This window comes from Spea bombifrons, chromosome 4 (genome assembly GCF_027358695.1).
Source record: "Spea bombifrons isolate aSpeBom1 chromosome 4, aSpeBom1.2.pri, whole genome shotgun sequence".
In the NCBI taxonomy this organism is placed as follows: domain Eukaryota; kingdom Metazoa; phylum Chordata; class Amphibia; order Anura; family Pelobatidae; genus Spea; species Spea bombifrons.
The window spans coordinates 42543578-42615666 of record NC_071090.1 but is presented as its reverse complement, the minus strand read 5'-3'; positions in this window follow the sequence as shown (position 1 = coordinate 42615666).

Here is a 72089-nt window from a genome sequence, read left to right as displayed (position 1 = left end):
TCTCTCTATTCTGCAAGGAAATGCTAACATAATTTTCAAATGTCAACATGCACCCCCACTTCTCTTTAAGCCTCGAATCCTTAATGTTTTGGAGAGGATCTGCAAAGAAGAGTGGGACAAAATCCCTCTTGAGATGTGTGCAAACCTGGTGGCCAACTACAAGAAATGTCTGACCTGATCAATGTCTGTGATTGCCAACAAAGTTTTGCCGCCAAGTACTAAGTCATGTTATTCAAAGGAGTCAATCACCTGATCTCAACCCATTCAAACATGCATTTCACTTGCTGAAGACAAAATTTAAGGCAGAAAGTACAAACAGCAATTGAAGACAGATGCAGTAAAGGCCTGGCAAAGCATCACATTTTGTGATGCCCAGGCGTTTCAGACTTCAAGCAATCATTGTCTGCAAGGGATTCTCGACAAAGTATTAAGAATAAACATTTTACAACGTGTTGATTTGTCCAATTACATTTAAGCCCCTGAAATAAGGGGACCATGTATGAAAATGGTTGCAGTTCATAAACGTTTTATACAATATTTTTGTTCAACCCATTGAATTAAAGCTAAAAATCTGCACTTCAATTGCATCTTGGTTGTTTCATTTCAAATCCATTGTGGTGGCATACAGAACCAAAATGATGAAAATTGCGTCAGTACACCGATCAGCTATAACATTATGACCACTGATAGATGAAGTAAATAACACTTATAATCTTGTTATCATGACACCTATCAGTGGGTGGGATATATTAGGCACAAAGTAAACATTTCATCCTCAAAGTTGATGGCCTGTGTGGTCAAATCCAGTGGGTATGTGAGCATTACAAATGGACCATGGATCAATGGAAGAAGATGGCCTGGTCTGATGAATCATGTTTTCTTTTACATCATGTGGATGGTTGAGTGCGTGTGCATAGCTTACCTGGAGAACACATGGCATCAGGATGCATCCATTGAGGTCCCACCTTGCAACTGACATGACATAAAGGATCTGCTGCTAACGTCTTGGGGCCAGATACCACAGCACACCTTCAGAAGTCTGGTGGAGTCCAGGCCTGTTTTGGCGGGAAAAGGGGGACCTACTCAATATTAGGCAGGTGGTCATAATGTTATGGTTGATCGGTGTGTGTATATATATAAGTGCATTCAATTTTTTTCAATATTTTGTGAAGATGAGGCTCTGGGCACAACCTGTTTGTGAATAAAACATACCAGTTAAACAAGCAAAGAGAGGTTTTTCTTCTCAGTACAGATCTAAAAATAGCTGCAGAAAATGCTTAGTCCTCCAAGCTATTTCAACTTTTTCACTGGGAATGGACTGTACCTATGTAACAATACACACTGGCACCGCTATCAGAAAGGAAAACAAATAACATTAAAATTAACTTTGAAGTTTTAAAAGATGGCTGCTCTGTAAAATTCATCTTTCCAACATTACCATTTATAATGAATGCAGCAGCATTGTGAAAAAAAGCAACAATAAACTGAATGAAAAATGAAATATGTTGTTTTCCGCCCAATGAAGCTCTCAGTGGAAATCAATAGGCAAAATGCTTTATGAAATATAAATTAGGTATTTTTTCAGATCTCAATCATATGTATGATAATTTAACATGATAAAGGGCCAGCTGCCAGACATTTATTTGTTTTATGCAAAATACTTAAAAGGTATGTAGTGAAAACATTTTTATTAGATTAAAACTCATTTTAAAATAAGAATATTTGCAAGTAGCTTATTTTCCATGGACACTTAAAAAAACACTAAAAAAATGATTCTCTTGATTTTTTCTTACACAGAAAACTCTTACTGGCTAGGAAGGTTGCTAAACTGGATTGCTAAGTGAAAAAAAAAATCGAGGTTATGTACATGCACCAATCAGTCATGCTTTTCTTTCCCAAACGCTCCTCTAGTATGTTTTTCCTTAATCACGTCATTGGTGTTTAAAAAATGTTGTTACATGCTGAATCTCACTGGATGTACATATAACTGAAATATAAATGTAAATAATAATGTTAACTTAAAATACAAATTCTTGGGTCTATACAAAGTCAAGCGGTCAGTCAGGTTAAGGATTACCTCAACTGGCCAAACTGAACTCCAGTTACATTAATATGTGAGTTGTTTGCAAGGGTATGTAAGGGCACATTTTTTATTTTTGTAGTGAGCAGCTTGGCAGTTAAAATACTGTTTTTCAATAGACTTCAATGATAGTAATTGCAATTTTTTTGTGTTTTGGTCCCTTAACTCTAGTTTACATATTATTTAACATTACCCACTGTCTGCTAGTATAGTATTTCTCACAAATGATTGTATGTATTTGGGTTATCACCAAGACAAAATTCTACTGTCTGTCGATGTTTATATATCTACATATTTACCTTCATTTCTGGATTATCTTGTGTTAGGCTCTGTGGTGGACATTTTATTAAATGCCCTGTGTGTACCAACTACTTACCAACTACTTACACATGCCTTGTCAGGGACAGTGATGGTTTTTACACAGATATTTTGCCCCTTACCTATTATTTATAGAAATCATATTATCTTCTTTTGCCTGTTTGATATAACAGACATTTCTGTCAACTATTGATTCTATGATCTAGTTACAACCATCCCTCCCTTTAATTTCTAGGAATATACTCTTAGTAGTTAATAACGAGTGAAAACCTCTGCCCATTTTATTATCCTCTACTAATAGGTCTGGTCACAAAATCTCTCAACTGAATCGTGAGTTTGTCTTAAACAGTTTAGAACTTCATTTGGGGCAAATTATTACATTTGTTGCAATCAACAGAAGCTACTGATAGAAGCTAAATGTTTAAGTCAAGGATTAGATAAAGTATGTTAAATATGTTAAAATCGAGTGTTACCAAAGCAAAACCATATATTAATTATATATACATGTTATACATAGTTTAGTCAATGGTAGATTTTTGTATGTTTTTTCAACAACAATATTTGCTGCCGATCTTCATGAAACATTGTTGTGAACAGATGCTAAGAGTACATTTTGAAAACCCGGTAGAATTGTACTTTTGAATAAATCATGCCATTGGTTGCTATCGATATAAGACCACTTTTCAAAGACACCCAAAATGTAATTGTTAATTAATATGGATAGAAAATAAATATACATTGAATGTTTCTCTGTCATAGAGGTCAAGGACGTCTTCATATGTAAATATGTGCATTTCAGAAAATTAGTAGCAAACCAGCTTTTCTGTCTCTGGTATGGTATTTATTCAGAGGAGGGCTGGCACCTTCTGGCCTGAGGGCATGTAATGAAATGTGCCCCACCATAACACACACAAACAATAACAAACACTCTTACACAAAGACTTACACAGTTAACAGACACATTCACTCTAACACAAAGTTATCTTGCATGGAACCTGGTCTGAAGTTTGAAGGGGCAGGGGGGTAGTTTGAAGGGGCAGAGGGGGTAGTTTGATGGGGCAGAGGGGGGTAGTTTGAAGGGGCAGAGGGGAGGGATAGTTTGAGGGGGGTAGTTTGAAGGGATAGAGAAGGCGGGTAGTTTGAAGGGGCAAAAAGGGGGGGTAGTGAGGGGGGCCGCCAGAGGAGTAGTCCGCACAGGGCGCCACAACGCCTAAGGCCGGCTCTAGATCTGCCACACCACTGCTACTGGGTCACGTAACATTGCTTTACGTGATTACCCTGAGACCCACCTCCATGAGCACGCCAGTCCCAATTTGGCTCTGTTTGTTGAACTAGTACTGGCCCAGGTGCACTTGTCCCCCCTTGGGCTAGCCTGCGTCTGCATTTCTGTGACATTTTATCTTAGTTATGGCAGGCTTAGCCAGTATCTGTGCTAGTAGTATAACTACAGATGAATTCACGCTTGACTAACACAGTGATGTTTTATTACATTTTCTCTTCCTTGTCACTCGATGACACTAACATAACATAATCTATTGTTATCATAAAAATACCCAATAGTATGAAATTTATATAAAGAGAAACAGTTCACTGCTTACTCAATGGGAAATGATTATGATTACAAGTGAATATATTCAAGGCCTTAAGCAACAAGCTGAAATGTTACAGAAAAGGTCAGTAAATATTTTGCCAACAATGGTCATGGTAGATTGAAAAGACCCTCAGGGCTGGAAGTATTTTTTGTGCTTCAATGAGACCAGACATTATGTACAAGTAATTGTCACGAGTTTTTCAGAAATGTTTTTATAAACTGTAAAAACTCTAGAGTTGACATATTCTCAGATTATATAAACACTGCTAATGAAGTGGGTATTGCAACTGGGAGTGCTTTTGTGATTCTATGTATAAAATGCATTAAAAAAATAACTTTTTAACCTCAGCACATATCTTCTACTCTCCCCCACTAGACACCAAGGCAGGGGCTGTAGGAAGTACATACTGCAAAATCTGTATGGTTGCTTCTGTGGCATTGGAGGAATTTGTTTCAATTGTCACAATAGCTAAATATTGGAGTCATTTGAGTTCACATGTATTCTTAATTTATCTATTAACCCCTTAAGGACCAGGCTGTGTTTTACCTTTTGTACCATTGGGACCGAAGCTGTTTTAACACTTTTGCGGTGTTCATGTTTAGATGTAATTTTCTCCTCACTCATTTAGTGAACCCACACAAATTATATGTTGTTTTTTTCAGGACAAGAAGGGCTTTCTTCAGATACCATTGTTTTGATCATATTATCTAATTTCCCATAAAAAAAATAATAAAATATGATGAAAAATGTTAACCCCCCCACATTTTCTGACTTTTACCCAAAAAATCTTTTACTCATCCAAAAAAGCTAATGAAAAAACCTACTAAATATATTCTACTATTTGTCCTGAGTTTAGAAATACCCAATGTTTTTATGTTTTTTTGCTTTTTTCTGCACGTTATTGAGCATTAAGTACAAGAAGTGTTTTGATATTTCAGTGATCTTCCCCTAACCTGCCCTGCTCCTGCAGACCTCAACCTGACCCTTGCAGTGCCCCCAAACTGTGCCCGAGTGCCCGATGGGTCAGTCCTCCCCTGAACGAATCTTAATACACAAGCCTAGTAAACATTACTTTATACACTATGGAAGTAATTGCCACTACTGAAATGTAAACAGGTACATTTTCCTCTTATTTCTAGATAAGTTACTCTCCCTTTAATAACCTCTTTAAAATAATGTTTGCAGTGAAGCTGTCAGGAGACAAGGAAATCCTTGTAACAGTACAATATTTTTCCAGGCATCTATAATGGCACTTTTCTATAGTAAGATAGATGTCTATCCAAGGATTCAATAGATTGGGTTAAATGTGGCTACAAATGTCAGATGGTACTCTACTTGTAGTATCCCTACATTTTCATAGGTTTTCTATTAATTAGACACTTGATTAACTAGTCTTGGTGATATGTTCACTAAAGTTTGAGTTAACAGGTCTACTCAAGTTGCAGAGACTTTTTTTAGTTTTCATATGCCACTGTCACTGACATAACACCAAATCTTGACACCCCTGAAGGCTGTGTTGATGGGTCCTGATCCCTGACTCTGCATATTTAACTTCATCCTAGATTTTGGGTTCCTGAATGGAGACTGCTGAAACAGCTTCCTAAATCACCATACAATTTTGTAACATAATCAGTCAATGCACACTGTTCTCAGTTGTCTTGGGTAATCTAACATTCTTTGGTGTCTCTTGATGTAAAATATTATTTTGAGATTTGACTCTAGCTTTGGGCTTGATGTTGACGTGTCCGATATTTTATTATTATATTATTATGACGTTCCTTATAAGAAGTTTCTGTAACCTGGGGTTGCAGTGTCTGTTGTTTGTTGTGTAGGACAAATACATTTCACATGTTTCTGATCAACACATGTAAAGAGCTCCTCTGAAGGGTATCTACAGTGAGTGTTCTGCCCAGGTTCAGTTACATTATTTATTTTAGTGTTCAAGATCACGCCTGTAAAAAACAGGAGTTTGTGAACACATACACATACATACATGTTTAAATATAGTGTGACATAATACTTATATATTACACCAATAAGCATACATGCATAAACCTGGTACATCTAATAGTGTTTATATTGACATTTTTGCATTAAGCAGTTCTCCAGTAACCTATTTAGTCTATTTCTGTCAATGTCATTTGGTTATCCTTTGAGAGTGTTTGAAATACGCATAGCATAGTTTAGCAGAAATAAAAAGGGTAAAAAAACATTTTGAGCAAAACTCAAACACATTTGTCACAATGCATTTCACAGTACCAAGTCTGTCCTTCAAAGATGAAATAGTATCCCAGAATTGGATCTAACCTTAATTTTCAACCTTTGGCACTAAGTAATGAGAAGGACAGGCCAAAAAAAATAGATTATCTCAAAGCCTCTAACTATTTTTACTACAACCTCTTGTCCTAGCATTTCTCTTAGTTCTAAATTCATTTCCCGCAGAAACATAGAACATGACTGCAGATAGAAGCCATTGGGTCAATTTAATTTTTCTGACCTGATGTGAGACCTTAAACCTTTCATAGTCGTTTTGTCTTTGTGTGTTTTGCCTTATCCACTACCCTTTCGATGAAAAAATATACTACTAAATTACATGTAAGCATCTGCACCTATAATTGTAGACAACGGCCCCTTCCCATTTCTCTTTTTTTTTTAAAATATGCTTCCTTATTGTTGCATAGTAGAAGGAAACACCTTATAAAATTGTTTTAAAAACAATACAAATTATTCTAAACATACAAGAAAACATAATGTATAATAATATTTTACCATAATGTACAATAATATTTTATAATAATACCACTGTATTTATGAGATTAAAGGGTTGCCCTGATACTGAGGGTAAAATAGCGATTTTAGAAATATAATTAGCTGATGTTAAACTTTAGTATCTTGTTTATTTGTAAAGAGGTTCTTACTTTTAATATTATATGTGTTTGGAACAGTGATATATTGTTCAATAAAGATTTATTTAACTGTAATCCATGACATGGGTTAAAGCGACCTTATTGTTGTGCATCTGCTTTTACTTTTAACGTTTATAGTTGGCAGGAAATGTTCAAAGCAATAATAATCAAAGATGTTTCAATGATCTAAATCTTGTTATAATTCTTTTTATGCAGCTATGCGTCAGATCACATCGTTTTGTCTCACTAGCAAGATCCCACAAATAGCAAATGCCCCCCAAATTTCATTTAGTGAAATTACATGACATTTAGTAATGATCTTCAAAGATCTAGAATACTATATGAGCTTTGCTGAACTGCTCATTATGACTAGTTTTAAAAAAGTATTTTAATCACATTAAACAACCCTATTTTAAAGGCATGTTTTCATCAATAAACGTTAAAATTTATAAGAAAACCTTTAGAAACCTTATTCTCCTCTCAAACAGGTTGTTGCTTTTCTGTTTAAGCTATTGCATGTGACATATGCTTTATTATACAGCTGCTAATCAGGGCTATCTTTAACTTGAGTAAACCTGTAAATGTGGGTTCCACATGTTATACAGTTCCTATCTGTAGGTTACCTCTTGTCCCCTACATTACAAATGTAGTAACCACCATTTACAAAACTTAATCTGCCCTCCTTTTCAACCCTCTTGGCTATCATTCCATCAATCCTATAGTTGGTATCAAGTTCTGTTAAAAAACCATGAGCAAAAGGAGCACAATTGTGATTTGCAGGGCTGAGTGGAGGAGGCGAAGCAGGTATTTACAGATCTACCACTAGTGTTATAGTGTTTTTTCACTTGTCGAAAAATAAAAAATAATAAAAACAAAATTCAGGTTTTATGTGTTCCAATTGGTACAAAAGAATAACGAATCAGCAATCAGGCTAGAAAAGTATAAAATATTTTTATTCAAAAATATAATAGTGTGTTTCAAAAGAAAAGCCATGGAGCAATTTTGGATATTGTAGATAACCTTCTAGATAACCTTGTAGATTGGCCATGGATCTGTAGAAAAATCTTTTAAACAACTTGAATATGTTTATTGTTTTCTTTCATCATAACCAATAAACATTCAATAAAACAATGACAACATCTCAAGATGTATTGTGGTTACGTTAAGCTAAAAAGCCATGTTGAAATCTCAAACGAGTTGCTCCAAATACAGGAACCTCAGTTTATCTTGTTTGCTAATTGCTACCTATGCCAAGCTCTACATATATTTTTTCTCTAGAAATGTAAATGTAAAAAAGCACTGTATTTTCCTGCACCGCCTTAACCCTCTTGGGCATGGAGTTCACCAGAGCTTCAGAGGTTTCCACTGGAGTCTTCTTCCACTCCTCGAGTGGACGACACCATGGAGCTGGTGGATGTTAGAGACCTTGCGCTCCCCCACCTTCCATTTGAGGATGCCCCACAGCTCAATAGGGCTTAGGTCTGAAGAGATCCTTGGCCAGTCCATCATATTTATCCTCAGCTTCTTTAACAAGACAGTGGTCACCTTGGAGGTGTGTTTGGGGTCGTTATCCTGTTGGAATACTGCCCTGCGGCCCAGTCTCCGAAGGGGATCATGCTCTGCTTCAGTATGTCACAGTACATGTTGGCATTCATGGTTCCATCAATGAACTATAGCTCCCCAGTGCTGGCAGCACTCATGTAGGCCCAGACCCTGATACTCCCACCACCATGCTTGACTGTAGGCAAGACACACTTGGCACCATCTGAACCAAATAAGTTTATCTCGGTCTCATCGGACCACAAGACATGGTTCCAGTAATCCATGTCCTTAGTCTGCTTGTCTTCAGCAAACTGTCTGTAGGCTTTCTTGTGCATCATCTTTAGAAGAGGCTTCCTTCTGGGACAACAGCCATGCAGACCAATTTGATGCAGTGTGCGGCGTATGGTTTGTCCCCTTCTCTCTACCTTCCCCCCCTCTCCCCCTTCTCACTACCCCCCTCTGCCCCTTCTCTCTACCTTCCCCCCCTCTCCCCCTTCTCACTACCCCCCTCTGCCCCTTCTCACTACCCCACCTTTCTCACTACCCCCCCGCCCCTTCTAACTATCTACTCCTTACTTCTCATTATCCTCATATATGAGGGGTGTACTCACTTTTGTGAGATAATATATATATATATATATATATATATATATATATATACCGTGTTTCCCCGATAGTAAGACACCCCCGATAGTAAGACGTATCGGGGGTTTCAGAGGGGTCGGCTAATATAAGCCGTACCCCGAAAGTAAGACATATGTCTTACTTTCGGGGAAACACGGGGGATTTGCTGGAGCAGCAGTAATGTTTTCCGTGGTCCATCAGGACCAGGGCCGGCCTTTGGGGTGTGCGACCTGTGCGACCGCACAGGGCGCCACACTCCAGGGGGCGCCGCCGCGGGGTCCGCCGCAGCGCGGTCCGACGCCACTGCCGTCGCGGGGTCCGCCGCAGCGCGGTCCGACGCCCCTGCCGCCCCTCCAGAGACGGACAGTAATGTCCGCCGCTGGAGGAGCAGGCTCGCAAGGGAGCAGTATCGGAGGTCTTTAACAGACCTCCGATACCGCTCCCTTGTGATCCCCAAGGCAACAGCTGCTGTGCGCCGGGGTTTGCTGCCAGATCCCGGCGCACAGCACTGAAGCCGCGCCCACCGGTCTCCGTGCCCTCTGACCCGGAAGAAGAGAAGACAGAAGAACTAAGAAGAAGAGCGAAGAGGCGGCAAAGAAACTGAAAGAGGAAAGGTAGGAAAGCATAGAGTGACAGTGAGAGTGGATTGGTGTATATGTGTGGATTAGTATATATGTGTGGTTTGGTATATATGTGTGGTTTGGTATATATGTGTGGTTTGGTATATGTGTGGATTAGTATATATGTGTGGATTGGTATATGTGTGTGGTTTGGTGTATATGTGTGGTTTGGTGTATATGTGTGTGGTTTGGTGTATATGTGTGGTTTGGTATATGTGTGGATTGGTATATGTGTGTGGTTTGGTGTATATGTGTGGTTTGGTGTATATGTGTGTGGTTTGGTGTATATGTGTGGATTGGTATGCGTGTGGATTGGTATATATGGACAATTTTTTCCCAATATAAGACATACCCCGAAAGTAAGACATAGTGGGGCTTTTAGGGATAAAAAGAAAGTAAGACACTGTCTTACTTTCGGGGAAACACGGTATATATGTAAATATATAAATATTTATGAATAACAGTGTAAACGTAATAATCATAATAATCATATCAATAAAAATGTAGCATATTATATAAAATTGTGATATAGTTTTTTTTACCATTAATGAAAACAATACTTCTCAGTATTTCCGGTCCACATGCTTTTCTCTTTTTTCTGGCATTTACATGAATGATTTACATTTATAATACATGTCAGCTTGCAGGCGCGTTTGTTTTTAATTATTCACTTCAATTGATCACTACCTGTGTGTCCAATAGAAATCGATTACTTTTGTATGTACATGTAATCATGTGCATTGCCTATGATTAAGTACCATGTGGTAGGAAATGTTTAAAAAGAATGCCTTGGTTTACGCCTTGAACTTTTACCCCAGCTCTTGCATTATTAATAGATTTAAGGAACAAAAAAATGTATTTTTAATAAATCATTGAATTACTTTATAACTGACTCAGCATACTGGTACGAAAAGACTTCTTTTTTACAAGGAAAAACCATTGTAATGATTGGGTGGCTTCAAGTCTTAAAGCAGTACAATTGCTGTCAAAATATGTAATGGACAGTCAGGTTAAAAGGTGAGTTTTGTTATGACTCTTGAATTACTACTAAATTTATTTTAATTGTCTTATTTGTTATTTTTTCAAGATTGTTAAATCAACTTAAAAAATGATCTGATGAATTACATATAACTAACATTAGCAATTTTAAATTAAATATTTCAATTTGTAAAGCAAGTTTTTTTTGTAAATGCAGTAGTTAATGCTGCTGTCAATGTATCACTTTATTTAGTTATCACATTTGACTTTGGCATCACTAAGTAATTCAGTAAACTTGGTTTTTAAATTATTTTCTATGTGGCAGAGTTGCTAATGAGGGTATTTGAAAATGTAATGAATGGCTGACTTCTTCAACTGCTTGTTAAAGGGTATCTGTTATGTTCACACCTATCAACAACCTATTAATCATGTTTCCTCTTTTCTTAGGTTACGTAATAATATAAAAAAAAAACAATATTTTTGTTGTCCTCTATATAGGAGTAGTAGTGGATACAGAGACTGATCTCGGGAGGGGTACTCACATTAACATACCCAGACAGGCTATCTAAGGCACACACTGAAACACTCATGCTAAAACTCACACTAACACAATAACACAACCAGACACAACAGAATACCTAAACAGACATACCACCACACCTAGATACTCACACTAACATACCTAGACACGCACATGCTCATGCAACTCACTTACCTCAAACGGTCTCCAATGCCGATTGCTCACAGCACACTACTACAGTGGTATCACACAATATTACATGACCTCACTGATCCTCCTGGAAATTGGGGGCATGGAAGGGTAAATCCGGTACTTGATACTTACCTCTTTATTCCTATCCTTGGAATATGCTGGTGTCTTTCTCCAGAGGGGCCTTCTTGCTGTCTCCTCATGAGCTTTACAAGTGCTAACAGGTAAAATAAAGGTTGTAAGATATCTCTAGTGCTAAAACAATCCAGATGGTAGCATTCAATGCAATCTTCATTGAAGGATTAAGGAAAATAAAGGACAACTTGCATGAAATATATTTGCTATGTATTTGATGGATATCAGAGCTGAGAAATTGAAACATGAATAATTTATAAATGGAATATTAAAAAATAGTTTGCCATTCATTTTTAAGTCTAGAAGACCAATTTGTGCTAATGAATGAACCATCTGTGTTTGTATGAAGACATCCTAAAAACATCCATGTTTAGATGGAGCTGTAGGAGAGGCTACACATAACTTATTGATCATGAGTTCCAGATGAATATTTTAGTGTATGGCTAATTAATAATCCAATTATTTTAAGATCCCACACAGTTACTGAATCAAAACATTTATATAAAAAAACTTTAAAATGCTACAAAAAACGTAAATAGGTCTGCAAACTGTATAAATTGGCAAAAGTACCAGTTTCATTTAAATGTTTTGCAAATCCCCAACGTAAAATGCATTTGCTACAACCTTGGTTATTTAATATTTTAGATGTGATTTTAGCTATATCTTTTCTTTAGGGGATGTGATTTATAATCATGTTATGTTTAATGCCAACCCTAATGTCTACTGCAAACTATTGCACAATGCAGCTAAGCCAACCCTAGATATTTTTGGCAAAAAAAAAAAATATTGTAAATGATATGTTAGCTTATAATATAATTCTTTCTAGTTGCACTATATCAAATGTATGTTTATTTAGGATTTAATATAGTGAATGAAGTGCAGTAGATTTAATTCATGGCAGTTTTGTGTCTAATTACAAAATTATATTTATGATTGGGGAATTGATTAGTTTTACATGGCAGGGCGTCATTTAATTCATATCCATTTTATACATTTTATGATGGAAAATGGACAGTCAGCAAAACTTATGCAATGCATCCAGTTTAACAGTACACTTAAATTTCATGCCAGTAATAAACATAGCTTATCCTTGAATAACCAAGGTGTACATCTACTCGCTGTAATTAAAGGAAAGCTGTTAATATAATTAAACTTTGCCTCATGGAAGCTGAGATCAGCAGCCTAAGGCAAGATCAGCATTATCTAATGGATTTCCTATTGGATTTCCTATTGTGAAGTTCTCATCTTCTCCATTGTAAAGGCTGTCCAAACCAATCAAGAACAACCAGCAACCTAGCTCTAGGATAGATATAACAATGGGAAGCAATACTCATGTAGATGTCCTTAAATGTCCTTACGAGCAACAATTAGTCGCTAGTACGGACCTTTAACTCTTGGAGCGCGGAGACTCAAGTCTCCCCAGGCCAAGTTCCGCCGTCAGATGTTAAAGGTCCGTGCAAGCAACTCTATTGGCCGCCTTCAGGGGCCTCTTCTGGCATCAACCATCTGGCATTAACTCCTGACGGCGAACCTACGTATTTCCGCTCCTGTTATCTACGCAGCATCGCAGGGTTAACAGGAGCAGAAATACGTAGGTTCGCCGTCAGGAGTTAAATGTCCATAGGAGCGACTCTATTGATTGATGGCAGATGAGCCCCCTGCTGGTGACCAATAGAGTCGCTTGAACAGACTTTTAAAATCCTGGTGCCGAAAAAAAAGTAGTAGTCTGGTGACCCTGTCATTTTTCCATCAGGAGCATTAGCAAGAACATTAGATTGAAAAAATAATCTGGATATAGAGTGTTAAAAAACAAAGATGCGTAATAAAAACAAACATACACAGGACCTTCAGAGGAAAATATAACTCAATTATTAGATCCTTGGACAAATCGTCCCTAAAGGTAGACTAGAAGCTTTGAAAATATGCCTTACTGAGCCTTAATGAGTATTTTTACAACTATAATGATATTTTTTGCAACTTATGTTCTCAGGTGAAGAAGTTACATTTTTACTTGCATTTTATTTAGTTAAATACTGAGTTAAATTATGGTTGGAAGATTTATATTCTGTTTGCGTACATTACTGCTTGGTCAACACTGAATCTGACAAATTATGTAATTGTTAATTTAGTATTCCTATTTGTATTTTATGTTTATTGGCACTCTTGGTTATATTTACTGTATATTTGTAATTGCTATATACTAAAACTACAAAGAACAGTCCAAGGTTGGGAAAGCAGTGAACCACCGACAGGGTCGTGAGTGGCCAAGGCTCATTGATACACATGGGGAGGTGAAGTTGGCCCATGTGGTTAAATCCAAGAGAGAGAGAGAGAGGTACTGTATATGTATTAGTATGTGTCACCGTGTAGCCATGCTTTCATTCTGGCTCTGTCATCAACATCTCCCTGATCGCCTGATATTGAAATTACATGCATGGATGTTAGAGGATGGTTGGCACCTTTTGGCCCAGTAGGGCAGGGAAAGCTGAGTGTCCCCAATAGCCCCTTGCCACTCTTTTGGTAACATACACACTGGCACACATTTTACACACTCTAAGACTTACACACACATACACACTCATGCTACAAACATACACTAACACCCACTCGAACACGCATTTATAAAAACAATATATATGCTAACATACACTCATGCTAACATACACATACACATTCATGCTAAAACACACCTATTTACATATACACACTCATGACAATACACACACATACACATATACTTATGCTAACACATACACAATTATACTCACACTAATGCTAACACATGCACATTCACTGTAACATACATGCATGTATTAAAACTCATTGCACCCCAAAAGAATATAATATGCAGAAATAAGTATTAAGCATTTTTTATTGTTATTATTCACAATCTCATAACTGCATTATATATAGTTCTTTTGATGCTGTTTTAACCTCCTACCAGCAGGTGGCGGTAGCTATGTTTTCAGTCACTGTAATTGGTACCATGTGAACGCCTCAGTGGTTCAGTAATATTGAGGCCAGCACTGAATGCGGTTAAGAGACATATCACCAGAGCTCCCAGTGTAAAGCAGAGTCATTTTTCTGTTTTCAGGTAGGCAGAAAAGCATCCAAGTATATCAATGGGAAATGTTATTAGAATCATTTAAATGTGAAATAATATTGTATGGAACGCAGTTTATTAAGACAGACCCCTGAGGTTCAATTGCTGTGACAGGCCTTGTATAATGTGTATTGTAAACTACAGTAACTGTATTATGTCTGTATAGTTTATTTTCTCCATTAGCATGGATGGCGACAGATTAACAAAATAAAGGCAGAGTCAGTTTGTTATATTCTGTTGGGTCCCCCTGGTTAAACAGGTTCTTAAATGGATTCGCTGCAGCCATGTGTTGTAATCAATATGGCTGAAATATGAAGCAGGCTGAGGCAAGTAAAGCAATAGAGACCTTATGTCCAAGCAACTCTGCTATCCAGAATCAGTTCAAAATATGTTTTATTTGTGAGAAATTCAAGCAGAATGTTATTATTTGCTGTGATAAAAAGTGTTCTGGGCAAACTCCAACAGAGTTTTAAAGTGACAAAGGATATTGTGCAAAGAGTATTTTATTATGATGGATAGACTTTTTAATTCTAGATATGTTCGCACCAGTTGTTTATTGTAAAGATAATGTATAATGATTTTATATTATAATGTTATATAGTCAGTAGTTCAGTAATACTGAGGCCAGCACTGAATGGAGTTAATAGATGTGTTGCACCAGAACAAGCTCCATCTCTTTTATTTTAAAAATGCAACACATGCGTGCATGCATACTAGAGCCCTGTGCGGGACAGTTTTTTAATCCCGCTCCCGCTGATTTTCTATCCAATCCCGCTCCCGCTGATTTCCTATCCAAACCCGCCTGCTCCCGCAATGTGGGTGTTCCGCTCTCGCCCGCAACATGTGTGCCCAATCCCGCCACAAATGTGGCCAATCACGCCCACCCCCTTACCTGAACTGCAGATTTCCCGCGCAGTCCTGCCAGGCTGCCCTCGAGTTGCTCCCTCACAGCGTCTCTTCTCTTGCTCCGCCCAGGAACACAGCGGAGTCACGGGAAGTGACGTCACATCACGTGATTCCGCTTTATTACTGGGCGGAGCAAGAGAAGAGACATTGTAAGGGAGCAGCGCGAAGGCAGCCTTGCGGGACTGCGCAGGATTACCGGGACCCGCAGGTACAGTGTCTGACCACCCGCTCCCGCCCGCAACACCAGCAAGACCGCCCGCTCCCAATGCAGTCCTCTAATGCATACTCACTCCCTTAGAATATCCAGCACCCTTTCACTTCCTTTACACAACACTATTCAGCATCCCTTCACCCCTTACCTGGCAGCCCCTTACCAAACTCACAGAAAGTGAAAGAGAGATGTGAATAGGTGTTCACTAAAACTAATAGAAAAAAAAAATAATCACTATGCTATTGATTAGAAGTTTTATAGCTATGTTATATATATATCCAATATTATATATTCATAATGTTTTCTTTTAAGTGAGATATTAGTATTCCAAATAGTTTTAGACAGTGGCGACTCTAAAAACAGTATATAGGGGGGGGCACACAAGATACCACAGTCAAACTGGGGGGACATTAATAATTTCCAAGATTAAATCATACCACTGAAAAAACATATATTGCCAAAAGTAATGTGCTATGGAAAGAGAGACTTTCTTTTTCCACATCCTACATTTGACATTTATATGTTTGTTGGAATAATTTTGTTTATGGCTGTCCTTCATGAGGGTAGAATAGGGAAAATGGTGTATTGTTATGCAGGTTTTCCACCTTTTACCACTGACCTTTAGCTTCATTAAGCAGTACAATTAATGGATTTTACTAAAACATGACGTAAAGTCATGATTTTATGAAAGACACAGAGGCGAATATTGTGCATTTAACCCTTTCTTTACTCCCAACAGCAGCAAAGAAAAATACAACATTTGATAAGAAAAAATTCAAATAGGAGTGTACAACATAACCCCTCCCACATAGCAACCATCACACATAAAAGTACTGACACATCCCACAATCCTCCTCTTTCTTGGCTGTGACGGTAACTTGACTTAGCAAAAGAAAAACGGCCAGAACCAACAGCATAGGACCCGAGGCGACATCAACACAGGAACAATCAAACCAAACGCCTGAGGTCGGAAGAACAAACCGCTGTAACCGATCCGCAAAACCGCAGCCGGACATGGGGAAGGTCAACCTGCAAAACATAAATAACGGAAACCGTAACAGCAAATAAAGCGAACAATCCCGAAATAAACAGGATGATAACACACAGTGCCGCCCACACATAAAGAAGAGCAAAGTACAGGATACCACGAGAAACATAGAAAATTAGATAAAACCCAGCGAAAACACAAGGGAGAGCAAAGAAACAATACAAAAACCCATAAACAAGAAAAAGAGGATGGGAACAATATTCGCCTCCCTGTCTTTCATAAAATCATGACTTTACATCATGTTTTAGTAAAATCCATTAATTTTATTTCAAGACACGGAGGCTCATATTGTGCAAGTTTAAAGCTGAGAAAGTAAAGGAGAGAAAAGGTGTTGGATGGGTTTAAAATAGAATTCCCGAAAGGTGGATTCCGAAGACCAATCCGCCGCACGAAGAATATCTTCCAAGCGTCCTCCCAACATCAAGGTCTGGGACGCCGCGGCACTCCTAGCAGAATGAGCCCCAAACCTAGAGATGTCCACACCAGCAAGGCCCATGACCCATTTAATCCAGTGCGCCAGCGTCGTCGATGAAATAGGAGAATGAGGGTAGCGCAGGGACAAGAACAGCCGAGGAGAATCCCCAGTTCGAAACCTCAAAGTGCGGGCCTCGTACTCCCGGAGGCAAGCGACAGGACACAGAGCCGCATTAGCCGGGAAAGCAGGGTAAGTAACGGATCGAATCACCGTCTTAGTGCGCCGCGATATATCAAAACGCACACCCTCCGGTACGAAGGACCTGGCATTCCAGTCAAGAGCCCGCACGTCCAAAACACGTTTACAAGAAATGAGACAGAATAACATAACTAACTTAGCTGACAACTGGCGTAAGGAAAGTTCAGAATTTGAAGGCCAAGCTAAAAACCATGTTCAATACCGTCGAAACGTCCCAAGTGGAGGAGTATCGTGGTCGAGGAGGCCTAGACAGGCGGGACCCCCTTAAGAAGGCGGCAAATGACGGGATGTTGGCCGGCAGGAATGCCGTCAAAACCCTGGTGCGCCTGTAAGCACCAGTCCTGTAAGCACCAGTCCTGTAAGCACGTCCCAGGTCGAAGAGGTGAGTAAGGAAGTGAATAACAGAGGTCAAAGGGGCTGAAAAGGGATCCAGATCCCGTTCCAGGCACCAAGAAGCCCAAGCTTGCCAGGCTGCATGGTAAGATCTGTGGGTACCTGGAGCCCAAGCTCTCGACAGGAGCCGCTGAGCTGTGACCGAAAGGCTTGAGACACGCCCCGACTCCCGGAAACCAAACATGCCAGGAGAGAAAGGCTGCCGTCCTGGATGAGAGGATGAGGAGCTCCTGAGGGATCCCGAAGTAGAGGGCTCGGCGAGTGGAGCAGACGAGGTATCGCCACCAGCAGATCCAGAAGAGTGGAAAACCAAGATTGGGAAACCAAGACACGGCAAAAGGGGGGGAAAGCGTAATGACGTCCCCCGGACCAGTCCTGTAGGAAGGTGTCTACTGCCAGAGCAGCTGGGTCGGGCCGCCAACTTTAAAAAAGTGGGAGACGGGAGTTCAAATGAGAAGTGAAGAGATCTATGCGGAGCAGGCCCCACAGAGCCATAATAGATGATAATACACACCTCGCTAGGGTCCAGTCGCTGGCATCCATAAGGTAGCGCAAATTCCAGTCCACCTGCACCATGATGTTGTGGTCCAGACAGAAAGACCAGAGGTCTTTGGACAGATTCGCCAGGGTAGCGGACTGAGTGCCCCCAAGGCAATTGACATAACGCACCGCAGAGACATTGTCTATGCGTAACTTGATGCACGAGTTGGAAAAACTCCTGATAGCGAAAGAGCCTGCCAGGAGTTCCAGGCAATTGATGTGAAGGCTGGTCTCCGACTGCGACCAAGGGCATCCCGTGGAAATCTCGCCCTGTAGTGAAGAGGGCCCGGAAAAATCGCCTGGATGGAGGCCGCCAATAAGCTGATAATACGTGCCAGATGACGAAGCGAGATCACTCGCAAACATAGGACTCTCCGAATTTCCTTCTTGATTGAATGGATCTTGAAGGTTGGCAGGCGGAGAACGCCCTCTATGGAGTCTACGACGAACCCCAAGAACTCCAATCGTCTGGACAGGGTAAGTTGGGACTTTTCCTCGTTTATAAGGAAGCCAAGGCGATGAACCAAATCCAACGTCCACTGTATGTACAGGTGTAAAGTCTCCTTGTCCTACACCATGAGGAGCATATCGTCCAAATAGATGATCAGCCGGACACCTCGGGAACGAAGAAGTGCTACCACCGGCTTGAGAAGCTTGGTGAAGCACCAAGGCGCCGAGGAGAGCCCGAAAGGTAGGCAAGTGAAGCGCCAGAGCACGTTGCGCCACAGAAAATGAAGGAGGTTTCTGTACTCGTCCGCTAGAGGAACTGTGAGATAAGCGTCCTTGAAGTCTACCTTCACGATCCAATCGTTTGTTAGGAGTAGGTCCCGCAAATGATGGATCCACTCCATCTTGAAATGACGGTAACGGGCGTAACCGTTGAGGTGCCGTAGGTTGATAACTGGACTGGACTGAAGGCCGCCTCCTTTCTTTTGTACAAGGAAGATGTTGCTGAGGAAGCCGGGGGTACCTGGGGGAACCCGCTCTATGGTGTTCTTCTCTGCCAGGGGAGTGACTTCGGAGTCCACGAGATCCGCGTCGCGCTGAGAAAAAGTGAAGGGTTGCAGAGGGGAAGAAGACAGAGGATAACCGACTAGCTCTATGATATAGCCTCTCACCGTTTGGAGGATCCATGCGTCGGAGGTTATGGACTGCCAGACCTGTGAAAAATGGGTGAGTCTGCCCCCTACAGGATACTGGGAAGAAAGGGGGAATAAAAATGACTTACCAGTAGGTCTGCGTACGAATTGGGATCCGCGCTGGCCTTTTGCTCTCCACGGGCGCCCTCGTTGAGGGAAGAAAGGTTGCCTGTTGTTATAGGAAACCTGGAAGGTAGGACAGAGAGCCTTGGAAATTACGGCCGGACAGATGGCCCCTGCCTCTGCCAGCCTTGGTTGAAACCCGAGGGTTGAAAACATTCCTCATAGAGGATTGCGCCTTGTCCAGCGCGGTGAAGGCACCCACATAACGGCCGAGATCCTTGATAAAGGAATCTCCAAATAATAAGCCTTGGGCCTCGCTGCCCATCTCCGTAAGAGCCAGATTGGCTAATTTGGGTTCGATCTTGAACAAAATGGCTTTGCGCCGTTCAATAGAAAGAGAGGCGTTTGTATTGCCGGCTATGCAAATAGCTCTTTGCATCCAGCCCCAAAAGACCATCGGATCAGGAGGGGATCCTGATTCTACCCAGTCCTCGATAAGTTGAAACATTTTGGTCAAGGGAACAAAAATATCAAGGTGCTTGTCCTGTGTGGCTTTGAGCTCGGTCTCTAGACCCTTACGAGGATTCCAGCCTGATTTAGCTAGGAATTGGACCATTTTTGGGTCCACCACCGGAGTTTCGCAAACTTTGCCCGGGATGATAGGCCGGGGACATTCAGTGCGTAGTTTATCGCAGGAGCTTTTGCTCAAAGGTTTACGAACTCTAGCCTGCAGGTAGCGGGCAACATGGTCAGAGGGCAACCACTCGGCTGAGCGAGGATGGTGTAACTTCTCTGGGTCAAAATATGGTTCCCCAAATTGGTCCAGGATAGCAGAGTCAGATTGTTTAGGGTGTTGATCTGCCTGAGAGGACCCTGCCTGCGCAGCAATTTCAGAGGGGTGAACCGCATCATTGTCCATCTGCTCTTCCATATTGGAGTCAGAGTCAGATATATCCCAAGCCTCCTCTATGGATTCTGGGTCCGAATCGGACGAAGTAGAGGATTGCGCTTTAGCGCACCTCCATTTTCTCGCCTGTTCTGCCCGGCGAGTAAGGGCTCTTTTGCGTTTCGGTGGAACGCTGTCAAGGATGGGATTAACCTCATCAGTCAAAGGAGTTCTGGAGGCTGTCACACTTGTGTGGTGTGATTTAAACAAAGCTTTCTTACCCCCAGATGTCTTAGGAATGGGGTCAGATGGGGGCTCAGAAGTCTGCAATGGTATAGGCATGGACTTTTGAATAGCTTGAGTCAGAGATGCTGACAAAGCTGAAGTCATTGATGACATAGCTGAGGCAATAGCCAGGGAGACTGAATTGTTTAATTCCTTTAAAGGGTCAAAAGGAGGCATGTCAGTGGTAAGATCTTCCCTTAAAGAAGATTCATTATCAGATAAACCCCCAGAGGGTGATTGATGTCCAGCCATAATAAACACGTACAATAGGGATATGCCCCTTTAAGAAAAACAAACTGACAACTAGCTGCAAACGAAAAACGAGACGAGCGGAGATCAATGGACGTCGGCTGCAGAGAAAAATCATGCAGCCGCGATGTCAGGAGACCAAAAGGAAGCGGTGCAGGGGAAACGAAGACTGCACCAAGAGGTAAAAAGCCGAGACGGAACGGAAACACAGGACGGAAAAAAGCACACGGACCCCTAAGGGGGGGGGCAAGAAGGACGGAGAATTCAAAGGCACTATGTAGGAGCGACCGAACAGTAAGCTGAAAACGGGAACACGGGAAGGGAACAAACACAGGCCAAAATAGAGGTAAAATAAAGGAACCAGGAACAAATAACGTCACAATAAATGTAAAATAAGACAGTAGGTAAATAATAATGAGATTCAGACCGTGGGGAGCTACGAAAAAACCACGTGGTCCGAATCCAAACGATACAAAAATCGGCGGTAATATAAGGTAAAGGAAAATATACTTATCTACTGTCTGGGAGCCGCAAAGAAAGAGGAGGATTGTGGAATGTGTCAGCCCTTTTATGTGTGATGGTTGCTATGTGGGAGGGGTTATGTTGTACACTCCTATTTGAATTTTTTTCCTATCAAATGTTGTATTTTTCTTTGCTGCTGTTGGGAGTAAAAAAAGGGTTAAATGCACAATATGAGCCTCCGTGTCTTGAAATAAAATTATAGATTCTAATTTAGAAAGCTAAAAGCTCCCTGAGACAATCAAGCTAAGAGAAAAATATTTGTGAGCTCTTTTTGGTACATAAGTACTAAAATAATTACCGTATTTGCTCGATTATAAGACAAGGTTTTTTTCAGAGCAAATGCTCTGAAAAATACCCCTCGTCTTCTAATCGGGGTCGTCTTCTAATCAGACCTCAAATAGAGGTCTGATTAGGAGACTAAGATCCAGATCCCCCGCACCGCTGCAGGGGACCTGGATCCTCCTGTCTCACCCCCCCCATCATACACAAACTTACCGGTGCTTCCTGCTGTATTGCCAGGGCAGCGGGTTGACGTCTACGCGATCCGCGTAGACAACGTCCGCTGCAGCCGGAAGGAGGTGTGGCTAGCAGCGGGGGTTGTCTGCGTCCGTCGTGTAGACCTTCCCCGACTGTCAGAGATCAGAGTTCTTTCTCTGACAGCCGGGGAAAGTATACGCGACGGACTCATACAAACCCCCGCTGCCAACTCCACCTCCTTCCGGCTGTAGCGGAAGGCGACGTCAACCCGCTGCCCCGGCTGGAAGCACCGGTAAGAGAGGGGGAAGGGGGGTGAGAGAGGGGGAGAGAGAGAGGGAGAGAGAGAGAGAGTGTGTGTGTGTGTGTTAGTTAAATGGGGGTATAGGGTGTGTGTGTGTGTTAAATGGGGGCATAGGGCATTTCTGTAGTGGCGTTAAGGGGGCATTTAATAGAGCACTCTGCCTCCTGAAATGCCTTATACCTCCCTATATGCCACTCTGCCCCATAATATGCCTTTTAACCCCCTAAATGCCAGAGTGGCAAATAGGGGTATAAGGCATTTCTGGAGACAGAGTGCTCTATACAATGCCTTTTAACTCCCTTAATGCCACTCTGCCTCCTGAAATGCCTTATACCTCCCTATATGCCACTCTGCCCCTTAATATGCATTTTAACCCCCTAAATGCCAGAATGGGATATAGGGGTATAAGGCATTTCTGGAGGCAGAGTGGCGCATAGGGGGTCAAAAGGCATACCATGGGGCACAGTGGCATATAGAGGGTTAAAAGGCATATCATGGGCCACAGTGCCATATTGGAGTGGCAAGCCTGGGGGCAGATGTGCGTAACTGGGGGACAGGTTGGAAAATACAAGAAATAAAAACAAAAAAAATATTTTTCTCAATCATAGCTTTTATTAAAAAAAAATAGTTTACATGAATTAAAATTTACTGGTAAAACTTTTTTCCTTTGGGGTCGTCTTATATTCAGACTTTTTCTTTTTTTCCTAAGTTAATATTCAGATTTTGGGGGGGTCGTCTTATAATCAGGGTCGTCTTATAATCGAGCAAATACGGTACTTCATGCCAACAATGCTAATGACATTTTTTTTAAAGAAAAAATATTATTTTGATTAAAAAACGTTCCAGAAAAAATACTTTAAGGTTTACATGCTATTGCCAATTTAAGCATGTGGTATTTAAACTTTGAAGCTAAATCCGTTTAGCAGGGTTGTGAATTCTTCAAAATCATAACTTTCAATGAAGGAGAAAATTTGTTTAGCAGAAATAAAATGTAGACATCACAGCTTGTTTTCATAGTCACAGCATATGTTTTCCCTAAAAAAGTGTTTAAAATAATCTTTGAACGCTTTGTTGAAATATTTGATCTGTTGCTTTTTATTACTGTTCTGGCAGTCATCGAAATCAGGTTTAATGTTCAGCACGATACAACTAGCGTTCCAAGCCAAGACATAATGTCCTCGCAATTTCTAAACAAAACTCTGCTTGCAGCTTTTATCTCAAGTACACTTGCTTTAAATACTGTATGTATAACAATTCATATGAATGCAACTCAGCAATGTCAGCTTCTACAGTAACATTTCACATTGTCCAAATGTTTCTTCCAATAACGCGGTACTAATCCACATTAGCCTCTGCAAAGCTTCTTCGGCCTACATTTCTGCTTCATTCTGCGGTCTACAGGCTGACAATTGTCCGAGCATATCTCAATTAGTCGAGTTTAGTAACGGTGATAAGCACACTGTTAGAAAACCACTTAGAATATGCATTATGTATGTGGATCCAAATGAAACAGGGGAGCTTTTTTGCATGCTGTTGTAGAAACATGGTGGCTCAAAGATTCTGTACAAGTGCAACAGTTGAAATCATATGCTGCTCATCTATTTTTTTTTCTGTTGCACTACACTTACCGTATATACCGGCGTATAAGACGACTTTTTAACCCCAGAAAATCTTCTTAAAAGTGGGGGGTCGTCTTATACGCCGGGTACTAACTTAGAAACCCCTAAAAAAATGCATCCAGCGGGTACTTACCAAGCCGGAGGTTCCCACAAAGCCACCAATCTCTAGGGGAGGGGCGAGTGAAGAAGCCGCCTCCCCTGGGCCGTTCTTCAGGGCCGCGCCGAGGTAGGTGCAAGATCGTGATCTCCCCCAACTAGCCCTGATCAGCAGGGCTGGTTGGGGAGATCACGACCTCCCTCTAACTAGCCCGACATTAGGGAGCTCGAGGTCTGGCACTTCAGACCTTGTCTTCCCTGCTCTCTAATCACTACGCGCCGGCTATTGATGCCGAGCGCAGGGATGACGTCATGTCCCGGCCCTCGGCATCGATTGCCGGCGCGTAGTGATGAGGGAGCAGGGAGGCTGAGGTCTGAAGTGCCAGACCTCGCGCTCCCACAACTGGATGGAAAAAGAAGACAAGGTAAGAGATGGGGAGAAAGGGGTGTGAGTGCAGTGTATGTATGTTGGTGTGATATGGTCAGTGTATTTGTAAGCTGGTGTGTGTGTATATATATATATATATATATATATATACACATGTGTATATATATATATATATATATATATATATATATACACACACGGGTTATAAGGCGTATCAGGCACAGTGGCATATGTGGGGGTGGAGTGGCATATGTGGGAGGCAGCGTGGAGTGGCATATGTGGGAGGCAGCGTGGAGTGGCATATGTGGGAGGCAGCGTGGAGTGGCATATGTGGGGGTACAGTGGAGTGGCATATGTGGGAGGCAGTGTGGAGTGCCTATGTGGGAGGCAGCGTGGAGCGGCATATGTGGGAGGCAGCGTGGAGTGGCATATGTAGGAGGCAGCGTGGAGTGGCATATGTGGGAGGCAGCGTGGAGTGGCATATGTGGGAGGCAGCGTGGAGTGGCATATGTAGGAGGCAGCGTGGAGTGGCATATGTGGGAGGCAGCGTGGAGTGGTATATGTGGGAGGCAGCATGGTATATGTGGGAGGCAGCGTGGAATGGTATATGTGGGAGGCAGCGTGGAGTGGCATATGTGGGGGTAGAGTGGAGTGGTATATGTGGGAGGCAGCGTGGAGTGGTATATGTGGGAGGCAGCGTGGTATATGTGGGAGGCAGCGTGGTATATGTGGGAGGCAGCGTGGTATATGTGGGAGGCAGCGTGGAATGGTATATGTGGGAGGCAGCGTGGTATATGTGGGAGGCAGCGTGGCATATGTGGGGGTAGAGTGGTATATGTGGGAGGCAGCGTGGAGTGGTATATGTAGGAGGCAGCGTGGAGTGGTATATGTGGGAGGCAGCGTGGTATATGTGGGAGGCAGCGTGGAATGGTATATGTGGGAGGCAGCATGGCAAGCCTGGGCTCAAATGTGCATCAATTGGGGGGGCTGGTTGGGAAATAAAGAGAAGAAATGCATTTTATCAAAGTTTTTTTTATTCTTCTGTTTGTATTTAACATCATTTGTTTATTAAATTATTTTAAATAAATGAAAATTTTACATTCATTTTGTTTTATCCGATTAATCGAAAAAATAATCGTTAGTTGCAGCCCTAATATATACACACACACATATATACATACACAAATATATATATAGTGTGTGTGTGTGTGTGTGTGTGTGTGTGTGTGTGTGTGTGTGTGTGTGTGTGTGTGTGTGTGTGTGTGTGTGTGTGTGTGTGTAAGGGCAGTGCATGTATGTATATGTCAGCAAATCACCGGTAAGGTACATTGCTTGCCGTGATTGGCTGGTTTTTGTATGCTGGGTAGAGGGGTAGTCTTATACGGCGAGTATAGTCCAAACTCTATATTTGAACTGTAAAAGTTGGGGGTCGTCTTATACGCCCAGTCGTCTTATACGCCGGAATATACGGTATATGATTGAAAAACAGTTTGTATTTGAACTGACACACAAGTAATGTCATAAGGGTTTTCTTGCTCAATTCAAACCTGGGTTTACATATGTTCTGTGATTATGTTTTGGACACAGCTAAAGCAACAGTTATTTTCATATGGACATTTTTTTTCTTCTTCTCTGGCATATGCAGTCTTTCTTGCTTCTAAAATTTGAACTTCCAAATACCTTCCTACATTTATCAGCCTTTGACATTTGTGTCTTTCATAGCTTGGAATTTTTCAATTGGTTGTCCAATGACTTATTGTTCCGGGGGATTGTTTATTCAGTTGAAAGTACAGTAATTCTTAATTTATAAGTACCACAATTTATAGTTTTCTTATTTTATTTCCCAGCTAATTTGAGGTTGTGTAGGGGTCTGATTCAATATATTCTTTTACAGCAATAGATCTTGTAGCTAACTTAACCATATAAGAAATATATTGCCTTTTAAACTATTAACATTCCCTTAATTCTGATATATTTTCAGTAACACATTTTATTAATTACAGAAGGGTGGCCAGAACCCCTACTAGTACCGTTATGAAAAATATATATCACAGGGATGCAAAGTATGCATTTGAAGTATTGCTTCCTGTGAATGCTGTATTAGTAATTGTGGGATAATTTACAGATAACCAAATTTTTTCACAGTTTATTTTACAATTAAGACAAAAATATTTTTCCCATCCATAATATATTTATATATTTTCTGTGAAAAATATATCTTTATACTAGAAATTGCATTACCTTGGGCAACATAATAAAAATGCATGAAATGTAATATGTGTCCAATAGTTTTTTAGATAAGGAAATTGCCTTAGATCCATAATGTAAGAAGCTAGAGCTTATGTATTAAAAAGAGTAATTTTTCAGGTATGGCCATGAAGGAATCTAACGCAATAACTTTTTTCTTTAGTGACTAGCTGTATGCTTATACATTGCTTCACATAACAGAACTACTGTGGAAAATTTGGCAACTGTTATTAGATCTGATGAAGGTGCACACCACAGCACCGAAACGCACATCGGGTTTATTGGGGGTGGGCACACTCACTTTTGGATCATGATTTAGCACCTAACTGCACTGGCCATATTGTGCCAAGGAGATAGTTAGTTTTAACAATTATTTTTCCTTTCTCATTTTACCTTAGCTACTAGTGTGTAGAGTAGTGTTAGTAGCTAGACTGCTGCAACTAGGTATATATTTGAAAGGCTGTTACCTCCAGCACAATGTTGCATAGTTCTTACCAGCACTACTACTCCTAGCAATGCTGTTTTAAGCTACTATCAGGATTAACCCTATATTGCACATTTAAGCTTAGAATTATTTTTATTAAGGAACCATTTACTCTGATTAGTAGGGCTTGTCCCGTATCAATAATTCAGACAAGATTCCTTCCTTTGATTCCTTAAATCGTGGATACTCATATTATTTTTCCCATACTATTGACACTCCATCATAGCACATCTTTGCAGACGAGAGGGTTTGCCTCTAGGGTTAATCTATAAGGGTTATTGGTTAGCCTTATTGAGTTGACACACACACTATTACAGCCATCAACCTCCATTTAGGATTATACCACTTATACCCATTTGTTTTTGCTAAGGTATTTAGACCTCTAATTTAGTGGTCTATGGTGTTTGTGCACCACAACCAGGAGCTTCCTTGCTGGTAGTATGCTGTACATCCACCTTGGTATAGGTCTAGTAGAGCTGAATTATCCTTTAAAGCACTGGGCCTCCCTGTATCTTGGGGGATCCTAAGGCACATGCCTAGTGTACCTAAATGAAACTCTGACATTGAATCAGACTGCTAAAAACTGGCATACCTTGTGTCCTGATTTGAGAATTGTTATAGAGTGTTATAGAGTGTGAGTTACACTGCAGACCTTGTGTTTTGGTCAATCCAGCTAGCCCAAGCAAAGACACTTTAACTTACATAATTTGTCCCTTCTCAAAGTAGTACTTAACTTCCAACAGAGTCACAGATTTCCTCCCTAGAGAGACACAACCTTGATGGAGTTGGAAAAGTTATCAATTATTAAGTTATTCATAAATGAAGTTGAAAGTTTTGTCTGAGCTTTTTCACAAATTCACACACAATTGTTAACATATTTTTTAATAGAAATTCACTGTGATTATCTCAATAAAATATCAATAATACATTATGAAAATATTTTTCATTGCTTAAACAGACTGTAATGGAGAAGAGGGAGTAAGTCACAGTGTGAAATCAGGGAGATGTATGCATTTCTTTTCTTAACATACAGTAATAGGGAAAACAGGAGAAAGAAAGTAAAAACATCCAAACTTTGTAAAATCTAGCAGATGTATTATTTGCCAGTGCCATTAGCTAGTCCATGACCATCTTCTATCAGGCTATAAGGAGAAATGAGAGTCAACAGGTAGTCAGGAAATCATTAATTTTCATTTTTGTTGAAGAGAAAAGTCCAGGGATACAGGCTGATCTGCTTGTGTAAACCTCAACAAGCAATATGAAGAACTTGGGACCAAAAAGTACTGCATTCAGTGACAAGACTTCCCCATATAAATATACTTTTCCTCAGACCCAAAACCTCACCAACATAAATGTGTAGGGAACAAGCCTTTAAGGCATGGGTGGTGTGCCAATAAAGTCTTGTATAACAGCCCTCACTATGCATGGTTCCTCTGGTCCTTTTCCTATGACTTACCTCCTGCTTATATGGGAAGACCAGAAGTTGCTGATGTAATAATGAAATCAGACCATGTGGAGAAACCCTTGTGTAAATTAGGAGGTACCAGTTTTCTTAACCTCAGTTTGAAAAGCAAAACTAAATAACTAAAGTGATCCTTAGTATTTCAGGGAATCTTACCACAGAGTATGGTGTTCTCACTTTCACTTGACCCCTGTATGCAAATTCATGGTTGGGGTCCCTCCCTGCCAGAGGCTCTTGATCAGCTCCAGTACTCCAGGAATACCTAATGAGGTGCTTGACAGGAGACAAGTAATTGTGAGACATCATCTGCATTTTATACTAAACATAAAAAACCATAATTATAAAAACATAACAACCATATTATTTGTATGTGGTAGTTTAGAAGATCCTGACTTTCACAACTAGTATTGATAAGGCTGGAAATCTAATTGTTATTTTTTTCTGATGAAGTACTATAACAGGACTTCCTACAACTCAATGGAACATCAATACAATTATGAACAAAAGTGTTCAAATGCCAAAGGTAACCTGAAATCAAGCAGAAATGCATTAGCAGGCATTCCTGCTAATGTACAGGATAAAATAGCAAAAGTCAAAGAGTTTCACCCATAAGCAGTTACTTAAATTATGCCCCCTCTTGTCAGATAGGATCAACTCTGTCTTTCATGCGCAAGCAATGACCATATACCCTAGATTAAAAATGTTTACGGCAAGCAAATAATCTCACTAGTAAATGCATTGGGTATATTGTGTATACTGTGTAGAGAGATGCCATGGTCAATGAATTAAATTAACATATAGTATATTAATTTATACTGGGGGTGTGCGGCCTATATTCGGGGTCTAGCGCCCGACGCCCGGGACATGCAGTGCCGGGCAGGCAGCAGGGTTAGGATGCAGATCCCCCGCAGCGGTGCAGAGGACCTGTATCCTGCTCTCTGATACGCTCAGACAGCCTCCCCTGCCAGCACTTTCCACGGGGGGAGTGCCGGCACGGGAGATTGTCTAAGCGCATCGTACAGACGTTCACCGGCAGCAGCGATGCGCGTAAATGCATACTGTGGGCATTAAGTAATGATAATTAATACCACCATAATTTGTCATATTTTGATAAGATTTTAGGTTTATTTTCATAATTAGCCCTACAACCTCCGTTCCTCGTTATTCTCAATAAAGGTCCATATTCATGCCATTGTAGGAGTTTATATAGGTTATTAGGAAAGGTTGTTGCACATGTTGTGCTGTGATTACGTGATAAGCTTGTTTCCTGCTTACGTGTATTTTGGCTGTAATTCACTTACAGTATGTCTATAAGTAAAGTACTTGCTGTCAAAGTATGTTAAATTTACTAACACCTAAATATATATATATATATATATATATATATATATATATATATATTCAAAAGATTAGATCAAATACTGTTTACCCAAACATATTTTGAGATATAATTAAAAATTATGGAAATAGTATGTTATCAAAAAATATTGTACAAATATAATACAATTAAAGCCAAGTATGTCAGAATAATAGGTCACCTGGCCTGATTGATAATAGATATACTGAGTTCTTGTCTTCAGATATACAGAGGAAATTTTGGGCACTAAAAGGTAGACTGCCTCACGTCATTACACTGGAAAGCATGTTTTTCATTATCTGATAAAACTAACAGTTCATTAAGCTGTAGTAACAAATGGACCAGGATACTTACAGGGAATGTGTCTGTCTATGATATCGGTGAAGTCATAAATAGCAAACAACAGTAAATCACCAGGTTGTTTTTTTTGTTTTGTTTTTTACATAGTTCTACTAGCAGCAGAATCATTTTAAACTACAGGTCAAAACCAGGTTGGTATGAATCATACTGTTAGACATTGTTTGGAAGGCAACCTTTCACCTTAAATGTTCCAGATGTTAAACTATGTTTGGTAATGGTCATAACAGATTTGTATCTTACACCAAATTCAGTATAGCATTTCATATGGAAAATGACTATATCATTTGTGCAGAGTTGACTGCTTGGTTAAGATAAGTTAATTTCCTAAAATTCCATTGTTAAAGATCAGTCATGCCATTTTTATATGACTGTTCCTTTCTATGTTAAATCTCTTACACACACCCACACCTCCCTAAGCTCTGCAGTGTGTTTTTCGTGTGAGCATTCTAATGAGTCATGTATCCTCCTCTAAGTTTGTTTAGTGGGAACCTTGTTACTAGCCTAGTGTGCCACAGACATAGATGGGCCATATCAGGTGTAGTTTAGATTCTTGCTTCTAAAGCATGAGAAGCATGCCAAAGGATTTGCTAGGGAATTACTAGAGGGCTGAAGTCCTAAGGCAAATGTTGTAAGGTCATAAACACAACAGAATTCAATAAGTAGGCAGTGAATCTTCCATTTCATTTATGTGTTGTGTGCAAATTATGGTTTGTGGAATATATTTAGAATTTAATTGTTTACAAAATATGTATTAGGAAAGGTCAACCACAGTAAGTTTCTCCTGCAAGACAGAATGAGTTGTCCCTTTGTTAGAATTTTATGTCACAGGTTTAACAATGTAATGTACGTGGCATGTCCATCTTGGTGAGGAAACATGTCAGAAATAACCATTCATAATACACAGCTTATGCTGTGAGATGTAATTATTACAATTCACTTAAACCTATCATACAAAGCCAAGCAGCCTGCATGCCTTTAGGTTTTAAGATAGTTTCTTGACATCATGGATGGTTAATTAATCAAATAAGTCTACTAGAAGTAAATGTTTCCTTTTTTATACAAATTTCTTCAAGTAGTATTTTTCAAAAAAAGGGATTAGCATACAGCAACACATTTGAAAAGTTCAAAGAAGGACATGTAACCACATCTTCTGCATACCCCAAAAAATAAAATATACTTTGTTAAAGAAACCGAGAAATAAGTACAAAGCATGTCATATAAACAAAAAAAACATTTTACTAAGCACTGATTTGGACCTACCCGGGATATTTGTGATGTTTAAGAAATTTTCTAGCCCCTACACATAAATGCTTAATATGAATGCTCAGCTCGTGAATTGATGGAAATGCTTCCCGTCTGACTGTTGTCTACCACCCGATGCCCCCAAGAATCAAGAGCTTTAGGCCTTTGGGCCAGATCGGGTGTGTCTGATTTTCATGTTTTTGCTATGCACATCTTGGTTGCTAAACAAATTTGGTAAACCAATTTACCATCCCTAGAGAGACCCTTGAGCAGTTCATGCAAAAGAATAACCCAATGTTTTCCATTTTATCATATATTGCCCTGCAGTGGGGCATTAATAGCAATACATACATTTGTCTATCTAATCTATCTAGATCACACACCATCTACACATAATTTTTAAAAAGTAGTCCTAGTGAGATTCAGGTTAAGTCCCTTAACTGAATTTGAATTGAATTGAATTTTATAGGTCCCAAATTAAGAAGTAGGAGAACCACACCAGTGGTATCAACTATCATGCAACACCCCTTATTGTCCTGTTTCTTCCAGGATATTGAAGGACTCATCATCAAGGAGTTGTCATCTGGAAGCAGTTGATAATGTTGTCAGGGCCGGCCCAAATAACTATGCTCTCTGGGTCCAAGCATGAAATGCTGGCCCCCGCAAACACCAAAATCATGCTCACACTCTCGCTCAGTCTTGTATGTTCCCACTCACTCAATGTCTTCCTAACTTCTCCACTGACTGCCTTCCTGTGCCTGTCTCCTTTCCCACAACTTCTTCTCTTGCATCTTCTTGTTCTTCTGCATTCTTTGTTCCATCTTCTTTCTCCCCCTCACACACTCACATACATACCCAGACACATAAACACCAATTAACCTAAACAAAGACATGTTCACACACTAAAATACCCCTACACACACTCACATACTCATGCATGTTCACATACGGGCATTCCCAGACACACACACAAACTAATATACTCAGACACACACACTTTTACAAAAATACCCAGAAATACACTTTTATTTATTACCCAGATATAGACACATTTCCAGACACACATGCTAACATCCCCAAACACATATTCAGACACTAAAATATCCAGACACACACTAACATACCCAAGCACCACTCACACCAACATTCTAAGACAAAGACGCATAAACACACTAACATACCCAGGCACAGATACTTTCCCTCAGATATACAGACACACACTAATATACCCAAAGACACTTGTTCACACACACTAACATACCCATAGACACATACTAATATACCCAGACACAAGCTAACATACCTAAACAAACACTTATAATGTACCCAGACACACACTGACATACCCAGACCCACACAAACATACCCAGGTAGACACTAACATAACCAGGCACACAAAATACCAAGATATGCATTAACATACCCAGATAGACACATGCAAGAAACTCACATTCCAGCTCGCCTGGCACTACTCCCACAGGGTCACTCAATGACACTACATGAGCCCGCTCTACTACACCTACTCCTGCCCTATCAATGTGCTGCCTGGGTCCTATGAATCCACAGAGACCCATGTATGGGCTGGCTCTGAATGTTGTCTAAATATCTAGTGTGTCTACTCAATTTGTAAAAATTCTAGTCTCTGGTATCTCCTGTTTCAGAAGCCAAAGGGCTACTTGACTAGAAGTAGATGAGGGGAATTATGCCTAACCAAATGCTTCCAAGGTGACATCAATATCGCCCTAGTCCACCCAATCAAAGTTTGCTTCAGATTCCAAAGACAGCAAAATTGCTAGGATATTCTACATATGTAATCTGAAAGGCTCCCATTGTGAAATAAACCCCTCATCTGAGTGGATAAAGAGCAGCAAAGCAGACGAACACAGAGGTTATCCAAACCATGGCTTACTATCTTCTAAGGCCTAAAATAAAACTGCACTGGTTCTTAGAAAAATTATAACTTCCAGATGATAGCATTACATTAATTCTCTAGATTCAATAAATCTAAAACAACAAAGAGGGATTATGAAATCATTTTCAATTATCTTTTAGTTACCAGCTGAAAAAACACAGTGGCTCAAGTGAAATTGTTGGGCAGACAAGATGCACAGAATGGTTCCTATCTGCTGTGACTTTCTATGTTTCTAAACATGATAAAAATCGATGGGAAATCTTTATTTTTAACATGTTATAGTCCAAAATACAGTGTGAACCAACTTACTTGGAGTATTTATACAATTGTATTGCATTTGTTTTCTTTTCTTACTAAATCTAACGATAGTTCTAATAATACATTTTCACAGAAATATTTCAGGCTTTCAGAAGTAGAATTATAATGATTTCTTAGGTAAACAAAATTAAACACAAACCTACATGTTTGTGTCTCTGGGATTCTTTTAAAGTGGTTGATTTAAGTTAGAACTTTTCCTTTGAAAGCATTATCAGATGTATATTTATTTCAAATTTCTTTCGAGATAACCCCTTCACAACAAATGACAAAGAAACATAGAATTTGATGGCAGATAAGAATTATTCTGCCCATCTACACTTTCCCCGATGTAGAAACTCGATCCTTAATCAGTCCTTGATCTTGATCTCAGTAAAGTAAAACTTCCTTACATACCATGGTTGCCACAAAATTGGTAATTATAAGGCCAACCCAAGTAGGAAGCTGTAAAAAAGATACTGTTTACGCTTCCTACTTTGCCTGACAGCTACATAGTATTCATTGAGGGATTATGGGAATACAGGGAAATTTGCATGGAATGTCCTGAATATAACAAACCAGAAACCCTACCTTTTAAGAATATTTATATAGGAAATATCATCGGTTTGTAGTATATTGTAAATCCTCGAAATTATTATTATTATTTATATAACACCATATTCCACTGTGTTGAACAATCGATAAACAGGACTTAAGAAGTAGTGCATAACATTACCATCTGAATTTACAAAAACAAAACATTAGCCCAGTCCTGCTCATACGAGATTACAATCGATAAAGATGTGTGGGGGGGGGGGGTGCAAATGTTTGATGTTACCCGGCCACACAACTGTATACCAGTGTAAACATTACATATAGAAAGAGTATGGCTAGCAAAGGTGAGGTAGTCGTAGAATCTTAAATTCATGCTTTGAAAGGCTGGTGGAGAATCTGATAAGTGTGTGTACTTGAAAATATCATGAGATATAGCTAGACCAATCATTGTGAATAGATTTTTAAGTGAGATCAGGGTTTTAAATTTAATCTTGAAACGCATGAACTTTAGTTGCATCTTATCTTAGGAAGGGAGAGTGAGGTATTGTTGACCATTGTACCCTTGTTCTCGCAGCCCGCCAAAGCAACTTGCTGCTCTTGCTACCTTATGTAACTAATGTGGTACAAAGATTTTTCTTTTAATCTCTAAGTGGTTTGTGCATTTAGAAACCAATTGCATTGAAAATAATACACACTTCTACTCATCTGGAATTTTGCAAGTCATAATGGGGCAGGCAGGATGTATGTATATGTGTTTGTATATATATATATATATATATATATATAATATATGTATGTGAGCATAGACGTGTAATTTTGTGTATGAGAGCATGTATGTGTAATTGTGTGTGTGAGCATGGATTTGTAATTGTGTGAGCATGTATGTGTTAGTGGGTGAGATGGTGTGTGTGAGAATGAATGTGTACATTTGTGTTAGAATGTATGAGTAAGTGTGTGTAATTTATGTGTGTTTACATACGTGTGCCAGAGTGTATGTTGGAAGGGGATGCAAGGGGCAAAGAAGGCACAGACAAGTTGCTTGGGGTCAATAATGGCTCAGGCCAGCTGTGGTCTCTAGTTACACCCCTGTTCCTTACATTTCCGCCTGTTCATTTAATGATGAAATCATTATTATGTAAGATGTCTAAACAGTACAGAGAATAACTAAAATTATAGGTTGAGCCTATTTTACGTTCTATGTGGACAAAGAGAAAACTTTTGCTTAGGTAAAACCACAAATCTTAATTTCTGCAAGGTTACTTTAGAGCAATATGTCATAAGACTATACCAGAAGTAAAGAAGTTAATGGTCTGGGGTGTTTTAAAAGTAAGTTGAGCATGTAAGTTGATCATGTCATATAACCATAAAGGATTTGCAAGTACCACATTTGACCTTTTTCTTTTGGCTCATATGCAGTATATAACATGTCCCCCGGGAGTACTTTATTCTTGTTTCCAACTTCTTGGCACTGCACCGGGTCAACAGACTTCAAAAGATAATAACACAACAGGCCCGCCGTTACATTGATACCATTTAAAAACATATTTAAAGCCACTGTATTGCTCTGGTAATATTTAGACAATCACACTGGTTTTTCAATACTGTTAAATCATCTGGTAGTAAATCAATTTATTTGTGCTGTCAGAATTTTGACCTTTTCTACCATGGAACTTCATTAACTGACTTAAGAAGATATTTGGTAATCAATAATTCATACTGCTTTATTCTCCAATGTACAAACCTTTAAATGTCGTATCAATATATGTCACATGTTACATGTGATCAAGCTGTCATCATGGCTGTTGATTAATGTAAATCTTTATTTATTAACTGTCATTTGTTTTTATATATATGTTTAGTGAAATGTCAAACTTATAGGATTTACTGTGAGATACAGTATATTGCCATGCTGTAATGAAAACCCAAAAGCATGAAACCCAAATACCAACCCCACCCAACCATACACAATAACCACACAAGTCAACAATTGTGTGGTAGGATGTTGGCCACAGCTTTACCGATTATTAGCATAGCATCAGATTCATCAACCCAAGGGGTGAAAATTCTTACTGCTGCCTCATGCATGGGCCAGCACTCATGCTCCCCTTCCCTATTGGTCCAGGGGCCCCTTTACACTTCTTTTTTGTCAGTAAGGCCCATTAAGGCCATAGGAGTTTTTTGTGTTATGTTGGTCCATATGAGCTATTAGAGGGGCGGTTTTGGGTCAGCAACCATTTATTACTTTTCCACTTATGGTTACGCTGTTTGAGGGTGTGGCCCCTTTTGAGCAACAATTTGTTTTTCCCTCTGAAATGGGGAAATGTAGTTAACATTAATACACCAGTTAAAACATGAGAAGAACAGACTTTTTATTCATTGGTGAATAAAGGCGTGTGTGTCCAAAAATGTGCTTGTCTACTCAAAATATATAATTAACCCTAGCATGTTCAAAATATTGAATTCATCAACAATAATAAAAATATTCAAACTGAAAAGTCCAATATGAATCAAGCCAACAAGTCACAGTGAATCTATTTGAGGCAAAGAAGACACAGGGTGGCTGTTTGGGGGCAACAATGCCACAAGGAGGTTGTTTGGTGGCAAAGATGCAACAGGGTGGCTGTTTGGGGGTAAAGATGGCAAGTCCTATGCCTCTAATCTGGGTGCTAGACAAGTCACATGTGTGCAGTCTGGGTGCCAGGGCTAGTTTTGGGGTTTGCAACCTGTTATCCATCTGCAATGTAGGATTTCCATACATTATTTATTTGATCCATATGTTTAATGCTGAGTTTGCCCTGCGTGTGTGAGGGGAGGGAATACTGCACTGACTCTGACAGTCTCCTCCTAATCTGTTGAGTCAGTGTGACAAGTACTTTTTGTTTTTCTTTGGTGTTGGAGTGGATGGCGTGATTGTATGCCAAGGAGTGGGGGGGGATCAATATTAAAGGGGGCCCTGGCATGAGCAGTCTTTCTGCAATGCTCTTTTAATGAAAGTGACATATACATTTCCAAATCTCTGTTTTTTGTCTTCAATATTTTAATATTCAATATTTCTTATTTTAAATTGAAAGGTCAGTTTCACTTGTTCAATTATATTAAATATCTTTAGAAAATCATATTAGAATGTAATATGATTAAATAATACATCAAAATCTCAAGGTAAATAAAGAGATGGAAATCAAAAGGAATTTGTTTTTATTGAGACATTTATTTTTAGGCAGTTGCATGTTTTGTATGCAGTGTGGGACATTTAATCGATTTAAAATTTGTATTCATAGATTCTATAAAGCCAAGTAAAAATGTAATACAGATGTTGCCTCTTTGTTTTTTGCTGAGCTCTAGTGTTTACCATGTCTGCGTTTTATATAACTGTGGTTCAGTGACTTTGTCTCTGTGACTTTTCTATTGCAATATTAAATATGTATGTCTAGGAAACTGGTATAAAGAAACGGTCAGTCCTAAATATATTCTCAAATGTGATCTGTGCAAACGCATGTCTGTCTTTAAAAGAGAATCTGCAATGTTCAAGTCCTCAAACAGATGAAAAACAGAGAATGCTGTTTCTCAGCATAATGACATGTTGACATGATTTGTTCAGATCATACTACTAAGAAAATACAGATCAAATAATTCTGTGACGTAAGAGCCTTTCTATCAAATTATTATGCAGCTGTAGATTAGAGTGTTCTTTTCATTCTAATATACATTGTATGAATTAGTCACATAGTCCAACAAAAACCCATATGAATACTTTGCGAATGATAACATAGCCTACACCTGGCAGTCCTGTCGCAATTACTTATAAGTAGACACCCTTTGGGTTTTTCAAATGCTAGTATTTTAACTCTTTCCATTTCAGGATTTTTGGAAAGATACAGCACTAATTTTAGCACTTGCTCATTATAATAAACTTTTTTTTTGTTATTTTTTTAGCTATTTTTATCTTTTTCCATATTTTTTATTCTTTTGTTATATTTTAATAATCACATTGTGATTAGAAAGCTGGGCTCCATTGAATTGCATGGTTGAATGCAGTACCTGTATTCAACTTGCAAGGGGAGCTAGAGTTCTCAGGATGGTCTGGAGAGACCCTCTTGGAAACTTGTTTATTTTTTTTAACCCCTTAACGACAATCCCCGTACATGTACGGGGTTGCCGTGCAACGAGATAACGACAATGCCCGTACATGTACGGGCTGCTGTTAAATAGCTGCATTGCCGCGATCGCGGCATTTTCGCCGCGATCGGCGGCTTTGCAGCATCCACGGAAGCCTCCCAAGTGAGGCTGACCGTGGATCCGGGGAGGGCAGCCCTCCCCGTAAGAAAAATGGCCGCCGCCGCACCGATCATCAAAGATCGCGGCGGCGCCCGGCTAAAACAGCTTAGGAAGCGATCGGAATCGCTTCCTAAGCAAAAACGGTGTTACTGACATGCCTCGATATCGAGGCATGTCAGTAACCCTACCCCCCTACCCCGATCACCTTGTGATTGCTCCGAAGAGCAACCACAAGTGCCATCCTGTAAATGACGTTGCCGTCATTCACAGGATGGCATCAACAATAGATATGAGTTCACAGAGGGTCTATCCAGACCCTCTTGTGAACTCTCGAGCTCCTCCTGCAGGTTGAATGCCGGTACTGCATCCAACCATGCAAGGTCAATGGAGCCCAGCTCACTAATGAGTGATTAGTAAAAAAAAAAAAAAAAAAAAAAAAAAAAAAAAAATGTTAAAAAATGTTTAAAAAAATAAAAATAATATGGTAACATATAAAAATCCCCACTATCACCAAAAAAAAAAAAAAAAATTAATAAGCAAGTCCTAAAATTCTTTATCTTTACAAAAATTCCAGCATGGAAAGAGTTAAAATATTGGCATTACAAATGCCCATAGGGTGTCTCGTATTAAAAAATGCATGAGTGGATGGGATAAATTGAATTGGCCGGGTTCAAAGGTGTCCCAAATATGGGACATGGGGCAGTAGGATCAGATGTCTAAATGGCCAAAAAATACACACCTCACAAAGGCGGCCTTTTACCTCCCAAATAACCCAACAAACCCATGCATGTGGGGTATCACTGCGCTCAGGAGATGTTACTGAACACATATTGGGGTGTTGTTTGACGGACATATACCAGGAGCGATAAATTTATACCTGAAGTACAACGTGTGTGAAAAAAATAGCCATTGTCCCACAATATACTACGAGTAATAACCCCTATTGTCCTTAAGGGGTTAAAGGATGCTGCCATCTTGCAAGTGGCAAAATCTCTCACAGTGGCGCTTGTGACTACACACAGTGCGTCCTGGGGTGGGTGTTCGGTGTCGCTGAATGCCTTGCTATAATTGATCGCCTCCTAAACTCTCTTAAAATGGGCTTCCGCCGCCACCGTTTTTGCGTGACAGGTCTGGTTGTTAAGGGGTTAAAATTAGTTGGATGATTTGAAACAGTTAAATGTGACAGATAAGCAAACATAGATGAAATCGGGAAAGGGGCAAATACTTTTTCATATCACCGTATATAGAGTGCCTAAATCCACATAAAATTGTGTATTAAGTAGACACTGTGTATATCAAGTCTTTTTTTAGCTTATATGATGTGACTATCCATTTTTAACCCCTTAATGACAAAGCCCGTACATGTACGGGCTCAAACTGCATTGTTTTCAATGGGTTTAGGGACCGCCCATTGTCCTTAAGGGGTTAAGGGTACAAACTGACAAGAAGACCTTGAAGTCACTATCTTGATGGCACTTGAATATAATAAAATCTGTAGCAACCCCAGATATATGCTGCTGTTGTTTGGTCAGATAGATCCTCAGGCACCTTAGAGGCTCCTGCACATAGACAAGGAACGTATAAACCTAGTGGTCAACAACATTGTAGGATGTTTTCACCCGATAGTAGAAATTAGTAGGTTCTGATGTAGCCACTTACATTTCCATTTTGTGTACAGTGAAGAACAATATTATGAAGTTCAAATTATAACGGAGTTAAGAAATCAAATCCTAAGGATATTAAAAGCTAATATATTAAAGCATAGAGTGCATTTATTAAACAACGTAACCCACAATGCAGGAATTAAACAGGGTTACTAGTAAACAATTACTAAGCAGGCTAACATGCAATGTTGAGTCATTTGTTTATCCAGATTTAATGACTTTTTTAATCTTTCATTTATTATCTTATGTGCAGAACCTTACAGTAACCATTTGGCAAATTGGAAATAAGGGAGGTGGCAAACATGTTATCCCAGTGTATACATTGAATAAGAGATTAATTATAGAGATACACATATGTAGGCTGTTCATATCTATAAACTGCATACATGTCATATTAGTTCATATTGTAATAAAATGTGTAGTTGTATTATTTTACACAAAATGTCTTCTAACTAGTGATTTTATTATTTATTGTTACTTTCCCAGAGTATTACTTAACCACCATTCTCTGTTGGACCACACAAAATCAATTTGATCTTTGTGCTTCTGCTATTATATTTACTCACAGATTATGTTCATTGCAAATTTTAGGATGAACTGCCTTACTTTGATGTAAGTTACAGCAAACAATATTTATTCCTTACAAGAGATGAGTGACCGTTTACAGCATCCCAAGTCCTCTGTGCTGTCACTGTCTGCTAAACTTCCGCACAAGACAAATTAGCATTTTCTGTGCCACCCATAATATTGAGTAAAGATTTCAGCACATGCTGACTGTTTGATGTTTTCATGTGCATATCAAACTACTATGAGGAAAACACATTTCCTTGAATGCACACCATCCAAGTTCTCCACAGGCAGCAAGATGAAAACCAAACCACATTTAGTATTTTACTTGACTTCCATGTATGATAGTTGAAAATATTTTTGGGACAATTTTAAAATAAAAAGAAATCAACAATAATATTTTCTCATATAAGGGCATAACAAATTACCTTAACTGCAAAACATTTTACTTTCGAAAGGTGAACTTATATGTGATTGTTAGCAGGTTATGAAATATTAGAATGGTATTTTTAAAATATTAAATGATTTATATTATAAAATGGAATACAAATTTATTATTTAAAAGGATACAACAAACGAAATTTAAATGGGGCGCAGGTACATGTAAAGGGAAAAAATAATAATACAATATAGTGTAGATGGTTTGTTCAATGTGAAGCTTAAGTGATATAATGCACTCACAAATCAAAGAAGTGATTCCAACCCATCAATAAGGACTGTATATAATCTTTAATGTTCTTCTTGAGGATACTACAAAAATGTATTTATTTAAAAACATTTATTTATTTAAAAACATGTACGTCACACAAAGGAATAACATAATACACACACATGAAAATCACTTGCGGAATAATATATTTACACCATTTACGGTTCAATTAAAATAATACAATATTATTTATGATAAAAGATAGTACCAGTCACATAATTTTTAGCCTTAATTTATATATATTTTAACCGTACGATACATACATAATTAACATATAGGGCGGGCACGTTTGTTCTCTCTCCGTTCTCTCTCCGGCTTGTCTTCCAGTTCGGCCTTCGTTTCTTCCTTCTATATATTCTTTAGTCCGTTTTTGATTTGTCCATACTTCTCTCATTATATTCATTATTCCCTCGAGACCGATTCCATTCAAGATTGATAAACGGATCTTCCCGGATACAGGCGAAATGGTCCTCCGTTTCTGCTCTGTATAAACTTTATCAATAAACAAGAAGACAAACAGATAACGCAGACGAAACGTGATGACAACATCGAAAAGACGCGATGACATCAAAGGGGAAAGGTCAACAAACGGCGATATGCGGAAGTGGATATAAAAGAACAGATGAAGACGAAATCATTTACGGATTGCTGATTTTTTACTGAATTTTATGGACATCTCTTTCAATTGATTTCCTGAAGAAGCCTACGGGTGAAACGCGTTGATATTCAATTGGAGATTGCTACATCCCACATTCTAGTGGACTTTCTACGCCTATATATGCACTTGTAGTGCATATACAATTGTGAGTGCATTTTTTTCCATTTGTTTACATTTGATCTGGGAATACTGCACCATTGAAGTTTGTTTTTTTAGATTTTCTCAAGAAGAACATTAAAGATTATATACAGTCCTTATTGATGGGTTGGAATCACTTCTTTGATTTGTGAGTGCATTATATCACTTAAGCTTCACACTGAACAAACCATCTACACTATATTGTATTATTATTTTTTCCCTTTACATGTACCTGCGCCCCATTTAAATTTCGTTTGTTGTATATTTTAACACTTGGAGGAGAGTGTTATTTGGGAGCTGCGGTCCAAATCAGGGAAGTATCACCTTCATTTTAATTTTCACTATAAGAGCACGTTATTTTGGTTTTATTTTTCACGGTGTTATTTATTTAAAAGGATGCCAAGGCTTTTATTCTTACACATATGTATGTGCTGAAAGGGGCAGTTTACTGTTCCATGATGCCCCACAAATGAAGAAAAACAAAAGATCCCTTTATGAAACACCAACCCACCTAACTTTTGGCTGCATGATTCCAGTGTGAGCACTTCTGTGCATGAAGGAGAGCTTTCAGATCAGCCTGCCCTGGAGCCAGCTCGGAGTATCCCAAAGACATCTCTTGAGACCTAAGGAGCTGTGGAGCAGGGAATCAGGCAAATGCATAGGGTGAGATTCTGCTGAATCTTTCCACGCATTTGAAAGGAGTAGAAAATGATCATTTAAAGAGGGCACTATTTTAATTAAAGTGCCTCCCCATCCATTAGTATTGATTTAAAAATGGCCAGCATTTCTGATTATGATTTGAATCCCTTATTTATTTTTTTCTATGATGAATTATTTGATTTTTTTAAATTGTATAGAAAGCATTTACCATGAGTTTAGTTCTTCAGTGTACAGATGTATCAAGAAATACACTATAAGGACAAACATATTGGGATACCTGACCATTACACCAACAGGATGACATCGCATTCTAAATACACACATTAATATGTAGTTGCCCCACCCCGCAGCACACTTATAGGAGTGTTTCTATGAGATTTTTTGCCCAGTAGAGCATCTTGGCTCACAATCTCTGTTCTAGTTCATCCCAAAAGATGTTTGATGGGGTTGAGGTCAGGGTTTTGTGCAGGCCAGTCAAGTTCTTCTACACCAGACTTATCCAACCATGTCAACCATGGACCTTGCTTTGTGCTCTGGGGCACAGTCATGCTGGGATAGAAAAGGGCCTTCCCCAAACTGTTCCCACAAACTTGGAAGCATAGCATTGTCCAAAGTGTCTTGATATGCTTGGTTTCAGTTCATCTTTTTTTTTTTTTTTTATTTCCAGGTTGAAAGATGTCTTTTACTAATTCCCAGGTTGGAATTTACATACCAGCCCTTCATGTGGTTACATCTGTGCTATCTGATTCAGCAACAACGATAAAGTAAAATGTTCACATGGACAGCATTTCGAAAAGTCACATTTGATATGTCGCTGTCCAGAACATTTAAATTTATTCTGCGATATGTGATATAACTAAATCTTTGAAAAACTAAATAACCTGAAACATGCTTGTTTCACCATTGGTAACTTCATTGTGATCCTTCCTTGATTGTGGTAAAACAAGTAATTTGCATATTCAACACAGATTTTATTTTTTTTGTTTTCTCTCTATTTATCTACTCAGCAATATGATTGAAAAACATGAAACAGAATACTCCTGTGGGTCTCATAGCAAAAAGACTTATTCTTGCAGCATTTCTATATTAATTAATTTAACTATTACAAATATCAAGTCTAATTGGCTATTGAAGACTTTTTGGACTGCAGTAATTAAGTCCATAAGGTATTCTTAAAATTGTTGGCTCTGACCTAACGTCATCTGCTTGTCAGCTTACACATTGTTTAATTTATTCAGAACATTGCCTTTTCTGTGCAGAATACCTTTTAATGGGATACATTTGTCATTATCTGTTTTTAAAATGTAACACAAACACATAGATGAAAGCTCTGCACTCAAACTCCCATCACTCTTGGGTGGCAGCAATGGCTATAGTATTCATTAGCCCAAAATACATAGAATAAACACCAAAATAACAGTTACCTGCGCACTATCCTAAATCCCTATGTTTATTTAGACAATTGGAGGTTTTTAGTTTCACTCCAATGGCCATTTAAAGTGGAAGCTCGTCTTCCACGTCATGGCAAACCTCTTAGGCGAGTCCTACACTGAACAATTCACCTTGCTACTTTGAGCTAAAGGTATTCATCAGCCCACAATACATAGAATAAACACCAAAAAAATAGTTACCTCAAATCCATATGCTTATTTAGACAAATGGAGGTTTTTAGTTTCCACTTTAAATGGCCATTGGAGTGAAACAAAAAACCTCCATTTGTCTAAATAAGCATAGGGATTTGGGATAGTGCGCGGGTAACTATTTTTTTGGTGTTTATTCTATTTTTTTTTAAATGTATTTATTTAAAATATGTTTTCCCGTTGTGGTGGTGGGTGGAAAGACGCAATAACTGGTAAGTCTGTATGGGCCACTGCAGAAGGTAACATATCTATAATTGAATCAATCCTGTCAGACATCTGGACTGTATTTCATTATCCATTCTGTGTTTGAAGTGATTAAAACGGAACTGTGTACCTGTGTACCTACAATATGAAATTATAAAACTCATGCAAACATCACGTGCATAAACAAATATTTGTGTGTGTGTGTGTATATAGATATATATATAATGTGTATATTGATTACATAAGCAGCTTTTTCGTTTGCAATTAAATGAAAACACCTATTATAGGGTACAGGTTTCTGTGTTTAGGGATCTTTGACATTGGAATAAAGGATCAATACACACTTTTGTTTACTAAATAAAATGTCTTGTGTTTAGATGTGTATATGTCTGTGATACAGTATCTATAACATATTTACCATAACATATAACCTGGATGTGTTGCAATTTCTGATGCATGGAGGTTGCCTACCATAGAGCAACTGTGCTATTCTGTATAAAGTATCTGTAGCTCCAGATAGTGATGTGATAGATATTTACTGTTATGCGCACACACACACGTGTATATATATATATATATATATATATATATATATATATATATATATATATATATATATATATATATAGATAGATAGATATATATATATATATAGATAGATATATATATATATATATATATATATATATATATGGCTTAAGTTTAACAAAGTTTTAAGTATAGCTTTACAAAGGAAACAAACAGCTCTGTATTTATATTATTGTCTGTGGACTTTTTGTTGGATCTGTATCATTGCATTAATAGTAAGTTTGGATGGCAGTCAAGAAATCTGTAAAGTGAAAATTCTGAACAAAGTAGTGTAATTGTTCCAAATGAGATAAAAAAAAATATCCTTATCTTAATGGGTAAAAAATGTCAAAAGCTATAAAAACGACACATGCGCTTATATTGATATTTATCAGCATATGGATCTTACACCTTCTAGGATGCATAAAAGTCATGCATTTAAAATAAACGTAAACGTTTCTAAAATTCACTGATTGTAAAGGAACTAAAAGTATCATGTGACAATCATTGTGTTGCTATGGAATGTTTGAAAGCAGTCACTGCCAGAATTAGGCCCCAAGGATTCCGCCTAATAACAGTGAAGCTTATAGAATATTTCTTGGAACATTCCATATTGCCACTTTCTGGTTTCTATTAGTAAGGCATAAGTATAAACATCAAAAGGCATATCAGAATTCAAGTTGTAGTTTGCTTAAGTTATTAGTGTCTGGTGGTTTTCTCTCTGAATGTGGCAATCGGTCAAGACCATGGTTTTATCATGCTGACTGAAATTTCGCTTTTACCAAAACAATGTCAAGTTAGCCAATGAAAGATCTTTCTTGTTACTACTCTGTAGAAAATCCTAGAAATATCTGCAGTGCTTCACATTTTATGCTAGGTGATTTATTCTGATAGACATATGATGAAAAGAAAATGAAGTTCATAAGCAAAAGTTGATGGAGTAATCCATTATCTGAAAAGATAAACATAATGGGTTTATGTGGATATGTTTATTCAGCAGGAATCGGTTTGGATGATTCCCTTTCCAGCCAGACATGAAGAGCGTAGCTGTGTTGGCAAATTAGTGGCTATTTTTACTATTGTATGGTAACTATGTACGTTTTTCATTGATTGAAGTTAACTCTATTGTTTACTAGCGCTTGAGGCTAAATTGTCTTTTGCTATCCCTGAAACTTATCCTCCTTGATTTTTTTTTATGGCCCGGATATGAAGGATTTGTTTTAATTGAAACACGGATTGGGGATGTGTTTAATCTAATTTAAGGTTTCAATGCATATTGACTAAAATGGAATTTCCTATTTTAGCAGAGGAATTACTTATTTTAATACAACAGGACATTGTACTTGTAATTAAGCATATTCGTATTCAATTGACATGTATTTTAATTTTAATGTCTTTATATACATAGCTGTGGTTAGAATGCATGCAGAGGGTGATTGTGTAAGAAGAAAAAAAGTAGCTGCCCAGATGTTGGAGCTACAACTCTCGTAGTTTGTGTCAATGACATACTAGCTTTCTAAATAACTATTTATGCCATCGAGCTGAAATAGGGAGAGCCAACCAGCTCTCCAGAATGCTTCCATACACGGAGAATATGTTCACAAAGTCTTAATACAAAAAGGTAATTCTCATTATTTCTTAGAAGAATAATCTATATGACCAAAAGTATGTGGACACCTGACTATCACACCTATCTGAGCTTGTTGGACACTCTGTTCCAAAACCATGGGCATTAATATGAAGTTGACCCCACCTTTGCAGCTATAACAGCTATTACTAACTGTTCTAGTAAGTTTTTCCACAAGACTTAACATTAAGCTCAGGACTCTGTGTAGGCCACTTAAGTTCCTCCACACTAAGTTAATCAAAACATGTCTTTATGGACCTCGCTTTGTGCACAGGAACACAGTCTTGTGGAAAAAAAGGAAGGGTCAAACTCAAACTAGTGCCACAAACATGGAAGCATACAATTGTCTAAAATATGGTTGTATGATGTAGCATTAACAATACTCTAAACTGGAACTTAGGGGCCTAACCCAAACCCTAAGGAAAAAAACCCGGACCATTATCCCTCCTCCACCAAACTGTACAGTAGGTACCATTCTTCTGGCATCTGCCAAACCCAGGTAAGCAATCATTTCACTTTTTTATCTTCAATTTGAAGATGTCAGTAAGTTAATTCTTTGTTTTGGGTGGATGTGGCGATGGATCCAGACAACATGACACAACCATTGCTAAAACCCATTAGTTGATGTTCTAAGCTGTTATGATTATCATAATTCATGGTTATTGTTGCTTATTTACTAACATACAATTTTATGTTTTTCTGTCAATGACAACATCTGCTTGTTTATTTTCATTTTCTATTAGAAACTATCTTGGTTACTGTTTGTGCCTCAGCAACATATATGTTTCTCTTTCTTTACATATTATTCTTTGCTCCATTTCCAGGTTTTTGTCCTTTTAACTTACCAAATACTTTTATATATAAATGTCAAGTTTGAAAATCGGAACCAATAGGGTTGGTTCAAATAGCAGTCATCAGTTTTTATACAAAATCCCAAATATCTCTACACATTGTTTCCCCTGTCCAATGTTTTGCTTACTTTAATAACATGAGTAGATATTAGACTTGTGCATTCTGATTTGTACGAATTGTTCTCACGCTCTCTGAATGTCTCCCATACTTTCTCTGCCGACCACTGCCATGTCTCGCATCTTCTAGCATCTCCGTGGACATTTTATTTATAAAAATATGATATGGTTTAAAGGAAGGACTAACTTTGTGTCAAATAAGAAATATATAATTGGTGGGTACACAAATTGAGAAAAATTGCCCTGATCATATTTTACATATTACCTTTTTAAGATGACTCTCGTGGCAGGATGGCCAGGGTTATCACCATAAAATACAATAGCTGATGAAATTTTCTTGAGATTTATGCAAAAATTAAATAGTACTGTGTTCAGTGGTGTAACAAAACATATAAAAATAAAATAAATCCTACTCCAATTTGGAGACTGACCAGACAAAACTTCCATCAACTGCCCAATACCTCACATACAGTTCCTTGTTCACAGTCTTAAGGTTTAAGACTGATTGCCTCCTCTCTCCTCTATAGCAGACACCAAATACCTTCAGTGGCTGTATTATAAAATCTTGCAGTTTGTTTTATCAGTGGGAGGTCCAGCTGATGTCGGTGGGCGGTCTCGCTGACATCACGGGAAACACCCACATATAAAGAGCAAGTGGGGAGACTTCTCCCAGAGGTTTCCTAGAGAGTTCCCAGGTATGATAATAAGGTATTTGGGGTAAAGTATACAAGAAAGGCATCCTATTGTTGGGTGAAGAAATAAAGACAAGGACAAGGGGGAAAAAAAGCACAAATAGAAAACTATGCAAAAGAACAAAGAGAAAATGGTAATAAAACACTTAAGAGTATAATGTGACCTGCTGGTATTGTAATAATATGCAGAATTTCAAACAGTGTCATTTTTGGGGTTAGTGCTGTCCAACAAATATGCATTCAGAAGCAAATACAAAATACAACTAAATGGAAATATGTGCTAGAACCTGAAGTTTATATTGTAATCAAATGCAATAATAAAAAATCAATGGAACAAATGATATTGTATTAATTTAAGAATATATTAACAACTCAAAAGGTTTGTTTTTGGAGTGTATTTAATAACATTATAATTAAATATCACACTAAAACCAGATTTAAATATTTATCTTTAACTTACATTAGCCCATCAATAAACTGCATTTATTATATTAAAATTTGATCAATATAAGGAACAAACAGAGACTCATCTTTTTTATTACGCTTAATACTGAAACCATTGCATACCAAAAAGGCAGGCATCAGTTCACATAGCAGGTAGCACCATATGGCCTTTTGGTATAAAAAGGCAGCTACATGTTGGCAGTTGATGTGTTGTGAGATAAGCTGGCTAATATTCAGGAAAAATGTCTCATCTCTGCAGGTGCCCCACCTGTCAATCCCTGATTAAAAAAACATGTTTTAAAATGAAAACAAAAAACACAGTATTACCTACATAAAAATATATAATATTGTTGGAAGGCAGAAGAGCATTTGTGAACAACTCCCATGACCCTCCTCCAGGATTAAGATTAAAGTCATGGAAATTGTAGTCCACAAACTAATGTGAACTAGAGGTATAAAACTAGTGTCATACTTTTGGGAATTTTTATTTTCTTACGGGACTGTAATTTTTTGTATATTGAGGAATGTAACCCCATATACATTATTGCCTTACCTACATTATTTTGGGTATAAACTATACTTGTGCATTCATATTCGGGCGAACATGAGAACAAAAATGAAGAGTGCGTTTTCGTTGTTCAGCCCGAATACCGAACACGGTGGCGGCAAAACGCACATGAAGACGAAGACACACAACACAAAGAATCTTCATGTTCATGTTTGTTTACTAATCTCCCTGGTCCCTTGCCCATCTAGCCTAACTTATCTACGCAGCATTGCAGGGGTTAACGGGAGCGGAAATCCGTAAATTTGCCGTCAGGAGTTAAAGGGCCGTGGGAGCAACTCTATTGGTCGCCTGCAGGGGCCTCCTCTGGCATCAACCAATTGGTTGATGCTGCCGCCATGTACGGACCTTTAGTCCTGACCTACGGATTTCTGCTCCTGTTAACCCCTGCGATGCTGCGTAGATAACGGGATCGGAAATCCGTGGCGCCCAAGTCTAGTATAAACCTATGCACTCAAACTGTTTAAAAAAAAAAATACAATTACAGCAACAAAAACTTTTCAATTAGAATCCTAGTGTACTTGGAAGGCACTTGCTGCAAATATTCCATTATCAAACACAGCAGAGTTATACAAAGGTGTTAAAAGCTAGATACAGCAAAACATGTTATGCTTAATATTTCTGATTGAGATATCAAACAGGACAGACACAAACAACTTTGGTGTTTTTTACAAGCTTTGACCAGAGAAGGTCAACGCTGCAAATTTATTTTACAATTTCCCCAACCGGCATCAATTATCCGACAAGTTTCCACTGAGTCTGGCCCCTTAATCTTCATGAAAACAAATGAGGACTCAACCTTTGAGATGTACCACCAAAATAACTGGATGCAATGTTAATTTTTTTTTTTAACAAAAAGCATAATAAAGTAGAATAATTATATTTAAGTATAATAAAGTTTAGTAGTTTAATGTTGGTCAACATGTTACTTGTTAACTACTTTTTTTCCATGTTCTGCAGGAACCAACTGGAATAACAATGAAAGTTAGAGCACCGCTGTGGAGTATATAAATATTTAATATTTTACAGTTCAGCGACAGTACACATAAGCACAAGAGGAAAAAATAAGCACAGAGAATGCATACATTTGTAAATTGTGTATTGATGCATGACTATTTCAGAGTGCTTGAACTACACCTGTTTGTTATTTTATATTGGGTTCTAACAAGAAGTACATTTGTGAGCACAAAAAAAGGTTTTCTTTGGTTATTTTTTACCACATTCTCTATGCAAATAAATCAATTTATGGTAAATCATAGCATATAATGCATTAATTCAGAACGTATTTTTATCATTTTCCTCAAATATTCTGTAGAGTTTATATTGTGAAAACATCAACCTCCAAGAGTTTTTTCTAATAAGATTCTCTATAATCCGTCCTTCAACCAATTCTCTATCCATGTACAATCTCTCCAAATCAGAGATGTGGTAAGGAGGGTTCTATGGGTGCAATACACCCAGTGGGATCACATAACATGTGTTAACATGAGACCCTTTTGTATTAGGGCAATGGGCAAGTGTGAGCTGTAAGAGCTGCATTGAAAGGAGAAAGGGTGTGTTTGTGTATATGTATGCAGGTATTATAGTTTGTGTTTTGTTTGTGTGTAAGTGAGAATACATTAGTGTTTTATTAACCTTCAGTTAAGTGGAAGGGTTTTCCATCACCTTTACCCACAGGGCTGGTGCAAGGATTTTTGCCACCCTAGACAAAACATAATTTTGCTTCTCCTGGCCCCACCCCCACACACCCTCCCCTTTTGCCACACCCACTTATATCCCACCTCTTTTAATACTTGTTATGCTGGGTCGCCCCCAACCAAGTCTCAGCAGACAGCAGCTCAGCATGAGCCTCCCTCCTCCCACCAACATCTATGCGCAGGGCAGGAGCGTAATTACAGTAGGTCCTCCTAACTAGCTGACTCGCTGCCACTCCTACCCATTGTGACCGCGAGCAGCGGCCGGGCTTATTGAATGACCGCGACCAGCGGCTCGCTGCTACAGCCTGCAATGCCCTAGACGGGCGCCTACTTTGCCTATAGGTGGTGCCGGCCCTGTCAAAAGTGTACCCATTTCAATTTTCAAACATCCAACATTTTCTTTCTTTTATATGTTCATCCGTTTTTGGTGATAATTTTTTCATTCTCCACTTTAGCTAACCTAATTGCTTTTTTAAAATATATATTTTATTTCTGAAACGATGTCGCTGTCCCTTATGACTTTAAAATGTTAAAATCACAGCTTTTTTATTTTTTTTACTGCATTACTTACCCCTTTCTTAAACTGCATTGGGTTAGATATATTTCTATTGTGCCCAAACATATACAGTTTATTTACCAACCAATAGTGGTTTGAAGATGGTTAATTTTTCTTCTGTGCATAGTTATGTGAAAACCTCAAAAAAAAAACCCTTTCTGAAATTAGGTTTATTACAAAAGATACCATGACATGGTCAACATTTCCCAAATGTTCCCTTACTTCGACACTGGATACCACTTAGTCAATATCTGTGATCACAAAGTCCAGTAATGAATCGTTATTTGTAGTTTTTTCCATATAATGAGACACGATAGGGAGGTCTATTAACTAAATTGTGCTTGCGAATTGGCAAAATTCATCTTTGCCACCCCTCCCTCACACACATATTGCCCACCCGGGTGTAGGGCTTAAAATAAATAAAATCCTGTTCTGAGGTACAAGGACTCATGTGGAGTAAACCTTTTTTAATAATAAAAAGGCTTATCCATTGATGATCTTGGTCTATAATTTTTGGCCCATGGCAAAGCACCACCTGAAAAATATACAAGAAGTCAGCCGGCCCTCTTTCATTAAGAAGATTCATGTTAAACCCCATTCTGTTATGTAGCCTATGCTTCACAAATACCGTATTTGCTCGATTATAAGATGACCCAGATTATAAAACGACCCCCCAAAATTTGAATATTAATTTAGGAAAAATAAGACTACCTTATAAGAAAAGTTTCACTAGTAAATATTCACATGTAAACAATTTTTTCATATTTTTTTGTTTTTATTTCCTTTCATTTGCCCCCAGTTATGCACATTTGCCCTCCAAAAATGCCTTATACCCCTTATATGGCACTCTGCCTCCCAGATATGCCTCTTAACCTCCTATATGCCACTCTGCCTCCAGAAAACCATTACCCCCCCCTCTGACTTAGAAGTGCATCCCTAGACTTATCCCCCATGCTTCAGACTCCCTGGTGTCTAGTGGGGGCAGCCGGTGGAGGTCTGTGCGATGTGCGCAGACAACCTCTGCTGCTTCTGGCCAGTACTTCCGCCGGAGCTTCTATGACTGGGCACCGGAAGGTCATGTCATGCCAGTGTTCTGTCATAGAAACCCCGGCGGAAGTGCCCGCAGCGGCGGAGCTTGTCTGTGCGCATCCCGCAAACGTTCACTGGCTGCACACAACCTCCACTGCTGCTGGCACTTCTGCCGGGGCTTCTATGGTGGAGCACAGGAAGGTCATGTGATGCCGGTGCTCCGTCATAGAAGCCCCAGAGGAAGTGCCGGCAGTAGCGGAGGTTGCCACAGAGGAGGATCCAGTCTCGAATATAAGGGGTCTTATACTTTTTGCTCTGAAAACTCGTCTTATAATCAAGCAAATACTAATATCATTGAGCAATCATTGCTCAAGTGCTGAGTGTGAATTCAGTGATGTCCAATTTTTAGGATGCGAGTCCTCCAGATGGGCTGCATATGGGCCCATGCGGGTGTTCCTCATTATAGAAATACATCACGGCATCAAGAAATAGACCTTTTTCTATATGCATAATTATTTTCTGAAGAGATTCAAGGCCAGAGGAGGTCAATTACACTTTTGGAAATTCAGAATTGACAATACGAAAAGGCAGGAACAGAAAAGTCCTTTATCATTCAGTATTGCAGAATATGCTAGACCTTTATAAATAAATTACAGCAACATAAATAAATTATAATAATATAAATAACATATAAAGAAGATGCTTTTTGCCCATCAGAATAACATCTGATCATGACTATTACATGACTTAGGTACCTGCTTGCAGTATTTACACAATGAATCTTAGAGTACCTTACTCGTGCAGCGTAATGAGGTCAGGACCTGAATCACATTTACAGATACAAGTTTACACTTTTATCCAGGATCTGATCTTTATAGCAGCATAATTGGAGCTGCAGCTAGCAAACTTGTTTACCATTGGATGTGATAGATGCCACTCAGGCAATGGAAGTCATTCAAATTCTTTCAAACACCTTTATCTTCGAGGGTTAACTGAATGAGAAGCATGATGCCTAATATTATATAATGTGCTGTGGGGTTAATAAGAAATGTTGGGATAGCAGATCTTTCTGATCAGCTCTACACACATTCTTATTCTACCAAGAGTTACTCTGACATTTTTCCAGTTACTGTTTATATGTTGTTGGTCATCTTTTATTACTTAAATTTTCACCCAACCAGTGGCCCACAGTGGCCTTGGTATTTCCAGTGGTTTGACATTGAAACCAATGATTAACAGGAACTTAAGATATTTTAAATGGAAAATGTATTGAGGTTCAGTAAGTAAGCATTGTAGTACCTGAAAATATATGGTTAATGTAGCAAATAAATAAAAAGATATAATATTGAATTGCATATAAGGAAATATTACTTTCTTATTTAGACTAGGTATCCTCAAACACGGGGTTTATGGACTTGACTAAGGTTGCATGGATTTGCATGCAACCTTCGAAAACAACGTGCAAGTTCAGTAAAATGTAGATTGTTTGTCAGGGCCTAAAACCTCAATTTGTACATTGAACTCACCCCCACCATGTTCGTGATAGGATGGGGAGGTTAAAATAAAATAACTTCCTTTTGGCATCTTTGGGAAATGCAAGTTGGCTTTAACCCCTTCTATGCCGTATGGACATACCGGTATGTCCAACAGAAAATACAGCGACCGGTTCTCGCTTCGGAGGACTGCATCTGAGGCAGTCCCACGAGAATGAATTATTATTATTTATTGTTTTATATAGCACCATCAAATTACGTAGTGCTGTACAATGAGCGGACAGGACACAACATGTAGTATGGAGCATAACAATTTGACAGAGACAACAGGTGAGGAGGAGCTAGTAGATGATCACTGTGTGACTTACAGAGACAACAGGTGAGGAGGAGCCAGTATAGGCTATTCCCTATAGGTGGAATAGGGAAGACCTATACTTTCTTGGAATTACAATTAAAAATTTTAAGATAAATACACTTTAAAAGTCCACTCCAAATGCACAAGATTTTAAAAAAGGACTTCAGGTACCACTGTCCTTCCTCTCCCTTCTCTGCTTCGATGATTGTTTAGATTATTAGATATTATATTTTTTATGATGTGTTTGTCTTCTTTGTATGTTCATTTAGGGTGAAAAGGGGGTATTTTAAATTGGCACAAATCCTATGCATGTGGGGTATTTCCGTAATCAGGAAATGCTGCTGAATACATTTGCCTGGATTTCCTGCCATAACACATAAGACGTGCAAACAATCTTAATTTCTGCAGCTAACTTTGGCAGTGATTGGTGGTCAAATGGCTGCACAAAAGGTTTCCAAATGCTCCTGATCGAATACTCAGAGCTTTACAAAAATAAATACTTTTGTGACAATTTTTTGGCTTCTTTGTTCAAAATTAGAGTGAAGCCCACAAGGGTCAGAATGGGCCAGAGTGAGTCCTTAAAGGGATGTTGAGTAGGGCTAGACCTGGTGGCATTTTTTGAACTTGGAAGAAAGTAGGCCTGATGCACATGGAGTTTTATGGAGGTCTGTGAGGAAGACTCATCCGCCTGTAGCCCTAGCTGTGGTGTGACCTTAAATGGGGGGCCTAAAATGGGGATGCGCCAGTGACTGGTCGAGATGTGGTCTGCAGAAGCAAGCGCACCCGGTCCCTAGCCTATGGCTTGCTTGACAGCAGCACTGCAGAGGGCCAGAGGCTGCGTAGGAGGAAGCGTAGAGGCTGGGAAGAGCTTGCAGCTTTGCAGTTACCCACTTCCTTGTGAGAGGTAAATTACCAGAGGTAAGAGGAGCCGGCAGGGTGGACCACCAGGGTGAGACCCAGGCAAGTATACGGCATAGCAAGGGGTGCAGGCTAGTGCTCTGCTGCTAAGAGGACCCATGAAACGGATCAGGAGCAGGAACAGAGGAAGGAACAGGGCAGCTGAAGGGTCGCAGTAGGGGTGTCCAGTGGCCATGAAGTATCTGGGGGGTGAAAGGGGCAGCAGGGTATCCAGCACGGCTGAGAAAAGCTGAGGGGCAAGGGTTCTTTGCAGCCTAGGGATATTATTTTGGGTGGATCCATAGCAGGGATCTTGGAGGGGCTGCAGGCCTTGTTGGATTCATGGAGGGGCAAAGGGGCTCCATCTGGTATACGGGGGGGTCACTCCAGGATTTACAAAGATAATGTATTCAGCCCTTCTGCTACAGTAGGAAAAATGAAAGAAAGACAAGATTTGGAATCTTGTGGACACCATAGCAGTAGATGCATTTGGTATAAATGCACTACATATATGCTAATATAAACAAAAATTAAAACCAGAAGCAGCAGTTACAGTGGCTAGCATATGATGTCCATTGTATGTGCTGCAAAATACCAAAGGCTTCTTATATCTAGGATATACATTGCCGTCACATCTGCTTTAATTCAAACAAAAAAAGATGTCCCTGTTTAAAACTGCTTATGTTTCAGAACATTACTCATGATTTTTTACAACCAAACTTGCACAGTTTGTGAATGGGCGAATTACAACCTGTTTGTGATTACATTGCTTTTGGTCTTACTGTTCTAAGCTCACGGACATAGACTTAGCCTGACTTTACATGTATTGTAAACCATATATTTTGAACATTATAATGCCAGGCTCTTATTTTTTGGTTGGCAGTCTCTTGTAGATACATGGAAAATAATTCAAACTATTATTTTATTATTTTAACCCCTTAAGGTTAGGACTGCTTTTTTTCTTCTTTCCTTAGATACTATTTTTTGATCACCGAGATCCTCAGATGTATAAGGGAAAGAGGGCAAATGTACATCAAATCAACAGATCAACTCCAGGCAGACCTCTTAAAAGGGGCAGCCACGCCTGGCAGTTTGCAGGGCTGGGGCCGAATCCTGACAAGCAGTCTCCTCGTAGTGTCTCAGGTCTCCTATTAGTCTAGCTCAGGTGCAACCTTTAGACACAAACGATAATAAAAAGACTGTCAAAATACACACATATACTCTACCCCCAACAAACCCATGCCCATAAACACATGTCTTCCATTTCTCTTTATCTCAGTTCTCCCTTTGTACTTTATCTCTATTTCTCTTTATCTCCCCATTTCCTCTCTATCTTTCCCATTTGTCTCTTTCCTTTTTCTTTCTTGTTTCTTTCTCTTTTTCTCTCCCCATTCTGTCAGATCCCCACCTCATTATATCCCTTTCTCTTTTCTTTATATCTCACCCTTTTCTGTTTATCTTTTGCCTTTAATTTTATATCTCTTTGTTCTCTTTATCTTCCCGCTTTTCTCTTTCCCTCTCTCCGAGCCAATGGTGTATGGAGGCAGGATGTAATGTCATATCGGACGCTCTGCAATAATAGCCAGTATGCTGCAAGAGGGAGACAGAGGTCAGTGTAAACAGACCTTCTATTCCCTTTATTTGGGGCCATTCCCACAAAGTTAGAAACAAAATGACAATATCCGACGCTCCGCATTAATAGCCAGTATGCTGCAAGATTCTGTGCTCATATCTGAAATAAGTGATATGGTTTATATTATCCTAATTGTGACAGCAGAATATGTTTTGAAGTACTAGTACTAGGATTGAAGATAATAACATATCTCATTATATCTCATTAAAATAACAGAATTAGTAGAATCAAGAAGACTCATCAATAGTAATATGATTATAATCTTAAAGTATAATCTGGGAAGATGTCGAAGACGGTAAATGGAAATGACATTTTGTGTACACTGCAGAAATAAAATTTGCTATGTCATGTAGAATAAGAAATTAAATCTCTTTCAATGAATTTCAAAGCTTACCCAGGCATATGTTATGGGATTTTAATGTCATACTCTTCAAATTCCAATTTAAAGGAACTGATACAAAATTAAGACTGTCAAAAGCTACTCTTCCTTCCAACTTTTCTTGGAAAACTCTAGAACATATATAATTGAAGAATTCAAGGATTGCCAGCATAATTAGTCAATAGACACTTTCCGCATTGTGTCATGATTAGTTTTAATTCTATTTTAAGATTAAGGTAAGTGATAAATGTGAAAATTAATTGGATTTACAAAAATACTAATATAGGAAGGTCCTACTAATACATACATTTTATGCATTTGGCCAGGCAATAAATGCCCATATAATCACCATAGCTGATAACTTCACAGGGTAGCCTGCCCAGAACAATCCTCCTTTTGAGGAGAGACTTTGTAAGGGGTAGGGCCAGCTGTGAGAAATGTGGGACCAGCTGTGCATGGTCTCAGAAAGTCACCAGGAGGCTCAGAGAAGCAAGGTTTCCCAGGTATGACTAAGTTTCACTACGCATTGATGTCACATATATGTAAGCAATATGTTCATCCATGTAAGAAAATGTAGGCAGTAAACAATTGTTTTGCTTATAACTAATAAAGGACACATAACTTGCTATGCTCAGACATTCAATCAAACACATAAAGGAGCTGTAACTGCATTGAGGGATATTTTTGTTATTATAACTTCAAATTTCATAATAGGTATAGACCACTTGAGGTAAGGTAGGTGGAATCAGTTCTCAGCTTTCCATTATTGTGTCTTCTGTTTCTTTGCCTTTAATCAGACAGCGCCTCCACCCCAGGTCATTATTAGAGAATAAGTGGGGAAAGGGACATCTGTTAATTGGACCCTGGCCACCTGCTCCTTATGCATAGAAATATCGCAGCATATTTGCCAATGTTAAGTCCATGCCCTGCTTTGTTTTTATCATCTTTTTTCAGTGCCTGAAAGGACATTTAGTCAGGACCCTGGCTGAGGCAGCTTGCCAGCAGAACCAAAGTCATAGTTATTTCCATGAAAATATGCCTGCTTCATAATTGTGTACATAGCTCAATAATAATGGAGCACTAGATGATCAAATTTCTTACACTGAAAAGGCTACATTGGAATTATATTATAATTATATTGGAATTAGTAAATCTTCCCAGTCTATAGCCCATACTGTTTTCCGATTGCGTTTTTTTTAATAATTTTAAGGAATCTTGGAAAAAACTAATAATGGTTCCAATTAGTCAATCATGTTCAAAACAGATGGTAAGGCCAAGTCACGAAACCTGTGGGACAACACTTTCTCAGATCACTTTATGTGCTATCCAGATGTAACAGTTGACATACAGATGGAAGAGTAGGAACAGAATTCACACATCACACTGTGTAATTAAAACGTATATTAATACTGTCTTTCATTTTGAAAGTGCTGAACTTCGATCACAATATATAATTATACACTGAAATTCATCCCATTATCGCATGGTGTCATGTCAGATTAAGTATTATTTGATGAGACATCATAGTCATGCAATTTGTAGAATACTGAAGTAGTCAATAGACTTTGGTTCTTTGAAAAATACTAAATTACCAAATTGTACAAAATTACTCATGAAATATACGGCTTGGGCTAACAATGCATTCCAGGGAACTATTCCAATAGTTCTAGCTTTGTGTTTAAGTACAAACAGATGTTTTATAATATTTATGAGAGGAAGAAGAGTACCACGTTGTGGCAATCATTTAAGATACTCAAAATTGAATTGCAAGGTCTACAGTATTCCTGGCAAAATAGATTATTTAATGATCCAAAGTCAAAGATGGCACCATGACAGAAGAAATGATTACATGCTTAATGACAGAAACAGACCAACCCAAATAATAAAAAATGGGTCATGCTGAAATGGCAAGTTAAGATTTAGTGAGGTGCAAAGCAATCATGTAATGTTCCATGTTTTACACAAATAATATTGTGCACTGCTCACTTCCTTGGTTTAAGATGCACCTCACAGAAACCTGTTTCCATTGTCAAATAAAAGCCATGTAAAAATCATTATTACTAAATATTCTTGTTTAGTTTCAATATGTTGAATATGGTATGTAGGTACTATTCTGAATGTTAGGAAATATGGGCAGAGTGGGTTTATTTCATATTGCCATATTCAGGCATTGCTTTTAAATATATGGGGCAGATCAAGAATGGGGCAAATGGAGCAGTTGTCCCAAAGCTCCAAGGGGGCCCATGGCCCAAACCACAATCTCAACCTGCGATCGTGGGTGGCAGGTTCTGAGTTTCAGGGCCACATCAAGTCTATGCAACTGAACTTAACTCTTCTCATCCCTCCATGCAGGGGCAGAAAAACAGGGGACCTCACTTGTGTAATGGAGGTCCCTGCATTATGGGTGTCCCTTGTCGAATGGGAACAGTCAATTCCATCTTCACAAACTCCCCCAAGGCCGCAAGAAATCCTGCGGTGCTACTCATTCCTTCAGACGCATGTGTGCTTCCAACAACAAGTACCTTGCCACATGGAAATGCAGCACTTCCGGGATCCATACAGTCCCTCTTAAAGGGACATACACCAACTTTGCCCTCCAAGGCTGGTTTCCACTCCAGAGCCTGCATTAGCAGATGTATGACTGTAATCATGAAATGGTGTGGAACATAAATTGGGTCATTGTTCAGCTGTAGCACCTACAATATATTTTGTATTTTTTAGTATATTTTTAACATATCACAAATAATTATTAGATTTGCTGTATTTCTATGATTTTCAACAGAGGCCCTACTTCTCCTGAACAAAATGATGTGTAATTTGTGTGGGTTCATCAAAGATAGAAAAGGGGAACCATAGTTTAGCAAACATGGTAAAAATGACAAAAACAAATTCTTTTCTTTAGGGTATAAAAAATTGCAAGCTTGTTTGAATTGGGCCCTCCTCTAACTCAAAGTTGTTGTGAAGCATTACTTGTAATGCTTATTCATTGTATATCACAATGGAATATGATGACATTATATGATACAATAAAAAAATAATAGTAACATTGTGTGTCAGCCTGCTATTTTGTTGGTCAAATAAACAGATTCAATACGTATAGTAAGTGGAGGGGGCCCTTTGTGATTTTCCTACCCCAAGGCCCTTTTTGGTTTAAAACTGGCCCTGAACCTTGGCAAGACTATCCTTCTCGAATAGGAAGCAAAACCTTATGCAATCATTGGTGCCACCTGCTGGTTCTGTGCTAACAACACACTTTCACCAATAGAAGAGACTCAGTTATTTGTTACAGGTGTGGATGCTCCTTTTTGTTGCACTTTATTACATTATTTTCAGATTCAGATTGATTGCTTTATTGTCACTCTAAAATAAATTATTATTAGTAGTAGTAGTAGTATTTATGTCTCTAAATCAATGTGAAATTAAGTGACGGGAAATCTGGAAATTACTAAGCAATCCGCCGCTTTTATTTATTCATTATTATTATTAATATTTATTGTTTTATATAGCACCATCAAATTCCGTAGCACTGTGCAATGGGTAGACAGGACATAACAAGTAGTATGTAACAAATTGACTTACAGAGACAACTGGTGAAGAGGGCCCTGCTCAAACGAGCTTACAATCTAGAGGAATTTATGTTCCAAGCTAAGATACACAAGAAAAGGAACCTTTCCATGCAGTTTATCAGCTTGTTTTGAAGGAGTTTGTTGTAAGTAAATTACCATATTGCCTTCAATGATCATTTACAGTTGTAAAACTAGAGTTATTCCCTAGTTGATCAAATACACATATTTAGAAACCATCAAAATCTAGACACACTGTAACATTATTGACATTATTTTACTTAAATTAAAAAAAATATGCTAGTTTATCGTTCCCATTTTTGTATTACCTAAATTGATACAGCATAATTAAATTTTTTACAAGTGTCTGATTAATTTGTTCTGATTATCTATTCTAGTGTGAATTTAACCAATAATTTGACAGTTTTGTTTACACATTTAATAATGCCATAAGGAATCTGAGTGCTAATGAATACTGTGATAATAATTGATATTAATAACCTTGTTCATATTTTAATTCCCATTAAAGATTAAATGCATGTTTCTCTACATGGTAATAAACTGTCCAGATTGTCCATGTAGTAAAAGAATCTGCATATGTCATCTATATTGATAGAAATAGACTCAGAGTTGAGAAGGAACAATGGTGGAAAATCTAGTAGCTTGGTAGTTAGTAGGTAGGGGTGTCATATATTCATGTGATGAGTACTCAAACAATTACTATTCCAGTTTTGTTTTTCATCAGCTGCAGTTGCTTGTCCCTTATTAAAAAAAACTTTATTCCCTCATCAGGTACGTAAAACACCCCAATGGAAAAGGGGAAACATTACTGAAATGTAATAGAATTATTAGGAGTATTTTGTTTGTTGGAGTTGGGAAATATGTTATGGTTTTGTTCTACAAAATGGTGAATGTAATATGATCCCACAAAATGGTGGATTCTAATGTTATTAATGTAGATTGTGTTTAAATTGTTTCGTCATTCATGTTTTTCTTTTATATATGTTAAGCAATTAATTTATTAAAGAGATATAGCGTATACTTCTGTGGCAAAGCAGCAGCAGTTGTTTGTCCCTTATTGTGTTTGTTTACACAAACAATGGGGACAGTGTTGACATTGGGTATATTCACAGTGGAAGCCTAATAAGCTGTTTGCAAACCCGGTTTGCAAAAGGTCACAATGCCTCACATAACAGCACAGATTTAATAAACTGCCAAAGAAACTACAAAGATCACCACTCTGTTGTGAGAAGGATCCAGAATACATAAGTTGTAGTGGCTACTGCCTCATCATGATGAGCCACTTTCACAGTCAACTTCACCAGTTCCACTGACACCACCACCAGTATCTGCTTCTTTTGCAACAATAAAAAAATATTGTATCTCAAAGTGCTGCAGCATAACTCACCAGATGGTGGCAGATAATTTAATGGATGTTTTCCGCTAAATGTGTGTCCCCACAACTCCTAAATGGGAAAACTGCATAAGGAAAATCTCACTTTCTTACTCAGTTCTCATTCTGACCTAAGGAAATATCCGCCCTGGCACTCTTAACACAGTATTTCATCTTATTCAGGAGTGCCAATCAACCTTATTATTTAAAAGAAAATAGATGAAATGAAAGATTAGGTGAGTGATTTCTTTTGTAAAGATAACACTTAGCTTTTTTCTGCCTTACTGTTATTTCCATGCAAGTTAAATATGCAAAAATGAGCACGATCTGAGTACATGTAGAGAACAAAAAGTGCATTTTAATGCATTTCCTCTGAGTTTACAAATGTCTTGCAATGTATTTTACCTTTAATGAAAACCCAGTTACTTCAAATCAAATATATACTGAATTGGGCTACATGTATTGATGTATCATACCACCATATTAGAATCGCATATGTGACTTAACCTGAAAACACCTTGTAACATTTAATATTCATTAACAGAACTGAAAAGGATGCATTAAGAGCCATTCTGTCTAACACTAGGTTCTTGTAATTATTATTACATGTTATTACCTTAAAACTAACAGAAGTTTAAAGTATTTTATGCTATTGTGGTTTTATTTTAAATTTAGAATTTTAGAATAAATGTCCAGCAGTTCCCCATTAGCTAGCAAATGCTTGTTAGAGAAGGCTGCACATATTTAAAAATATAATTCTATTATTGGATCTTATTAAAAATTTTATAGTGACATAAAACCTTTAGCACAAATTACCCCTGAGCTTTTCAGAGCTGTTCTTCTAGATCCATAATTCAAAATAATTTCCTGCAGTGTCATTTTCATAATACACCTGGATGAGACTACCATGTCATTATCTGCTAAAGATAGCTATAAACTGCGTGTCAATTATTTTCTAATGTATTCAACTACCATGTTGGAAGTCTGATTTTACTCAAATCATTTCCTCATTATTCCAGGTACATTTGATGCATTTGTTGATGGTATGATCAATTTGCAAATCTATAACTGACATAGATAATAGAACGTCACATAATACTTGAAAATATGTTAATGTTACGACAAGAAATTGCATATATCTCAAATATGCCTGAGAGTCCGGCATCCATTCATTAGACTCAGCATGTATTGGGTGTCCATAAAGTTTTGCAGAATTTTTTAGATATATGATGCAAATAATATCTTCAAATACTACCTTGCTTTTTCATGTAATATTTGTCAATGAAACAATTCCCTAAGCAGGTGTGAGCAGGACAAAAAACTCATATTCTTGTGTTTTCTCTCTTCAATAACACCCTAAAAAAACAGTATCAAGGATTCTACATAAAATAAATTCACTTAAATAGACACTCCAGCCATCATATGTACTTTAATACATATAATAGCATGTGGTCCTTTTACATTTTCATGTTGTTCCTTTTGCAAAAGCATAAGGGGATTTTGCCAAGTACTGGCGAGCCTTCTTTATTAATGGAGGTGTCAGGAACATTAAACTGTCCCTTTGAACATTGTAACAAGCTCTTAAAGTATGTACTACCACTGTATAAAGAACACCAAAAAGGTGTGTAGAAGCTGGGGTTTTGGCATAGTACGACAAAGAATCCCATTGAGGTTGTTTTTTGTAAATGTAATTATATAATATTTGTAAATGCTCATTGCAGAGCACCCCCCACCTTACCAATCCTTCCCCAGACTCGTTCCTTGTACTTCAGACTCCCTGGTGTCTAGTGAGGGCAGCCGGTGGATGGCTGCGTGTAGACAACCTCTGCTGCCTGTTAGTTCCGCCGGGGCTTCTATGACGGAGCACCGGCATGACGTGACCTTCTGGTGCTCAGTCATAGAAGCCCTGGCAGAAGTGCCGGCAGCAGCGAAGGTTGTTTGTATGTATCGCACCCAGGGCCGGCCCTACAATGGAGCCGCCCCAAGCGTTTTTTTTTTGTTGCTCGTTTTGAAGCGGAGGAGACAGAGAGGGGCGCCGAGTGGCTTACCCGCTCGGCGCCCCTCTCTCTCTCTCCTCTGCGGCGAGTCTCCCTGTGCGGTCTTGGTGCCGGCTTGTAATGCTGGGTGCCGGAAGTGGCGTCAGTTTCCGGCGCTCAGCATTACAAGCCGGCACCGTGGCAGAGCAGGGAGACTCGCCGCAGGACTCTTTAAAGGTAAGTACTGGGGGGGGTACTTCGCCCCAGGCGGCGTTAAGTCTTCGGCCGGCCCTGATCGCACCAGAAGGTCACGTCACGCCAGCGCCGTCATAGAAGCCCCCAGAGGCAGTGCTGGCAGCAGCGGAGGTTACCGGAGAGGAGGATCTCTATTTGAGATCTGATTAGAAGACGGCCTTGAATATATATATATATATATATATATATATACCCATATACCAATCTTTTTGGAGTATAAACTAATCTTTTTAAACATAAATTTATGTAGATGTAGATTCCGTTAACTTTCATACTCTGGTGTACAGAATATATGCCAGAGTTTGCACATCTGCTTAAGTATTCCATTCACTCTTGAGCACCGTGTACTCTCTGTACTGTCCTTAGATTGCCAGTTTCTATTCTAACATAATACAATTATCCAGATTCCACTGATGTCATTAAAATGAAATGTAATTGCAGAGCTAGGTAAAATCAAGCAAATTTGGTAAATAAATTAAGCAGGATACAGTAGGTGGATAAGAAAAAATAAAAATGGAATTAAAACATTTAAAAATAAAGTTCACGCTAACAACCACAATTATTCAGAAGCTGCCTTCATTTCCAAAATAAAGAAAGTTCATTGTTAGTCAAAGGTTTCCTGTGTCTACCACCAAATTGACTGTAAATTTCAATGCAAAATATTTTGTTTTTATATGACCAAAATGAGAGATGGCACCATAAGCATTTTTAAAGCAGGGCTGACCTGAGGCACAATTCGAGCTGTTCTGCTTGTGGAGATGGGGTCAGTGGGATAATGCAACATTAAGTAACTCCGACAATTGGGTTTACATTCCCCACAGGTCAGAAGATGCCATGCCTGCCCTGCTGATTACATTTTAAGTAAAGGCTCATGTTGACTCATTATAATATGATCATGAAGATGTTATTCTAAATATACACTCACTGGCCACTTTATCAGGTACACCTGTTCAATTGCTTGTTACCACAAATAGCTAATCAGCCAATCACATGCCAGCAACTCAATGCATTTAGGCATGTAGGTGTGGTCAAGACAACTTGCTGAAGTTCAAACCCAGCATTAGAATGGGGAAGAAAAGGGATTTAAGTGAGTTTGAAAGTGGCATGATTGTTGGTGCCAGACGGGCTGGTCAGAGTATTTCAAAAACTGCTGATCTACTGGGATTTTCACGTACAACCAGAGAGTGGTCCGAAAAAGAGAAAGTATCCAGTCAGCGGCAGTTATGGTGACTAAAATGCTTTGTTGATGTCAGAGGAGAATGGGCAGACTGGTTCAAGATCAGAGAAAGGCAACAGTAACTCACATACCCACTCTTAACAACCAGAATACCATCTCTGAAAGCACAATACATCGAACCCTTGAAGCAGATGGGCTACAGCAGCAGAAGACCACACCAGGTGCCACTCCTGTCAGCTAAGAACAGGACACCGAGGCTACAATTCGTATGGGCTCACCAAAAGAGGACAATGGAAGACTAGAAGAACGTTGCCTGGTGTGATGAGTCTCGATTACAGCTGCCACATTCAGAGGGCAGGGTTATACTTTGGCGTAAAACAACATGAAAGCATGGATCCACCCTGCCTTGGATCAACGGTTCAGGCTGGTGGTGATGGTGTAATGGTGCGGGGGACATTATCTTGGCACACTGTGGGTCCTTAGTAGCAATTAAGCATTGTTTAAATGTGACAGCCTACCTGAGTATTGTTGCTGACTATGTCTATCCCTACTTCCAGCAGAATAATGCTCCATGTCACAAAGCTCACATCATCTCAATCATGAGTTCTCTGTACTGTGTACTCTGTACTCCAATGGCCTCCAGTCACCAGATCTCTATCCGTTAGAGCACCTTTGGGATGTGGGGGAACGGGAGATTTGCATCATGGATGTGCAGTTGACAAATCTGCAGCAACTTCATGATGCCGTCATTTCCATATGGACCAAGATCTCTGAGGAATGCTTCCAGCACCTTGTAGAAAGTACGCCATGAAGAATTAAAGCAGTTCTAAAGGCAAAAGGGGGTCCAACCCAGTACTAACAAGGTGTACCTAATAAAGTGGCCAGTAAGTGTATATACTTTCTGATACTACTCCCTGAAGCAATTGATGGAATGATGTACAATGTTAGTAAAGTATAAGAAAAAACTTATGATGTCACAATGATTGCTGGATTGAGAGGGAAGAATAATTTACTGTAGAAATATGGAAACATAATGTGCTGTTATCTTAAAGTTATTTTCTGAAGAGAAGTTTTAAAAGGGGTGTTTAGGCTGTTTGACATCTTGATTGCCTTTAAGCAAATGTTGTGTATAGCTGTCTGTGAATATGCTGTTCTTTCTGAAGAGACTGCCCAGCCACAAAACCACTAGCCAATGTGAGAGTTTATCCAAGGTTGAAGGGTTGTAATGAATTTACAGCCAAGATTTTAAATAAATAATGATTTATGTTACAACAAATTAAGGAAAGTTTTCATTCCTTGTTTTCTCATCATCTGTAATTTTGTCAGGTTTCATTATAATTGAATGTGTGAGAACAGGTTCCTGGCTAAGAATAAAAATATCCGTGAGGAAACTTTCTTATTAAGATCGCGCATAGTTCATGTGAACTCTTAGAACTCATGGATATAAATCTTCCAGGTATTTGGAAATATAAGATATATGCATCCATAAATGCAGAATAAATATCAGGATTTTGAGGTAACTTTGCTTGTTCATCCAACATTGGTGAAGGCTTTGTCCCAGGTATGTCACTTTTTGTACAGCAGAGCTACTATGTAAATAGTCAGTTTAAGTGCAGACGAAAACATATAAAGTGGAGAGAATCTGCAGAATGTAGGTTGTCAGCCTATGGTATACGTAACCTATGACAGACTTCTGAAGATGTTAAGATCTATTTTACTTTGTAAATTTAATGGAAACCATGTTAATGGAAGAGACTGTTAAATATCTGATTGTAAATTGTTTGCAAGATCAGAAACAACATGAGTTTACTGTAAGGCAGGCATGTCCATACTTTTTTCGAAGAGTGCCAGATTTGATGAAGTGAACATGTGCGAGGGCCGACCATTTTGCCTGACATTCTTTGAACCATTAAAATTAAATGCAAATTAACTATTTTATGCAAAGTTTATTGAAAACGGCATACTTTTCATTTTGAGACTTGGATGACAAATCTAAAAAGGTCTTCCTTTAATATGAAAAAATACGATCTATATTTGGGCAACTTATCTGTGGGGCCTTATCAGTCCGGAACGCGGGCCGCAATTGGCCCTTGGGGCGGACTTTGGACATGCCTGCTGTAGGAAGATGGGATACTACATCAAAGTGCAAAAGAATAATACATTTTAAGACAGGACAAATGTTAGGACTAGACGCCAAAGTGTGAAACTAATAGGTGGGGGTACAGACCAGGATAGAAAAAGGAAAAAGGGACAGGTATACATTATATACAAATTTATTTGTGTTATAAAACTATATCATAAATTACAACAAAAAATACACAAGTTGATACAAATCTATATTTAAAAACAACAAATGGGCAACCCTTAGTAAAATTAAGAAAAACTTGTGTCAGGAATTCAGATTGAGCAGCAATGACCCTGACACATTTTACCTTATGGGGGCTTCTTCATAGGTAAATAATGTTGTGATAAACTGTGTGATCCTTATGGTGGACACAAGGGAAATTCAATGAAAGTTTTTTTGTTGGCACTTTAAGCACCGCAAAGCGCCTTTTTGTACTTGGGCTGTAACTTCAGCAGGGATGTTGCTGGTATCCTAGTTGCATACAATATGATAGTAGACACTATTATTGATTTGCGTTTAATGAAATGGGATATACAAGGAATTAAAAGGATTTATTTAATGCCAGAGCTTTAGATATTACATTAACAGCCTCAAAAATTAAAATATTCATCTTTTTATAACATGTTTAAAATTTATTTCTCACACTTGCTTAATGGCCAATCATTTTACTGACACCAGGAAATGGAGCATGTATATATTCCTTAGAGGTCTGTGCAAAGCTAACTTCTATAACCTGTAATGTTTGTACCATATTAATATTTCTGGGTAATAAACAAATTACGTATGCATGTCTCAGTACTTATACCTTAATTAGGTATAATTAAGGTGTAGATTGGTATATAAGTTTAAGCAGTATTTGTTCAAGTGCCATGGTTTGTGAAATACCAGGAGCAAAGGGTGCAAAACGCTACTAATATTTTAACTGTGTGTGCAGTTTTAAAACTGCTTAATATAGATGTTTAAGTATATTACTGTTTCATAGTACATATGAAATTCATGCTGCCTCCTAAAGGTCTGCTTAAATAAATCCTAACACCTTCATAAGTTAGTGAAGCCTTTGCATATGTTTCCTGTTATAATATATAATGCTGTCAAATAAAATCATTGTATAAATGTATTACTTTGGATAAACCTCGACAGAGTTTTTCTAATTCTTGCTACATTGTCACAAAATGGAGCTTCAAATATAGGTATTTTTATAAAATAATAATGGTCAAAGCACCACCCAAAACAGTCATCCATTATAATGTCATAGGGATTTCAAAATTAATACATCTATTACACTTTGATCTTCTAGCCAGAAACCTTAATAAATCACCTCCGTCATGTTCAAATTGCGGTTAAATTGCGTGGTTAGCCATATCTTTGTCAGTAATTTGATGGTAGATTTGCATTAGATGTATTTCAGAGATACACAGCTCTATAAATAGTGTTACTTGGTTAGACTATATAGTTGTTTGACATTCTACAGATATCAAATAGCTCTAAAGGAAATAGAATATATTTATTAATTCATTATAGTGTTTCATCATATGAGTGATATTAAAGTACAACTGTTAGAATAAGGTCCGACAGTTGTTTCACCTTTGAAACTGATCCAATAACGGTCTTCTGGAATTTTGTGAATAGTTCCGTTTTAATTTAAGAACGTACATCATCAATGAACTCATTCTTCAGGTCACAACTCTGAGAGAACCTGTGCTCATCAAAGGGCATTTTGATAGTACTCTAGAATAAAAAGGTGACATCATGGTGATAGGAATCTTGGATTCCAGACTCATATGTCAAGTGAATAAAGATGCCAACTAATTTATGGAAATGCTTGTTACAGCTGGCGTCTTTCAAACTTTTTTCTTAAATTCTTTTCATTTTGAAGAATAACAGAAGTATTATGACATTTTATAAAACTAAGCATGGTTTCTTAAAAAAAGAAAAAAGCATATCATAAAATAATTATGGTTTGCTACATTAATCATATCCTCTCCCTTGTTACTAATACATTCCCTTGTGAAATCCCATCTGGATTATTGCAACTCCCTCTCCCGCCTTTCACCATTTCTGTCCATCCTGAACACTGATGTCAGACTAATTTTCCTTCCCCACCCCATTTCATCTGTTACCCCACTGTGTCAAAGACTCTATTGGCTCCCTATGCCCTCTAGAATTAAACCTGACCTGGAGCCTTTAACAAATCTGCACCCCTATATTTATACTCTCATATGCAAATATACTCCTAACTGTCCTCTTAATTCCCCTTATTATTATGTATTGTTTTATACAGTGCTATCATATTACACAGCACTGTGCAATGGGTAAACAAAAACATAACAAGTAATATATAAAATAACAATTTGACTTAGAGAAACAACAGGTGAGGTGAGTATTGCAGGAGAATAACTAGGAAAGGTGAGCTCTGGAATATGGAAGGAAGGACGTTAACATGTAAGTTCGTAGGCATTTTTAAAGAAGTGGGTCTTAAGGGATTTTTGAAGGACCAAAGGCAGGGGGAAAGGTGGATAAGCCAGAGGAGGGCATTCCAGAGGATAATAACCTACCTGTAAACCCTTGAGAAATCTTGTAAGCGTCGATGAGAACTAGAAATCAGAGGAGAGGACAAACTTAGATCATTAGATTGGTTAGAAGTGTATTTAGAGATGAGTAAGGATGTATAAGTTGAGAACCAATATGAAACGCACAGGCAGCCAGTGAAGAGACTGACACAGGGGAGAGGTGCTAGTAAAGTGATGGGTGAGGAAGATAAGTATGGAAGCAGCATTGATGGTGGATTGTAGAGGAGCAAGGCACGTATGAGGGAGACCAGCTAAGACAGGGTTGCAATAGTTGGCAACAAGAGCCTTATTGGCATTTTGTTTTAGGAAGGGACTAATGTGGGCAATGTTTTAAGATATAGACAGCAGTTTTATGAGACAGACTGGATTTAGGGGGTTGAATGAGAGGTCTGAGTTAAGGGTGACACCAAGGTAGCGACTGTGAGGAGACGTTGAGATGATTGCACCATTGACATTGAGGGAAACTGTTAATGGATAGTTAGCATTGAAGGGAGAGAAGATGAGAAGTACAAGTTTGGAGACATTTGTTTTTTTTTACCAAATATGCAAACATCTAGTTAGAGACTAAGGTGAGGTTGTTAGTTACAAGATCTAAGATAGAGGAAGAACATTAGAGTGCTATGGTTTGGTAGGAGAGGATCCTGTAAAGCAGAGTAGGGCTGGCCTCAGATGACAACTCAGTATAAACTGGAGGCAAGAGACGGGGACAATATCAAGGCCAAATCAGAATCCTGAAGCCATGTCAGAACAAGTCAGGTCATCAGGGACAGGGATGGAGCCAAATCAGGAACCAAGGAGCGAAGTCAAAGGGCAAGCCGGGTCATGACAGGTAAATTAGCATCAGAATCAAGCAGTAACAATAACACGAACTACACCAACCAAGGGCACTGAAAGAATGAAGGTACTGACTTGTAGTCTGGAGTGAAAAACATATAATTGGGGTCAGCAGAGGTCATATATACATGTCATTCATGGACGCTTGAGTAGCTGCGATCACATGACCACACGTCCCAACAGTGAGGCACGCAATCTCCAGGTTTGGAGCTGGTGTCCACTACCTCTGAAGATTTGTAGCAGGCAGAGGGGGTCTCCAGAGCGGGTCCCGCTGCAGTAGTCATCAGAGGGCAACGGGACTGGAGTGGCGTAGGATAGGGATGGGAATAAGCTCCAACATAGAATTTATAGGTAAATCTAGGTGTCACCTGCACACAGGTACTATGGAAAGCCAAAGGTTAAGGTTTTGCCAAGTTAGGTAGTGTGAAGTGAGAACAAAAGGGGTCACAGAATTGAGCTTTGG